This window comes from Panicum virgatum, chromosome 1N (assembly GCF_016808335.1).
Source record: "Panicum virgatum strain AP13 chromosome 1N, P.virgatum_v5, whole genome shotgun sequence".
NCBI lineage: Eukaryota > Viridiplantae > Streptophyta > Magnoliopsida > Poales > Poaceae > Panicum > Panicum virgatum.
Genome location: NC_053145.1, coordinates 5387362 through 5448386, shown reverse-complemented (window position 1 = coordinate 5448386; position 61025 = coordinate 5387362). Strand labels below are relative to the sequence as shown.

At 45.3% G+C, this 61025-nt stretch overlaps 6 protein-coding genes and 1 pseudogene across 15 annotated transcripts; 2 read left to right on the top strand and 5 right to left on the bottom strand.

Moving 5' to 3' along the window:
• Positions 1-4733: 4733 nt before the first annotated feature.
• LOC120654789 (ALA-interacting subunit 3-like) lies at positions 4734-7621 on the top strand. Its single transcript, XM_039932444.1, has 8 exons — positions 4734-5199; positions 5639-5697; positions 5787-5861; positions 5941-6054; positions 6236-6306; positions 6418-6715; positions 6931-7220; positions 7299-7621. The coding sequence occupies exons 1-8, from the start codon at positions 5115-5117 to the stop codon at positions 7351-7353; spliced, it is 1047 nt and encodes a 348-aa protein (XP_039788378.1). The 5' UTR covers positions 4734-5114; the 3' UTR covers positions 7354-7621.
• LOC120654788 (ribosomal RNA large subunit methyltransferase I) lies at positions 7402-11282 on the bottom strand. 5 transcript variants are annotated; one of them, XM_039932440.1, is made up of 9 exons: positions 11078-11201; positions 10847-10969; positions 10026-10251; positions 9803-9937; positions 9278-9494; positions 8971-9157; positions 8585-8769; positions 8256-8393; positions 7722-8012 (listed from the first exon to the last, which is right to left on the bottom strand). In XM_039932440.1, exons 2-9 carry the CDS (start codon positions 10866-10868, stop codon positions 7884-7886), a joined length of 1239 nt encoding a protein of 412 aa, XP_039788374.1. In that variant the 5' UTR covers positions 10869-10969; positions 11078-11201; the 3' UTR covers positions 7722-7883. The 5 variants fall into 5 exon arrangements, with proteins under 5 accessions (XP_039788373.1, XP_039788374.1, XP_039788376.1 ...); XM_039932442.1 differs by having other exon boundaries at positions 10850-10969; XM_039932439.1 differs by lacking the exon at positions 10847-10969 and having other exon boundaries at positions 7402-8012; positions 11078-11282.
• Positions 11283-17232: 5950 nt separating this feature from the next.
• LOC120654787 (haloacid dehalogenase-like hydrolase domain-containing protein 3) lies at positions 17233-19477 on the bottom strand. 4 transcript variants are annotated; one of them, XM_039932435.1, is made up of 4 exons: positions 18682-19477; positions 18234-18592; positions 17935-18141; positions 17233-17845 (listed from the first exon to the last, which is right to left on the bottom strand). In XM_039932435.1, the coding sequence occupies exons 2-4, from the start codon at positions 18531-18533 to the stop codon at positions 17525-17527; spliced, it is 828 nt and encodes a 275-aa protein (XP_039788369.1). In that variant the 5' UTR covers positions 18534-18592; positions 18682-19477; the 3' UTR covers positions 17233-17524. The 4 variants fall into 4 exon arrangements, with proteins under 4 accessions (XP_039788369.1, XP_039788370.1, XP_039788371.1 ...); XM_039932436.1 differs by having other exon boundaries at positions 18806-19477; XM_039932437.1 differs by having other exon boundaries at positions 18924-19477.
• Positions 19478-19631: 154 nt separating this feature from the next.
• On the bottom strand, positions 19632-23199 carry LOC120654786 (choline-phosphate cytidylyltransferase 2-like). The gene is made up of 8 exons (XM_039932434.1): positions 22855-23199; positions 21315-21428; positions 21141-21236; positions 20911-20953; positions 20635-20790; positions 20434-20514; positions 20135-20233; positions 19632-20055 (listed from the first exon to the last, which is right to left on the bottom strand). Exons 1-8 carry the CDS (start codon positions 23187-23189, stop codon positions 19921-19923), a joined length of 1059 nt encoding a protein of 352 aa, XP_039788368.1. The 5' UTR covers positions 23190-23199; the 3' UTR covers positions 19632-19920.
• An 11728-nt stretch (positions 23200-34927) lies between these two features.
• LOC120654785 (VQ motif-containing protein 22-like) lies at positions 34928-36292 on the bottom strand. Its single transcript, XM_039932433.1, has one exon. The coding sequence runs from the start codon at positions 36197-36199 to the stop codon at positions 35510-35512; it is 690 nt and encodes a 229-aa protein (XP_039788367.1). The 5' UTR covers positions 36200-36292; the 3' UTR covers positions 34928-35509.
• A 7078-nt stretch (positions 36293-43370) lies between these two features.
• LOC120654784 (cytochrome P450 97B2, chloroplastic-like) lies at positions 43371-50022 on the bottom strand. 3 transcript variants are annotated; one of them, XM_039932431.1, is made up of 14 exons: positions 49711-50022; positions 49286-49484; positions 49009-49116; positions 48681-48765; positions 48010-48233; positions 45963-46136; positions 45825-45872; positions 45657-45716; positions 45471-45557; positions 45301-45389; positions 45065-45156; positions 44203-44264; positions 43888-44037; positions 43371-43787 (listed from the first exon to the last, which is right to left on the bottom strand). In XM_039932431.1, the coding sequence occupies exons 1-14, from the start codon at positions 49830-49832 to the stop codon at positions 43572-43574; spliced, it is 1716 nt and encodes a 571-aa protein (XP_039788365.1). In that variant the 5' UTR covers positions 49833-50022; the 3' UTR covers positions 43371-43571. The 3 variants fall into 3 exon arrangements, with proteins under 3 accessions (XP_039788365.1, XP_039788364.1, XP_039788366.1); XM_039932430.1 differs by having other exon boundaries at positions 49642-49913; XM_039932432.1 differs by having other exon boundaries at positions 43638-43787; positions 43859-44037; positions 49642-49918.
• Positions 50023-50625: 603 nt separating this feature from the next.
• LOC120654783 lies at positions 50626-53722 on the top strand (annotated as a pseudogene).
• The last annotated feature ends 7303 nt before the right edge of the window (positions 53723-61025 follow it).

Here is a 61025-nt window from a genome sequence, read left to right as displayed (position 1 = left end):
GCGGGGATAGCCCAGACGTCACGTCACTTGGGCCGGGCCGGACTGGACAATAATTCAGGGGAGAGGGGAGGGGAACGGGATTCAGGCTCAGTATAGTTTTGGGCCCCGTGGAAAAGGAAAGAAATCAGACCGAAGGTAGTTGGGCTAGATTTGTAATGTGGGTCGGCGATGTCGAGTGGCCCATGGAATTGGTAGCCGGTTGGGCTGGCAAAATTGCCGATTATTTTCCCATTCGTTTTGTTATTATTACTCCTTTGCTACCCCTATAAAAAATATTACTCCTTGCTGCTTTTTTTTAACATCTGCTGCTTTCCCGTATGCAAATCCCATATATTTCTCGAGGAAAAAATATGCACTCTGATTTCTTCCTAAAAAGAGTTGCTTCTTGAAACTCAATCTATATTTTTCATGTTCCAGATTAATTATACTGTAAAGCGTGTATGACTTTTATATTCTTCCACATGTCAATAAAATCTATCAAGTGCATTTATCTCCAACATAAGTTTCCAAATCAACCTCTAAGATATATAATCTTCAGAGAAAAGTCGATGTAAGATAACTGTGCTATAACATGATGGGGCGTGGGCGCGCTTGGGAATAATATTGGCGAATAACCTTCACGGGCACGTGCAAATTATGAAAATATAATAGTACATCTGTGATAAACAAAGGCATATGCAAATTATGAAAGCCGCATGATTTTCAATAAGACAACACGATTTGCATGCAAGAATAATCTAAGACCTTGATACAGGAATGTAAATGCATTCTAGAAGAGAAAAAGGAGCCTCATTAAGATTGCAATGATCTGCTGAAAAATGTACTACCGCAGCATCTGAAAAAGTCTGCCTGACTATTCACAATTTCAGATGGTCCCATTAAACTCTCGCCTCTCATTCCAACTATTTTCTTGCCTTGATGTTAACCTTTTTTTTTAACCAGAACAATTCCTGCTTATTAAGAAAGCATATAAGTTCGTACAGTCTCGATAACTTGCTGGGGATACCAGCTTAACTAGAAAGCACAGGAGCTAGAGAAGGTCTTTTGGAACAATCCACAACCGTGGTAGCTAAAACAAAAGACGCTAAAAAGGAACGACGGTCGTTGCTGTAACTTGCTCTCCAGTCTTGATAAACTCCTTCCTCCACAGCTCCAGAACGTCGCACGCCTTGTCAAAACATTTCTTGTCCTCCTGCAGCAACACCCCCCCCCCCCCCCCCATTTCGCAGTTTGAGAATAATAGAGTACAAGACATCCACTGGTTGCTTCGGAAATTTCTTTTTCTAATCTCATTTTGTTACGAGAGAGCCATAAGGACCACCATATGATGGCAGAAGAAAACAGTTTGGTATCATAATCAGTACACCCCATTGGGATCCAATTTGAGAAGACCTCCCCTAAACTAATCGGCGCCCTGTCCCACCCAAGGGCTTCTTTAAAGCACGCCCAAACAAAAGAAGCAATCACACACTGGAAAAAAAATGTGGTCTACTGTTTCAGGTTTGTTGCACAAAGGGCATTTGTCATCCCCTTTCCATTTCATCTTTTTTAGAACCACCCCGGTTTGAAGTCTGTTGTGTAAACCTTGCCATACAAAAACTCTCAATTTCAAAGGCATCCTGTTTTTCCAAATTTTCCGAAATCGTCTATCAATCACACCCCTAAACGTTATGAATCTATACATAGACTTAGTTGTGTAATGGCCCTTCTTCTCTAGTTTCCAGATCACACGATCAGGGTTATTCGTTGGTTGGATCCCCTCTAATTCTTGGAGGAGGTCGTTCCATTCCTGGGTTTCAGCCAACCCAAAAGGTACGCCTGAAGGACACAACCCATTCACCCTGTTTCCAACAGTCACTAACCAAGCTCTCTTTAGACCGGCAGCAATCAAAAAGTTTTGAAAATTTTACTTTGAGAGGGACTTCACCGAGCCATGTATCAATCCAGAATCTGGTATTCTCCCCATTGCCAACAGAGAAAGACGCTCCCATATAGAAACGGTCTTTAACCTTTTGGATGCCTCTCCAGAATTGTGATCCTCCTGTCCTACTACATTTTGCTAAGGGACGAGTTCTCAAGTATTTCTCCCTTAGAAGATTACAGCATAAATCCTTCTCATCAGCATTATAAATTCGCCAAATCCATTTCAGTAGGAGTGATTCATTCAGAATTTTTGAATTTAGAATACCCAAACCCCCATAATCCTTGGGCAAGCAGACATTATCCCACCTCATCATATGATACTTGAACCTCTCAATGTCACCTCTCCAAAAGAACTTAGATCTTAGCGTGTCCATTTTGTGGTGAACTTCACCAGGAAGCAGAAACATTCCCATCATATATATGGGAATGCTACTAAGTGAGGAATTAGTTAGAATTAGTCTTCCACCCGAGGACAGATTTCTTCCTTTCCAGGGTTGCAGTTTGTTCCTCATTTTATTCATCATACCCTCAAAGTTAGCAGCCCCAACCGCTCTACTGCTAATGGGCAATCCTAAGTAATCCATGGGCAACTTTCCAACCTTACAATTGAGCATATTAGCCATCCTAATATGTTCTCCATCTTGAGCAACAAAAACAATCACCTCACTCTTGTGATAGTTAATTTTAAGCCCCGACATTCACTCAAAGCAGTAAAGAAGGAATTTATAATTTCTGATTGTGTTATCATCTAGCCCCATCAAAATAATAGTATTGTCTGCATATTGAATGTGAGTCAAGCCACCCTCCACTAAATGTGGCACCACCCCTTGAATGTGACCTTTTTCTTTGGCTTTCCCAAGAATATGATCAAGGGCATCAGCAGCCAGATTGAAGAGGATAGGAGATAAAGGGTCGCCTTGCCTTAGGCCTCGATGAGTCTTGAAGTATGGTCCATTTTCTCCATTTAAATTAATACAAACTTTTCCCCCTCTTTCTAGTACATGTTCTACAAACTCCCAGTTGATACTATCATATGCCTTCTCAAAGTCAATTTTGAAAATTACCCCCTTCAATTTCTTGCTTTGCATCTCATGCATCACTTCATGAAAGGTTACTGCACTGTCCAGAATATATCTCCCCTTGATGAAAGCAGACTAATTCTTACTAATAATCTTATCAGCCAATAGGGTTAATCTGTTCAGCAACAGCTTGGTAAAAATCTTGAAGCTGACATTTAGCAAGCAGATTGGTCTAAATTGTTTCACATTGTTTGCTTCTTTGATCTTGGGAATAAGTGTAATCACACCATAATTGAGCCTAGCAATGTCTAGTTTCCCCAGATAAAAGTCATTAACCATGGATAACAGCTCATCTTTGATAGTCTCCCAAAATTCTTTATAGAATAAAACCCCAAAGCCATCTGGTCCAGGTGCTGAGTCTTCCTTCATCTCAAATACTGCTTGTTTGACTTCAGCCTCTGTGAAGGGTTTACAAAGTTCCACTCTGTCACTGTCAGACAATCCCCCATTATTCATCCAGACATTGGAGTCAAGCTTCACATTAGATTTCTCTCTATATCCAAAGAGTTGCTTATAGTAATCATAGATCATTTTCTGAATTTGAAGTGGATCTGTTACCTCAACACCTCCATCTTCCAGCATTAGGACAGATTTTTTCCTTCTCCTTCCATTGGCTGATAGGTGGAAAAACTTGGTATTAGCATCCCCTTGTAGTATCGTCTTCACCCCAGATCTTTGTTTCCAATAGAGCTCTTCCTTTTCCATTAGAGACTCCAACTCAACCTCAATCTGTATTCTATGAGTCCATTTCTCTTTGCTTAGTATTCCTTGTTGTTCGGAGCTATCAATATCTGAAATCTGTTTAAGTAGGGCCTCTTTTTTCCTCCTATAGTCACCCTTGATGTTAACCTTCATACAAGCCTTCCACATTGTACCATCTTTGGGAGATTTACACATTGGTGCAGCCCTATTCTTCCATCATTTCTATGAATATCCTCCTCTCACTCTTGCACACAATACTTGCACTTGTCGTCACCAGATTAAGCCCCTATTCTATATTTGGATGGGCATGGGATACGAATATGCGAAACATATTATTAAAATCTAGATATAAGTTATAGATTATAAAAAAATATGGATTATAGATACAAATAGATGGGTATTTGGATCCTTGAATAAGTAGTTAGAGGGAAATCATATAGGATTATAGAATCGGGTAGCTGTTTGGATTAAATACACATTCATTTTTTTTAGTAAAGAGAGATTTTATTGATTACTCACTACAAAAATAAAGCAATCAACTGCTCGACGCAAACTGGAATGCGGCCCCACCACACGGCGCGTATAGTTGGATATACATTCATAACTGGCTTTTGTAATCCCTAACCAATTCAAACACCTTGAAGCTATTTTCACCGCTCTAGAAAAAAATTGTGTTTGCTCCAGAAGTTGAGCATGGTAAACTTGATGCAACAACAATTATCACATTGCCACTCATTCCAAACTAGTCGGCGTTTTCTACTCCCTCTCGTGAACAATATCTATGCCACTTATGGCATCACAAATCCATCACATCATCTCTGAGTGGACAATTACGAAAATTATAGGATTGAACATAGAAATATTGTACCACCTCACCGGCCGCTAGTATACACGGTTGCAGCGTAGACCAAAACTGAGAGGACAGCTAATCAGCCAATCCGGGAAAAAAAAAACTGCCAACCCAACCGTTCCAATACCAGCTTCTATTCTTTCTTCTAGATGCTGTTTTTTTTCCTTAAAAAATGTACTGGGAAAAAAAGCATTGGGACTAGGCAACTTCCTTGACTGATTCGACTCTTCCCCTGGTCATCTCCGCCGGCGCATCTCAACGCGGGGGGCACGACCACGACCACCACCTCCCTCCCTCCCCCACCCTCCTCTTCTCGAAGTCAAACCGCTCCTCCCCACTTCCTTGTAACCTTCGCAAGGCGACCAGCAGGCCCCCAGCTTTTCCGTCTTCTACTTCTTTCCCCGCTATCGCCTTCCACGCGCCAACAAATCTTGAGGCAGGGGAGCTGGGGGCGGCGTTCGTTTCGTCGTGCTTGCTTGGGTTCTCGGTGCGGGCGGGCGGCGATTTTGGCGAGGTTCGTTTTGGGCGGCAGGTAGAGGCGTTTCTTGGCGGTTGGTGAGATGGACACCCACGCCGCCGGGTCGAGCTCCGGCGGATCCGGGGACGGCGGCGCGGCGCCCAGGAGGAACTCCAGGAAGCCCAAGTGTGAGATCTCCTTCCACAATACGATCTTGCTGATATATATTATCTCTAGTTTTAGGATTCAAACAAGGATGGATATCATCTCTGTTTTCCTTTTCATTTTGATTGGGGTTTAGAACCTTTTCTTTTGAGTATTTTCGGGCTGGTTATCATGTATAAGTTGGTGGTGATTAAGATTAACTTTGTGAGGTTTAATTTCTCTCGAATACTGAAATCTGATGTTCAGTTCATACTGTATTTTCTCTCTTTGAGATGATATAGTCGAAGAACTTAGTCCATGCTTTTGACTAGTTATTAATACTACCGGTAGAGATCAGAACTGGGGTTCCGAGTCATCGACAAAATTCTGAATCTTTTTAAATGGCGTGCCTGCTTTTCATATATTCATATTAAGCTTGGCTAGTATTAAGGAGTTCTCATACTAGTCCTTCCGTGCATACAGACTCCAAGTTTACGCAGCAGGAGCTCCCAGCTTGCAAGCCAATTCTTACTCCAAAATGGGTAGGTTTAATAGTACAAATTTCCCTTGACGTCAGCTTTCCTGCATCATATCTCACAAATGGTTGTGCTTAATTTCTTACGTTGTACAGGTTATTTCAGTATTCGTTCTTGTTGGTGTGATTTTTGTACCAATTGGTGTTGCTTCGCTGCGAGCTTCAAGACAAGTATGCCTCATATCCTATCTGCTTGGTTTGATAATGAGTTAGGTCATTTTGTTTATGTTGGTTGTTTTCTTTGCTGCAGGTTGTTGAGATTGTTGATCGGTATGATGATGCATGTGTTCCCACTAATGTGACTGACAAGCTTGCTTACATCCGGGACAAAACTATACCAAAAGCCTGCACAAGGAACCTGACGGTAATTGGATTATCTGCATGTATTCTTCTATAACCTGAAATTTTGAGAATATTCTTCAAGACAAGTATGCCTCATATCCTATCTGCATAGTGTGTGACATGTTAGTTACTTTAAAAATATGCATCTTGGCTTAAAAACCAAATGAATCCTTGGCTGAAATATTTGAATACATGGTCTTCAGATTACAAAGGAGATGAAGCAGCCGATATTTGTTTATTACCAGCTGGATAACTTCTACCAGAATCATAGGAGGTATGCAATCTTCTCTCTCTCTCTCTCTCTCTCTCTCTCTCTCTCTCTCTCTCTCTCTCTCTCTCTCTCTCTGTTTTTACCCTGCTTAACTGTCGCATTCATCACATTAAGGTATGTCAAGAGTCGCAATGATGAACAGCTAAGAGATAAAGGTAAGGCAACCAAGACTGACAATTGCGATCCTGAGGCCACAATAGATGGAAAGCCAATCGTGCCTTGTGGTCTTATTGCATGGAGCCTGTTCAATGATACATATGACCTTGCCCGCAACAATGAAAACTTGCCTGTGGACAAGAAAGACATATCTTGGAAAAGTGACAGAGAACACAAATTTGGGAGTGATGTCTTCCCAACAAACTTCCAGAAAGGACCTCTTCAAGGTGGAAAAATACTTAATTCAACTATGCCGGTATGTATGTGGTCCTTGCTTTGATATATCATCAAATAACTGCATATTTGGTGGGCACCTCAGAGGAAAATTGCGCTTGTAGTATACGTAGTTATCGAATTTAAGATAAAATGACCCCCAATGAATTTTGTCTTAGATTGATTAAGATAAGTTCGTTTGATAGTTCAGGATAAATTTTGCCACTGAATTCACTGACCTGCTTTTCTACTGAGCAGTTGAGTGAGCAAGAGGACCTTATCGTTTGGATGCGAACTGCAGCACTTCCTACATTCAGAAAGCTGTATGGTAGGATATATGTTGATCTCAAGGTAAACGACACCATTACAGTCCATTTGGAGAACAATTACAACACCTATAGCTTTGGTGGCAAGAAGAAGTTGGTGCTTTCTACCACAACCTGGCTTGGTGGAAAGAACGATTTTCTTGGCCTTGCATATCTGACTGTTGGTGGACTCTGCTTCTTCTTGGCATTTGCATTCACCTTGCTCTACTTAATAAAACCAAGGTTAGTGACTTTTTAGTTCTCACGGATTGCAATTATATCAAGTATATGCAAATCTGATTTTCTTCTGGTTACCTGCAGGAAATTGGGAGATAACAATTACTTGTCATGGAACAGGCCCCCTGTAGGCCGCTGATATACTTTGAAAGTTAAATGTTACACAGGCAGCGAGAAACAATTCAGCTTATGGTTCAAATGTATCATGTACTACATAGAAATATTATTTGTGAGAGTTGGTGTAGAATATACACAAGGTAGGCCATGTACGAGTGATAGCTGATCAAATCGTGCACAGATTGTACATTACATTGAAACAAAATACCTTTCTGTTCTCCAAATTGTATACTCGGAATCAGAAGTGAGTGTCAGTTTTGATTTTCGAAACTGCTACGAAATTCCATCTATATGGTTTGCATCTTCCATTCTCGTCACCACTTGTGGATCTTGATAAAAATACCCATCATGCAAGCACAGTGTTCCTAAGGTCTAAGGATATTATGTAAATCAAACAAAATGGATGCATTTTTCTTCATAAATAAAGGACTACATCTAATCTGCATGACTAAACTAGATTAACTTAAGCTCTTCAGAAATCAGAAGTGATCAGTATAAGGCTTGTCAGGCTGCTACAACTATAAACTTCCGCTGCTTTTATATCTGTTTTTTTCATGCCACTCGTAGCAAGTAATTGCTGAGATACTGGCCCTCAGGGTATGCAGGGTCAATGGGATGATCACAAGCTGCCCCAGCTTGGCGTAAGATTGTCACCTTTTTGCCGGCCATTGATGCAGCACCCTAATATAAAAGAACATTAGAAGAGGAAGTTTCTAAACAGTTATCTATGTGGGCAAATTAACACAAGATTATCAATGGGACCACCTACTTTTTTTTAATCATCTCACAACTAATCAAATGTTGGGAGAACTATGGCATAAATAAGAGAACATTTTTCTATCATGTTAAATAATTGTACGCTCTAGGGGACAGGATGTGTGTTGAGTAGTTGTTCCAGATGGGTAAGGACGTAAGGTCAAATACCTGAATGGTTTTAAGGAACATGCCACTTTGAGTCATAGCTCCAGAACAAGAGCAGGTCATGAGTAATCCCCCTGGCTTCACTACTTGCATTGCAAGAGCATTCAAGCTTCTATACATACCGGATGCACTTTGTAGCACCTATACAAGAGATGGTCATCAACAAGTCAATGAAGGGGCCTTAGGGGGGCATGCTAAGAGCCAAAAAATTCACGAACAGTTACACATATAGCATGCTTCAGTGTTTGAATTAGATGAAAAATATATACAATTCAAGTCAAACTAGATATTACAAGTAGACCCTCTAGGTCCAGTGGTGCGTTTATGCATACCTTCTTTCGAGGTGCCAGCTTTGGAGGGTCAAGGATTACCAAATCCCACAATTCATTTTTCGAGATAGCTCCTTTCATGAATGCAGTTGCATCTCCTTTTACAAATGAGATCCTTCCAGGATTTAACTCATTGAGAATGATATTCTCATTGGCAAGGTCTAGTGCTGATCCTGATGAATCAATGCCTGAAAATGGTTACGGTGGTTGAATATTTTGCACTGTAAAACCAGAATAAATTATAAACATATAATAAAGATTAGATCTTAGTGTGAAATTTCCAAATTAATGATGTCAGTATTCCATCAAAATCCAATTGTACATAACTTGAAAACCACATAAACAGATGACTAAAAATATAAAAGGCTCATTAGATTACAGTATTTTACCAATGACATTATCAGCACCACCCTTGGCTGCATGTAGAGCAAAACCACCACTGTAGCAGCAAATGTCAAGGACCCTTTGATCCTTTGAGAGCAATGATATAAAATGGCGGTTCTCCCGTTGATCTGCATAAAATCCTGTCTTCTGACCCTCTAATGAGACTAAGTATACAATGCCATTCTCCATGACCTGTAAAAATAACAATGGGATAGTGTTAGAACCATTGATGATAAATCACATGTTAGATGACACAAACTATCAAAACCAATGGATACCGAACCATAAACTTGTCTGAGTCAACAGGTCCACCTTCACAGTTGAGCATGAAGAAGCATGCTCCATTTGTTCTGATATATCCAATCCTTCCTCTTTCAAAATATCTGCTGATGGCCTCCACCTTATATGGTTGATGCCATTAACTTTGCTAACAAGAATCTGGATTTCTTCCCTATATTTCTCAACCCAAGCAGCAGATGAAGCAATCACGGCAACGTCAGCAAAGATATCCACTATTAGACCAGATAATCTGCAGTTCAAAAATAGCGAGTAAAAATTTTAGATGAATTTCCAAGAAAACTGCATGCCAAGAACTAGATAAAGCACGAAAATATAGTAAAAGTAACTCTTTTTTTTGTGCTGATCAGCATTCAGTGCTCTATGGAGAGCATTCAAGGCACACCAAAAACAATCTATTCTTCATCTAAGGATTTTTATCTTAGGATATTTATTGCACAAGGTTACCCTACAACATAAAAAAAGCCGTGTTGAACAAATAGTATTTCTATTGATGATTCAAACATGGTCCCAACTTCCATTGGTAAATTTGGCATATACCTGTCCCCTTCACTGTTGATAAGGCGATAAGCATTTGTGTTAGCTGAAGGGAGACCCAAACTTCGCCGTAAATCCACAGCAGATGAAATCCTTGCTTCGAGCAGTCTTTCCATATTAAGTGCACAAGTGGGATCTCTGAAAGGAACAAAGGTAAGTAATACATCCGCTTGAGGTGTTAAAATGTCAGCGGTTTAAAAAAAAAGCTGGTACCACTGACTGTCACCTTCTTGCCTCTTCTTCCAGCTGCATCAGCCTGACGCAAAACACGGACACCGAGTTATAGAGACCCCATCCAATAGATTTCTCTGTCCCATCAGCTACCAGAACAACATCACCAGATTTCGGAGGAGGTCGACCGATTATTCTATCAACGGCACCACTATACACCATTGGGCTCCCATCACGGAATATTTGGGTCTTGCCCTTCTTTAATACTACTTTTGCCAAACCTATAAAACATGTTTAAAAGTCAGTATTTACTTGAATTTAACCGATAAATGCTTCAGTCTACTATCCATAACTTAATTGAAAAGTGAGAGTTGATTACCAATCAAACAAAATCAGATATGCCAGATTTCACAGTACACTAATTCCTAGATGAGCACTGACTCCTTATCTTCGCAAAATACAATTCCACTTTATGGTGAATCATCGCTCAAAGGATTTAAAAGAAATTATTGTCAACATTTAGGTGGCTGTCGATGTCATCATCTCACAATGTTGTCACTAACAAGAAAATGCTTAGCAGTGCATATGAAGCTGTCGGAGCAATAAAGTGTAGCGCTAAATGTTTAGAGAAAGGGATGGATTTCAAGAATTGATTGTTCTGATTTGATGGGAAGCAGCAGCACCAATGGCAGTTCTCACAGATGAAAACTTTTTTATCAGCATAAACCTCACTATAAATAAACCTAGCACTATTCTGAAGCTACAATCAAACACCTTGCTACACATAAACCTAGCACTATCCTAAAGCTTTAATCAGGCACCTCGCTACACATAAACTAGCACTATTTTGAAGCTACATTAAGGTAGCTCACACACAACTTGGCTGGCATGTTAACATGGCAAGCCATGCACGTTTAGGCTGGGCATTTCAGCAAACAGGAAGCCATCGCCATGGCTACTGCGCTCGACGGCCCACCTTGCCATCTTCGTCTTGCCATGCTGTGCCACAGAATGAGACAGAGGGAGCAAATCAGCGGCGCAGAGCGACTAACGGCTCAGGGGGACCGCAACCGTTCGACAGAATGCCACAGAATAAGGGGAGGAGACCTTTGCGCTCTGCGGCGAGCTCTTCCAGGCCGAACGAAGCGGAGGAAGCAGCGGCGACGGTGGCGGCCCCGTAGGCTGTGGAGGAGGCGCGCCGCGCCAGGCGCGCCCAGACGACCGCGGGCACCGACGCCGGCACCGTGCCGCCGCAAGCGCGAAGGCGCAGCATGGCCTTCAGCTTTGAGTTTCCGCTGCCCGGTGCCCAGATACTTGCGGATGGATATCTTCCTCGCTGTTACTGCTACGTGGGCCCTTTTGTGGCCCCACCCATGACATGTCGTGTTAGGCAGCGTTTAGGTTCCAATTTTTTTTTACACAATACCCGTCCAATCGAATTTTCGAACACATGCACGAAGTATTAAATATAGTTGAAAAAAATAACTAAGTACGCAGTCTAACTGATTCATACGAGATTAATCTAATGACGTTAATTAATCTATGATTAAACATTAATTGTCAATTAACAACAAAACGTGCTAAAGTACCCAAACCCAAACTTTTTCATTAACTAAACACCCCCTTACCGAGATTTTGGATGGTTTCCTACTGCTTCATTTTAATCCTCTTTTTTCAATTATAACGATCTAAATTTGTCTTGATCTAACAAAAATCCAGAAGGATTCACGATTCAGGCTTGATGCAAAAGTCTCTCCTCATCATTTCCTAAGAGCATCTCCAAGAGTACCCAAAAAATACAGTGGTAAAAAAGTGGTTTTAGGATCCTGCCAAAAATTATTGGGAGGCGAAAATGACCCCTCCACCAACAGTTCCAAAAATCAGTGAGATCGCTGGGGTAAATCGCAGCCATGTCATATATTCTTGGGCCGAGAACTTAATCTCCTTCCGCATCCGCTTCGACCTCTGAGCACTGTCTCCTCACCTTTGTTGATCGACGCCTTGGCCTCCAGTAAAAAATAAGAGAGGGTTTTTAGTACGCGTGTGTAGGATGAAATTTATGAATGGAAATCATATTTGTGCGCCCAGAATTTATAACCTGGCAGCCCAATTTATAGTCCAGCAGCTACAGGATAATGGCAAGTTTTTTTTTAGTAAGCCGTACCTGTATTACTGGATAAGGAAAACGTACAAATACGCATACAAGTACGGATACGTAGAAGGAGGATACATGGACAGCTGTCCCAACCATCTAACACAGAAGCCCGTGACAAAAACAGAAATTACACTGAGGTCTCTGGACTCCGTGCTTCCCCCAGACGCCATGGGTCTCCATCGACCACCGCCGTCGTTGATTCGTCGCCGGCCGCCGTCGTCGAAGAAGGCACCATGGCCATCCCAGATTTGGAGGAGTCCCATCGCATAGAAGCTTTGAATCAAGCCGCAACAGCAACCCGACACTAAGGCCGGGAAGAAATCGTCGATGAAGGAGCATCGGCCGGGGACACGCCCCGAGTTCCTCCGACCATGGATCGAATCTCGCCGACGACACGCGCCGCGGGAAAGTCAAGATCGATCCACTCTCCAGCCAGCTGCATCGCCTGCAGCTGTCGATGTACCCTCGACGAAGCAGCACGCCGACCCCGCCACCATGTCGAGACGACGGGACGGCCGACCGCGTGGACTCCTGTACAGGATCCGGCGAAGCCGGACTCCACCTCCATGCGCTCGTCGGCAGCACCGGAGTATAGCGCCGCCGAGACGGGAAAAGCACGAGAGGACCTTATTCCTTGATGACGGCGCCGCCGCCGCCGCCTCGACACCACCGCCGGACACCTAAACCTAGATATACTAGGATCTACACCTCTAACCGAGAGAAGCCCAGCAGTCTTCACCATCTCGCAAAAGCCCGCAGGCCATCGGAGACGAGGAAGACCACCGGCCCTCCCGGCGGAGATCGGAGCGCTCGCGGTCTCCTCTCTCAACTGTAGCTGGACTGGAGAGTTCGAGAGAACGCTCGTACAGACGTTGAAGCACGATCAGAGGTACATCTAGTCCTGGGAATGGATTGGACTAAATCCAAATCCAATTAGACTCTGGCACTTGGATTCTATTAGATTTGGATCCAATTGAATATGGACATCCAGTTGCTTTAGACTCAATAGGATTGGATTGTGTTGGATAAAAAATATAGGATAATCCAAACCTTATTGGATTGCGCCATTGCGGACCGACAAGTTGCTAAAGCTTCGCACGCACGCTTGCCTTCCGGCCGCCGGCCGGCAGCCGCTAAGGCTCAAGCTGCTCGGCAACCTCCTCCACATGCGTACGACAGCTCTCATCTAGCTCCCAGGGATAATCCAAACATTGTTGGACCGGAGGAAGGGAGCGCTGGACAGGAAGCCAGCCGCACGCACGTCTTCTCCCTCCACCGTCTTCTCCCTGGGCCACTGCGCTGTGATGGAACCGTCAAATTAAAACTCCAAATTAAACGTAATGGCCGTCATTTGAACACATCGGGCACATTAGCTTAATGGTTTAATTTGGCGATCTTTTCTCAACCCACGGCCCGATCGAAACAACACCGGTAGTCCCACGCGAAGGTGGCGCAAATGGTACAAACACGACAAATACTTGAAATTATACGGCAAGACGGAAAAAGGATAAACCACAATCTTTACAACACGAGTTTAAATACAATAATTTTACAAAACTGGTTCAAATACATACATAATTTACATATTTTACAACTCCAGAGATACGAGTTCGAATAACAATAGAAAGGTCTACATTCCCTTACTTCTACACTTCTGCCTATGCACAACCGGTTCAGACAACCGGTCAGACCGGCTGCAAGAAAACCCTGCGAATACCGGTCAGACCGGTCCACTAACCGGTCAGACCGGTCCAACAAAATCTGAGGGGCTGCAACTCTGCCCTTAAGTGTGCAACCCGACAACTCTCTAACCTAGGGGTCTCGATCCACGACTTCTCACCCCTCTGCATCCCGGCGGATAAATTTGACGCAGCAGGGGCAAAAATCCACGTCTGGGTGCCCTGAAATAAAAGTATGGTGGCAACAAACCCTGAGCAACTAATACTCAGCAAGACTTACCCGATCAGTGGGTATAACTTAGCCCACATATCTAGACATACAAGACTTTTAGCTGGTGGTTATTTTGCAGAAAAGCACTATAAGTGAGTCCTTATTTCCCAAGTTTTAGCTCCCATTTCTATCAATAGAATTACTAATCATCTATGATTGGCAAAACTACAACAATCAAGGTGATCAAATCATTAATTAGATATCATCAGCCCACATTTCATCTCTTCTCATTCTACTCATTTTCCTTTCTACGATATGACAAAGAGATCAAGGCTCTCATAACCGCGAGACACAGCGAATCGATTCGATTTAACCTTGCAAGGTGGACCTAACCAACACGACACGCAAAAGCCCCGTCGGACCCCACGCACCAACCTTTCCCCTCCCCGCCTCGAACTACAGGAACCAGCCCAACGACATATGGTCAGCCGAGCTCAACGTGAGACCACCAAAAGTAAACATATGCATCCCCAATTCTCCGCGACTACTCGACTCGCCCCAGGAGTTGGGTGCGGGTTCCTGTACTTTCGAAGCAAAGCAGTACTCGGCTTACCGATTTCGACTACCTCCTATTCCCGGCATGCGGCTAGTACAATTCAATCCCCGATCAGCACAGCCGACAACGGAACGGTCCTTAATCGACACAGATGGGGCTACACATTTCCCCATCCGGTCTTCCATCCTATATTTTCCATCTTGAACATAATAACTCATATAAAATAACATAAGGACATCCTATATCTCGCGAGTGACCGAATTATCACTCGGCTTCTATCGAGCCCTATTAAGCATAGCAGTGCTAACGACCTATTCATACTAGTATAAGGCCAGGGAAACCTAGGGTTCATGCAACTAGGGTTTCAAATAATTCCTAAACCTAATGCACAAGTAATAAAGACATATATATGTGTCATAATTTAAAATAATAGGACATGCACCGGGGCTTGTCTTGAGTCTGCTGCTCAGCGCTAGGGTGAGATGGGCCTTGGGCCGACTCCCCACGGACCTCCTGCTGCGGGGCTTGCCCCCATGGCTCCTATGGCTCCGCAACCACCTCGTATACCACCTCCTCCGCCACGGCTGCTACACGTGTGCATATGTATATGATATGAGAGAATGCATGCATGATTTGCAAAAATTACAAGTACACAATAACCAAACCAATTTCAAACTAATTGCACTAAATATTCCATACGAAACCCTCTCAGCCACTACCACACCAGTCAGACCGGTCCACCAGACCGGTCACCCTTAACCCAGTCACACCACCGGTCAGACCGGTCCCTCCGACGGGTCAGACCGGTCCCAACCAGAGCAAAAACTAGACCCCAAGTCGCGGCTAAGGTAGCCCACCAAAACTCAATCCCTTCCAGGCACTAGTTCAGAGGTGCATATAAATGATCTTGACCCAAGGGATTCGACTAAAACCTCCTAGAAAGATGGATTCACCCAACCCTAGATGAAATACCTTGGATGAGTTAAACTAGCCCTCAACTTCTAAATCCTTTCTAGCCCTTAGTTCATGGATCCACTTGGATATTTTTGACCAGAGAGAATCACTTAAGATCATCTAGAAAAGGAGATCGAACCAATCCTAGTTGCTTACCTTGAATGGGCTCCTCCCCCACAAAGAACTTGGAATCCACAGCACCCAGGAAGGAGCACGTGGAGGAGATGATCACCTACGCCAATACGAAGCTCCCATGGCCTTGAAACCAAATGAAGAGGGAGGATTGAAGAGCTTAGGGCTTGGGAAGGAAATGAGAGGGAGAGAGCTCGGGCAGGAGCTGAGCTGGGCGAGGCAAGGATGAGGAAGTGGTTGGGTGAGAAAGAGAGCAGTTTAAATGATGTGGGCCCAAGAAAACGGTTGACCCAGCTTCAACCGGTCAGACCCGTTGTCCCGACCGGTCTAACCGGTCGGGACAACGGGTCTGGCCCAGACTGACAGAACAACTTGATTTGGTGAATTGTCGCGGAAGTTAGAGCTAATGGCCGAAATTATTTCTTAATTATAGGTGATTAATACCTGAAGTGTTACACGCGCGTCTTCTTCTCCAGCTGCCGCGCCTCTTCTCTCCTGCCTTCATCACGCGGATCGGAGAATCTGGAGTCTCGGAAACCTTGCCGATGCGCGCTGGACAGGAGCGGTGGCGGCGCGCACGATGGCTGCTGCAGGCGGAGGAGGCGCTCCGCTGTGGTTGCTGTGGCAGGCGAAGGAGGCATATGGCTGCAGATGACAGCATGGCCAACGAGCGGCAGTTGGCGCAGGCGTAGAGGCGGCCAAGCCGGCGAGGCATGGCGGAGGCCGTGCAACGGCGAACGGAGGCGAGGCAGCACGACCGGCGAGCAGCAGTTGACACGGGCACGGAGGTGGGGAAGCCGGCGAGCCGCACACGGAGGCTGGCGAGTGGCAGCAAGCGCTACGGCGAGCCGGACCAATGCAGGCTGGCGTGCCGCTGGTGGAGGCGGCGCGGTCGAACAGCGGCGGCCGGTGTGGGCAGCGCGGGCCATCAAGCTGCGGGTAGGCAAGCCGACGAGAAGGCTGTGCAGCTTGCTTGCCGGTGAGTTTGTCGCGGCCAAGGAGGGCGTCCAACATGGCTGATTGTTTATGGCTCCACTACATACTTGAATTTTGGATTATATTGGATGGATTTGAATTAAGGGGAGTTGGATTGGACTGAATTGGATGTTGGAGACTAATTGTTTGTGTTGGACTGAATGGATGCTCGATTTTAGTTGGACTTCAATTGGATTCCTCCGATTGGATTTTGGATGTCAATCCAATCCCAGGTGTAGGCACATCCTGTTTGCACAGCACAGCACACCATCGTACGTGACAATGATGACGCGGGTGCAGCGGATTGGGAGCACTTTGGGCCAGCGGAAATTTGGCTCGCAATACCGCCTGGATTGGGCGCGCGGAAAGATTGGGCACACTTTTGGCCCACTGTTGAAATAGTTTTTTCCTGATTTATTTCCAAAAGCGATTTTTAGCAACATGTTTTGGGCACTCTTGGATGCTCTAAAGGCCCTGTTGGAACTGAAAATGTTGGTAGTGTTTGTGTTTTTCGTGAAGCCAACTGCTTCCAGCGAAATTCTTTATTTGTCCCATTTGGAGTATGTGAATTCTGCAAAATGGCTTGAAAAATGGTGCAGCTTCTACGTGAATCCCTGTGTCAAAATTGTGTAGGGTCACATTGCAGTTGTAGATCACTCTGAAATCTGAACGAACTGCTCATCTTGATAACACGACGATGCTGGTCATTGGCCATTGGCCTCCGGATTGAAGCTAATTACATCAGCGATGAGCACTCGCTCATTCAGCCAGCCATTTTCTCTGGGGCTCGCTGCATCTTCCACACCGTCGTAGCAGCAGGAATTGCAATAATTGTCAGGCGAGAGCATTTCAATTTCCAAAATGCTCTCCTTTCCTTCCGGGCATTTCATTTTCACCTGGCCGTTGCAGGCTCCGCTTCCTCCCTGATGACATCCCCGGCGAGCCACTCCCGCGCGGCGGCGAGGTCCGGGAGCACCGGCGCGCCGGACCGCCGCCAGCTCTCCGCCTCGGCGGTCCTGAACCGGTCCAGCAGCAGCGCGTGCATCCCGAGGCTCCGCGCGGGGGCGTAGTCCTTGCGCAGGCTGTCGCCGATGTGCAGCGCCTCCCCCGGCGCCACGCCCCCGGCCGCCTCCAGCGCCGCCTCGTAGATCCTCGGGTCGGGCTTCTCGAAGCCGACGATGCCCGAGAACACCCCGAAGTCCCACTCCGAGCCCTTCGGCCGCGCAGAGCAAACGGGTGTCAGAGCTCCAGAACACGGCGAGAAGGCAGAGGTGAGCATGGGGCATGGCATGGCCGGCAGACCTGGTTCAGCCCCAGCGCCGGCAGGACGACGTCCCTGTACCGGCACTCGGCGTTGCTGACGACGCCGACGACGAGCCCCCTGCCCCGCAGCCACCTCAGGAAGCGCCGCGCGTCCGGGAACACCGTGTAGGGCGCCGAGGAGCCGAACGTGGCGTAGATGCGCCGGAATATCCGCTCGAACGTGTCGTCGTCGTAGTCGTAGCCGGCCTGCGTCGAGCACACACCGTGCCGTCCACAGGATCAGCGATCCTGCTCGAAGAAACTCCATGGCCTTCGCTTCGCAGATCGGGTGGCCTTACCATGGCGAAGGAGTCCCTGACGCACATCTTCCACCACTCGGCGTTGGGCATGGCGGCGGCGTGGCCGAAGCACGGGTGCCGCCGGCTCATCTCGGCGTAGGCGAGCTTGAAGCCCTGGTGCACGCGCGTGTAGTCCGGGCACGGCATCCCGGCGGACTTGGCCGCCATGCAGTAGTAGTCGCCGAGCTGGCCCCTGTAGGCGATCAGGGTGCCCGTCACGTCGACGGTGACCAACCGCAGCTTCGACAGCAGCGACGGCGACATGCTTGGTGGACTGTGAAGATGATGGCCGGAATGCATGTATTTCTTCAGCCAAGTTGTATCTGATTGTTCATCAACAAGTTAATGAGCTCTGTCACCTGATTACACCAGGAGAAGAAACGAAGAACATGACCTGATCATAGGCTGTCAAATTAATTATTTCCAAAAAGTTAAGGTAACAGATTACAGAGGAGGGGGAACAAAAAAAATCGAAGATCGGCGCCGTATTCTACAAGTGCCAAGAATCCTGAATCCAAGAACCAATCAGCCAAATTTGAGTGCCAAACCAAATTGTATTGAGAATGGAATACCAGGAGCGACATTTGGCAGGGAAAGCATGATGAAATCGTAGAACTCTTAGCTGAAGTTATAGAAGCAGGTGCCTTAAGCTGCAGGACAAAATGGGGGCAAGAAAGAAGCTACTACTACCTCCACGAAAGCAACCCCGAAATACCCGACATCGAATTCGAGCATCTGGGTAAGGAAGAGGAAACTTCTCTTGAAGCAATCCAAGCAAGGATGACCAAAACCACGCTACTTCTAACCTCTTTTGCCACAGTGCTGGTGTTTCTCAAGGAAAGGGAAGCGAAGGAAAGAAGTCAAGTCTATGCATACTATGCCCCCATCTCCTTGCTCAACAAGAAAAGAGGAGTATGCCATTAGGCAACCTCCTGCATTGAAGAGCCTAATCACATTGTAAAAAACCGTTTCAAAAAAAAAACACACCTAAGGGACTAGGGAGAAACTTGTGTAGGCTCCAAGGTGGTTCCGGCAGCCTGCTGCATAAAGAACACAAGCAAAGAGCACAGAGAGGGAAGACCAAGGCACCATAGAGAGAAGATACCGGCCCCTAGCACGAGGCCTTGGAACGGGGAAGAAACAAGCCAATCACCTGAATTCCAGCAGTCCAGCACACAGAAAAATGTACCTGTGGTTTGGTTCCAGGCTGAGAGTTCAAGGCATCCAAGTCCCAACTATAGAAAGGTGCCAAGGAATCCAAGACACATTTGTCTATTAAAACAATACAAGGAATCCGTAGGAAACCTAATTATGAATTGTTTCTCTCTATCTAAATTCCAGGTATTGTATTCCTCATGGAGTTGTATAAGGCAAAACAGTGAGGACAATAGACAAAAATTTACCAATTTATAACCGGCTTGACTTGAAATTTATAGTCTTATGTTCTGGATGAATGTAAAATGTGACATGTATCCTCCATACAAGTATGGGCGGAGTTCTACAACCTTTACAACCGGACATTGCCTGAACAAACATCAAGAGCACCTACAAGCACGGCAAGCTGACCTGACCTACCTTTGACTGTTATAAGGATCCCGAACCAAGAGGGGCATATGAACCGGTGTAGGACCAACAGACGATTTGCATCGGATAAACTAACACAACCTTGCGTATATTTATAGGGGCGCTATTCATGGACATCTTCGAAGTGTTCATCCTCATCTTCTTCCTCATAATCGTCGCTGTCGTACTGTAAAAGGCTACCGAAGTCCCTGGATTGTGCCTTGAGCCTCTCCTGGATCCTCTCCTTGATGGCGGTTCCCTGAGGGAAGTTTCAGAAACAAGTGTGAGCACTGGATTCTTATCAATAGCAGACTAGTAAGGGTCTAAGGGTAACTGACCATTGAGTGGCAACCTTCCTCAAACTTCTCTAGGAAGCCAGCAACCCAGCGGTCTGCATTTTCCACCCACTCTTCCTGGAGTTTTGCAACTGTGCTCCACTGCAAATGAACAGTTGAATTCAGAGAGCTAATGGTGTTGGCAAAGTAATAATCAACTAAATAGCAGCTTCACGTATAAGATGGAAGCGTATGCACCAAGTTCACAAAGGGTGAGAGATTTAACAAAACTATGAGACTCAATATGTTGAACATTGGAATCCACTAATTGCATAAATAATTATGATGGTGAATACAAGTACCTTCTCTCCCACTTTTTCTTGGTGTTGCTTTACTTTGTCACGCAGGTTTTTCAATCCCATGTTAACTCGCAGACGTTTTTCCTGGTAAGACATAAGAGTCAGATGGCCAAGCCCATAAAACAATACTACAACATTAATAGAAACAGTTAAATTTACTGTAAGTTGGATATTGAGATAAGGCGTGGGGTTTGTATCACATGCCTTCACATAGCTGACACCAAGATCCTTTCTAGTGTAGCCCCTGGCCAGATTCCGCATAACATACTCATTATAATCTTTAACAATCCGCATTATAATATCCGATGTTGATATTCCATCAGTGCGCTGGGTCTCCTTAAACTTACCAAGTTTTTTTACCTGATAAAACACACTGATATTAGTTACACCAAAACACAGACCAAAAATATGAACTAATACGGTTAAGAAAATTCTAATTGATATAATACATGAACTGCTCAATTTGGAACTTAGACTCACATGTTCATAAACATCTTTACCAGATCCACTAGCATCAGCATACCTGTGTAGGTTCAAATAGGAAAAATAGAGTACAGGTTAACTAAATAGACTGACATTTCAGACCCAGCATTGAGTAAAACCAAAGGCTTTGAATGTAAAGATAACCAATTGTATCACCACAAGCATTTCCTTGGAAAAATTTACTGCATTACGGAAACATCAAAGTCATTTTTCAGAACGATGCTTACGGCAGAGAATCATGAGCAACAAAATCAATGTTATGCTTATCCAAGAATTCTTCTGACACCACCCATGGAGCATCAGGAATGACTTCGTCAACCCACCTGGATATGATGAAAAATATATGAGATACAGTATTGCATTTATTAATTATGATAGTACAGCATGAGAAAGATGAATACTTGCAATGACGAAGTGACTCATATCGCTCATCCTCAGTCATTACAGTTCTTCCTTTGTATTTGTGCGTCAACTCATCATTGCAGCATCCGACAAGAAGATATGTGTTTGGAAACCTGCAGATTTGAAAGCAGTCACTCAGTCTCCTTGTATTACAATAGTTTTAGACTTTTTGCAAGGCAATTTTAATAGTGCTTAAGCACAGATGTTAGCAAGCTTAATAGCAGATGCACTTGATTTACTGAATACACAGAAAAAAGGCTATACGTGCATCATTAGATACACGGAATAGTGTCATTATGGAGTACTCTAGCCTTTAAAGATCTAAACAAAGCTTCGTACTTAAGAAATCAACAATGGCTACAGGGTTCCTTATGAAAGATATCACAGAAAAGTCAGATTCTTCAACTATACAGTAAGCCAAATGGACTTTTTCTTTGTCTCCCTGCATGCCAGAAGTACCTAAAGTTGTGTTATGTGGATAAATTTGAGAAAAACATTGAATATCCCTAAAAGCTAACATAAATGTGACAGCAATTTTTCCTGATAGGTGTCTTCTAGCGGAGGAGCTACTTATAGATACAAATTCTTAAGGAATCCATATAGCTATATAGGTATAGCTATATAGGGAATCCATATTCATCAGAAATCACAGATTGATTTAGACAGACAGGCTAGTTTCCGTAGAAAAGACTCGTTTCACTACAGCATGCATGTGTACAACTGATATCTAAAGAATAAAAACCTGGTACCAACTTCCATCCCGTTGCCTATGTCAACAATTTAGAAGATTCTCAGCAGTTGGCACTACACAACAACGCATGGTGATTCGTATCCACGACCGAGAGAATCATAGCCCCAAGCGTCTAACGAAAAGAGTTCAACTACAAGCAGTGTGTGGCAACATAACGGTGCAAAGCTGCTGTCCAGGCTAAAAGGAAATGCAGAATGAATCCGAACCCGAGTGCACTTTTAAGGAGGACACCTGACATAGGCACTTTAAACACTAAATGATCCGTTAATGGTAACATGGAGAAGAGCCATACAGAGAAATCTCACATCCATAAAACTATAACATACCAACAAAGTAGCTGAAATTTTCACTAAACGACCAATCCAATTGCCAAAAAAGGACATCTACTGCAATATCGCACATCAAGCAACCCACTAATCCACACTAACACTAACGCACTTTATAATCTATTCACAGCAATACTTTTATAAAATGGTAACCACGCGTGATAATATAACCAAGAGAGCCCTTTCAGTCTATTAAAAAAATGCTAATCGCGTGAGACGATTTCAAAAACTCCCACAGAGAAGGGGGGAAAGCTTCTCTCAGCTAATCTTACACGGAACCACCTAATCAAGCGCTATCCGCACCTCACAGCAAGTGCCGCTACAGCAGAAACAATTGCACGACACGCACGCGACGGCGCCTGACCGCAATACACCAGCGCGAGGCGCAGATCGAAGCAGTTTGATTCAGTCGGAGGCAGACCCAAGCGGAGAGGAGGCAAGAGGGAGGGGTGGTGTTCTCACAGCTTCTTGGCCTGCTCGAGCGACCGGGCGTGGCCGAAGTGGAAGAGGTCGTAGATGCCGTCGGCGTAGACCCGGATCGGGCGGTCCGTGGGCACCTGCCCCTCGCCGGCGCCATTGGGGGCGGCGCGGTCGACCTCGGCGACGTCCCCCTCGGCCTCCTTCCAGTCCTCCTCCTCCTCCTGCGAGGACTCCGGCCTCGCCCGCGCCGCCTCGGCCTTCGCGTCGCCGGCCATGTGAGGAGGAGGTGGAGGTGGAGGCGGTCGAGAAGCTTCGGCCTTCGGGAAGGGAAAGGGGGCCCGAGCGCGTCGAAGAGGGAGACCGGTAGACGTGTACATGTAGGTTTCGGGATCGGCTGCGTCACTGTCTGGTGGGCCTCGACGTGACGTTGTGGACCTAGATGTGAACCTGTGGGCCCAGGTAATGCCCGTGTCGTTTGCAAAGGTGCTGAAACGCCGTTCGTGCCTTGCGAGATGAGATCAGGGTGAGGACATCATACAACACAACCAACATTTTGTTATAAAATCCCCCCAAAAAACATTTTGTTATAAAAACCAACAAACATTTCTAGAAAATACCTTTTTTTAAAAAGGACTTCTGAAAAGTAATGGAATCGGGGCGGGTTGCTTTTTCTATCGAGCCTTGTGAATAATTTTATCAAGCTCGTATCAAATGCGGCCAGTGGATCATAGATCATTCAAGAACGAATTGATCATCAATCTTAAAATTAAGGTCTTGTTTGGATGCAAAAGCTTTACATTCCAAAACTTTACATTCCAAATGGCTGTAAACTTTACATTCCAAATAGTTGTAAACTTTATATCAAATGTTTGGACATATGTAAACATTTGTTAATGATGGATTAATTAGGCTTAATAAATTCATCTCGCAGTTGACATCCGGAATCTGTAATTTGTTTTGTTATTAGTCTACGTTTAATACTTCAAATGTGTGTCTGTATACTTCAAAAACTTTGCACCCATGGTACCAAATCATTACATCCAAAACTTTACAAAGGCCTATTTAGTTCCAAATTTTCAAAAAGTGATCCAATTTCAAAAGGTTTTGGAATTTTGGGTGCATCTAAACAAGGGCTAAGTCTGTATGATAAGTGAAAGCGCATATGATGTTCGTATTCTTTTGGAAAAAGTTCAGATTACTCCTTTTAAGTATCGTCAAAATCTGGATAATCCCCAAACTATTTCTTAGTTCAATTTTCCTCTTAAACTATGTCACTTGATCCAACTTACCTCTTAATAAAATTTATCTTTGTTATTTATCCATGCTCAAGCAAAGTCTTGTGTTACAATTTTGCAAGGTAATAACGGAAATCATAACACATTTTAGAAAATATGTTAATAATTTTTCATCATTATTTAAATAAGGTGTGATATTTCATAATATTTAACTCTTATGACACAAAATTATAAGAAAATAATGATGAAAATTTATAATATACTTTTTTGACATACATTGTGATGCCTACTATAATTCTGCAAATCTTAAATTAAGATTCTACTTATATGTGGAGAAATAAAAAGATAAATTGTATTGGGAGGTAAATTGAACTAAATGACATAGTTTATGGGCCAACTTGAACCAAGAGATAATTAAGGGAGTTATCCAGACTTTAGTCTTACTTGAGGGGGGTAATTATGAGAGGAGTATTTTGGATTTCTCCTTCTTGAAATTAAAATAACGAATGGTTAGTATTTCTTCTTTTGAAGCGTAAAATTGGCAACAGATTTGCCAGATTAATATATAAGAAGCAAACGGTTAGTGATTATATTCAAGAGATGACTTTCTTGAGATGGAAAACTTATGTAGTGTATAAATATAAACTGTACATAAAGAGTACAAATAGGTATTTTTTAGAAAACTCATTATACATGCAAGGTCCACTATAGCCTGATAGCCTCCGTGGTCCAAATGCATCATGCAAAGCAAAGAAAGACCCCGGGTGCGCCACTTCTCCACGAGCCAGATGGTCCCCGACGTTTTGTTGTCACTCTGTTAAGCAAAATTGTTTTTCTCAATTTTTAAAAGTTCGTTCTGCTATTTTTAGAAAAAAAATCGTTCCTGTAGAACTAGGAGGATTGCGACATGATCTGGTGATTATATCTGAATTAAGGCATTAAACCCATTTACTATGACATGAAATTCTGTTTTTAGTTTTTTTTTACAGAGGGCAAAGTAGAGAGCTCCTTTTTTTCTAAATGAAAAGAAAAGGAATTCTGGCTCCAGTTTTACTGATTGTAAGGCCCATGTGTGAAGTGGTCTTAGCTAATCGGGCAAAGTAGGATGGAAATGGGCCAGATATCCATTCAATGGGCCTTCTTCCAGATCTTCTTAGACCAAAAAGCTAAACGCTGCAGAAAAACGGCCTGTTCACCAATTTCACCAGAAAATCGAGACGAACACGGACCAGTTCACATGAAAAAATGCTGTTAAAAGAAGCTCACATGAAAAATCAACAAACTTTCCTTGCCACACACTCCACCACCAAAGAAAAAACCGAAACGCATTTACAAAAGCCAGGAGGTGAATCACTGATGAAGAAACAACGTACTTCCTGTAACCCCCCTCAATTAGGAGTGTTAAACAAAATTTGAAAATTCAAATTTGGTAAAAAAAATTTATCAAGCCCCGTGTAGCTCTCTCCTCCCCGTGCGTGGTCACCGTGGCCAAGCGCCGCTCGCGCCGAGCGTCTTCGTTCATCTCCTGCTGCCGCCTCGTCCGTTCCCGAACCCTCTCGAGCTCGCCTGCTCGTCCGCTACGCGCATGCGTTCGCCCTCCGCTCGCTGTCGCCGCGCGCCGCCACCGGAACGCCGCCTCGCCACCGTGGTCAGCTCACAGCTGCAGCGCACACGCCGCGCCCCGCCCGTGCCACGCGGGTCGCGCGCCCCAGCTCCGCCTGGCCCTACTAGCTGTTGCATCGGCTCGCCCACCGTAGTCTGGCCACGCCGCCACGGCCGCCGCCCGCACTTCCACGCCGAGCCGTCGACCGAGCTCGCTCCGCCCTCCACCAACCCCCGAATCCGCTTGCTCTCGTCCCAACGAAGCTCCCGGGCCCGGCCATCAGCTCCACGCCTCGCCGGAACGCCGCCGCAGCGGCACAGCACCGCCGCCGCCCGCCGCCTACCATGGAGCCGCCGCCACAGACCACCTCCTCGCGCTCCAAGGCCACCTACAGGTCCGCGCCGATCTCCTCTCTTTCCTCCTCCCCGGGCCCTCGCCGCCGGCGAGCCCCCTCGCCGGGAAACGGCGGCGCCACCGCTCCTCTGTTTTGGCCGGCCAGGGACCCAATTGCAAGAGTCAAAATGTTCCAGGGGCCTATCTGCGAAAGCTCTTTTCCTTCTTAGTTTCAAAAGTAGTAAATTTGTAAAATCAATAGAAAATCATAGAAAAATCAGAAAAATATAAACTAAAATTTGTTGGATTCCTTGTTCTAAGATCTACAACTTTCCTTACAGGTTGATCTTTAGTTTCTAAATAGTTTTTGCTCTAGTTTAAATATTATTTTAAGTGGCTGTAAACTTTGAAAATTCATAGTAAATCATGGAAAAATCATAAAATAAAAAATAAAGATGTTTTGGAATCTTTGTGATTAGATCTATGCAGTGAACCTATAATATGACATGTGTTGGTAGAAAAATATTGTCCTAGAATTTTATCCATGCTTGTTAGGGATAAAATCATATATATAGTTATGTTGCTCCTTTTTGCTGTGAAATTTTTATGGTAGATTAGTCATGTGTTGAATGTGATGTCGTAAAAGTTTCAGATTTATTAGTGGACGTGTGCATGATTTATTGATTTAACTTGGTTAGTGTTTAATAATTAGTTTATGAGTAATAGGAATATGCATAAATAATTATGCTTGCTGATAAATCATGAAAATTTCATGCTAGGGTTGTTTTCTATTGTTTTATCACTAGTAAATATTTTATGTTCGGAACATATAGGTTGCTAATCAAAAATAATTTTTATTAGTAGTTAGGCATGTTCTATTAGAAATAATAGTTTCTTTACATATAAGATCATGATAAATTTATGTAAAATACTTTGTTAAGTATAATTACAGGATATAATCAATAAGAATTAGTTTGTGCTATTAAATTGTACTCATGCAACTTATTTCGTTCCTAGCATGTGTAATTTATCTTGTTTTGTGCCATGTAAATATAACATTAGGTGTCACACTTAAATACACACCACCTTGGTTCTTTAGGTAGTTACTAATGTTGGTTCTTTGTAAACGAGTGTCCAATGAGATAAGTTCAGAAGAGAGTAATTATCATGTTAAGTATCACTTTTACCACCTAATAAATTTCACCTATGTTACTGTAGTTTGAGTCTTGCATGTTTGTAACTAAAGGTACTTAATGTATATAGATGATGCAATTAACATGTGGTAGACTTCTTATTCTTGTGACGATATCCATGATGCCTTGTTAGCTTTAATCACTAGGGCAAGTAACTTCATAAGACGAATCTCAAGGATGAACTAGTCCTTCGGGTGAGGATGAGTGATCAACCTTAGTACGATTTGTACATTACTTCTTTACGACAACATACCACGCATTACTTTCTGGTCGTCCTTAGAATATGTGCTTATGCCTCTTTTGTGCATGCATGTACATCTATGCATATCAAAAGATGGTGTGTTAGTTTCTATCCAGAAGGTGGTGGATTATCTATCATGAAGCTCCAACCTACTAACTTATAGTGATACTTTACTCCCAGGCAAGCCCTGGTGCATAACCCACTATTTTAAATTATGAATTATTATATGTGTATTACTTGTGCATTATGTTGTTAGGAGTTGCCTGGAACCTTAATTGCATGATCCCTAGGTTCCCTTGGTCTTATACTAGTATGGATAGGTCGATAGCACTGCTATGCTTAAATAAGTCTCGGTAGAAGTCGAGTGATTTCCTGTCACTCGCGAGCTATAGGGCAAAAGTCGAGTAATTTCCAGTTACTCGCGAGATTTATAGTTATCTTTATATTCCAGTATATGAGATATGGAATGCAATATGGAATGAATGGAAATTTGAGACTGGACGGGGGAATGATGATGAGATATAGGTATGGCAACAGGACAGGGTTCCTGGTGTCTTAGCCTCGTCTGTGTCGATTGAGGACCGTACCGTTGTTGGCCCTGCTGATCATGTTTGAATTGTACTAACTGCATGCCGGGAGTAGGAGGTAGTCGAAACCGGTAAGCCTAGTACTGCCTTGCTTCGAAAGTACAGGAACCCGCACCCAACTCCTGGGGTAGTTGAGTAGTCGCGGAGAAATGGGGATGCCTATGTTTACTTTTGGTGGTCTCACGTTGAGCTCGGCTGACCATATATCGTTGGGCTGGTTCCTGTAGTTCGAGGCGGGGAGGGGAATGATTGGTCCGTATGGTCCGACGGGGCTAATACGTGCCGTGTTGGTTAGATCCACCTTGCAAGGTTAAATCGGATCGATTCGCCGTCAGTCGCTCTCGGACATGAGCACCTTGATCTTCGAGTCACATCGTAGTAAGGAAATGAAACAAAACGAGTTGATAAATGCTGATGTTATCTAATTAATTATGTTTCCACCTTGGTTGCTATAGATATGCAAATCATAGATGTTTAGCCAATTTATTGTTATAATTTGGTGCTAAAATTTTGAAGTTAAGGATCTATTTTAGATGTTTTTTGGCAAAACAAACCCACCAGCCAAAAGCCTTATATGTCTAGATAATGAGCTAAGTATACTCTTAGTCGGGTAAGTCTTGCTGAGTATTAGTATACTCAGGGTTTGTTGTTTATCCAGTTTCAGGTATAAAAGCTAACCAGGATTAACATCGGTGGGCTCGATGTGACGTCCTCACGTCTCCGTAGTTATCGTTTTATTTCATTTTTTAGTTGGTTTCTAATGAAAATCTTCATCATGTTAGACTCTCTCTACCGCTGCTATCATCTATTATGTGAACTTTAATTTGTAAAAGTTATTTTGTAAATATCTTAATATTTTATTATTATTTTGTAAAATTTTATCATGCTGGTACCGTCTGCGCTCGCCGTCGTGCGAGACTACTGGTGTGTTTCGATCGGGCCGTGGGTTGAAAACAGGCTGTCAAGTTACACTTAATTAAGCTAATACGCCTGATGTGTTGAAATGATGGCCATTACGCTTAATTAAGTCTTTTAACTTGGCGGTTCTGTCACACTTCCATGGCGAGACAAGATAAAAATCAAATAAAAAATCTGGCACATCCAGCGATGGGCTCGGCCAGTGATGGAGCTCGCTACACACTAGCTGTATCCTCAAGTATCATTGAGTAAATAGTCATATTAACGCCACACAAAGAACGTTAATCTTATAGTTCAATCTTTTGATATGTGGGGATGGAACCACTTTCTTCACTAACCATCTTAAGCTACATACACTTGTTCTCAACATGATCTTACATTTGCACATGGCGTGAGATGCTGATGTGCCCATGAGAATGTAAACCATGCATGAGAAAAATAACTCAAAATCAGTTACATCATGGTTTACTCCAGTCCAAATATCATGAAGAAATATCTCTATGCTATATGAATTTTTGGTAAATGCTCGTGGTTTTCAACATTCATATGATGCGCTATTGGAAGAGGCTTTGAGTTAAGTTTCCAACACAATAAATGGAGCATCTTTTGAACTTCCGAGCTAAAAATTATGGTCATTTAACTGGAAGGTGTGCAGGCTGCCAGGAAGCTGGGCGAGTGTCTAAGGGCATGTACAACCCAGAGACAGGTGATCGTCTCTAAGAGACTGAAATTTAAAATACAGACAGTTAAAAAGATCGGTCGTACAACACATAGACAAGAGACTGTCTCTAATCAATTTAATGAGTCAAGATCAGTTTAGTGCTTTGCATGAAGTAAAAATTAATTTAATACTGTCGATTCTTGGTACAACGCTGTTGGAGCCGGCGACTCAGCCTCGGGCCACGGGCCTGTCCCGTCGCCTCATGAGACGACGAGAGCTCCGTCTCCAAGGATCGGCTGGGTTTTTTTACAAAAAATCTATCACGGAGACGAGCTAAAAAGACCCGTTGTATGTGCCCTAAGGGCAGCTCTAGTGTAGTAGTCGAACCATGTCAGACACAAAAGTCGAACACTAGCAGCGTTCGATTCCTCTAGTGTGGACATCGTTGGTAGGACCCATGTATAGAGCACCGTGCCTCCGTTTCTCTCTCGCATGTATGGACGGGTATACAGAGCAAACAACCATTTGCCAGCGATAGTGTTATTTAATTCCTCTTGGTTCGACGCTTCCCCAAGATGTGCTTTCTCTTTTGACAATCATGGTTCGATATCTCTAGTGTTTATGGTGCGGTTCACACTCCTACGGTTGCTTTCCCGGCAACACTGGAGGTACTCTAAGAGCAAAGATAATAGAGTCGCTTGCCACCCGGCGACTGGCACTCCACCTCATGTGGATGCCCAGCGGTAGTGGAGGGCCCCCACATTCCTTTAAATGCTCTGCTCTGATTTATGCTGGGATGGCAACCAATAGAAGTACGAGACATGCACTGGCACGCTCTAAAATAATGCATACGCCGGCTTGAGCGAGCGACTCACAAGTCACAAGACGCCGATCTCTTTTTCTCTCTCTATTTCCCTCTCCTCCACATCAGATTTGGCTGACGTGGTGCTCCATTTTGCCAGCTGTATCCCATTATACCTGCTCTAAGCCTCTTTAGCTTCTTCATTATCTCTTTGTTTTCCAAAGTCATTTCCTAAGTGTCCTTTCAGTTTTCCAAAGAGTTCAAGTATTAAGTTTGTCTCTACCCATCTATATAAAGGGATGATATGTGTAATCTGAAAAAGACTCGATGAATTGATATGATATGAGAATTGAGCGTGACTCTTCTTTGAGAAACCCGTAGAGTAATCTTCGGTGCTAATTAATTCTTGTCGAGTAATCTCCGAGCTATCCTAGTTGAGAAATCCGTCGAGTAATCTCCTGTACTAGTTGATCTTGTTGAGTGATCTTTGAGTGATTCTAGTTTTATCTACCAATCCACCATACTACGCTTCCGCAAGCTCAATCAGTCAACCATACTACCCGTGAGTACCCTTTTGTAACATATGCTTTAAAGATCGGATGGTGCATATGCTGTATTGTACTGTATATATCTAAATGTGCTTTTCTTGAAACACCGTACAAATATGGTGCTCAAATACACACTCAGCTCTATAAATATACGCACGCACACTTCATTTCTATGCGCTCTGAGAGACTTGGCTAGTAGATCATCTTGAGATTCACGAAAGCACCACCATGTATCTCGTTGTTAAAGAGCATGTTGCCTGCCACTAAAGAATAAAGCTGTTAAATGCTATTGTAAATCCCAAAAAAATAGAAGCACACTCGTGTGACGCATTGGACTACACTATGCAAAGATGAGTTTTATTTGCATTGAGAATAGCGCAAATTCATTGAAGTTCTTAGTAGAAACTTTAGGGATTTAAAATGAAAAATGATCTTTTAATAATTGGTGAGATTACGTCAGCCTTGCCACTCTTGGACCTTCTTCTAGCTAGTTCCCAGTCTAAAAAAACTCAACCAGAGGATATGACGGTCCCACCATTTTTCGTTAAGAGGAAGCGACCTCAGCTTCCCGATCAAGAAAACCTCCAAACCCTAGCTTCTGTAACTAGCAAGGGAGATTTTTTTTAACTCAGCCTGAAATTCGCTTTTATCAGGAGTCAAACTCAAGAACTAAAGAGTACTACTGAAATCATCTAACCAAATCAGCTAGAGATCCTTCCGCAGCTAGTTCCCAGTCTAGTCAGCACTCAGCAGTCCTTTAGTGATTCCTCCCTCAAAGAAAAAAAAAGTTAAAGCCATTTCTGGTTTGCGATTTGTTGTATATATAGTTTGTGCTGACCGTCACGTCATTTTGACCCCCTTTTTCTAGTTCACTGTCAAATTGACAAGAGCTTGTGCTGGGCCATTCAATGGGGTGAACTTTAGTTTGAACCTGAAGCTGCCATTTTGACCAGTTTAACTGCGTCGAAAGAGTCCAAGAAAGAGATGGGTTATCGTGTTTCCTCGGACAGGAAACGTAGGTCTATTTAGCTTTGTTTAAAGCTAAATCTTTTTTATCGATTTAAAGCTAAATCTTACTAACTTGACTATCGATATGTAAAATTATATATAAATTTGTAACATAATTTATCATAAAGTTAAACTTTGATCAATCAATATCTTAAAGTTTTACATAGATTGACTGCTCCAGATGAAAATACTACAAAAGTAATTTTCATACTAAGTCTGGTCCATGAGAGGGTGGCCCGGGTATGCCATGGCATACCCTAAACCGGCCCACCTCGGCTCACCCAGAGTCGGTCTACGTGGCGTGGCTGCCCCTCTCGGCCCCGGCCTACCCACACACGTAGGGGCAGTGCACGGACTGTGTCGTCTCCGCCTGACCATCCCCAACTCCCTCTCCTCAGCTCTGCCCCCGCCCCCGACTCACTCTGCTCACATGGACGCTATCTCCATCCCCAACTCCCTCTCCTTCCAGTGGCGCCGTCCTCCATATCCAGCGGTCCGATCGCAGCCCGCTCGACACGCGTTCGTGCCGGTCCCCTAGTCCGCCTACTAATTGCCGTAGCCGGCAATAACACCAGGGCCGGCCCACCCCCAGATGGCCAGAGCCCAGTGGCAGGGAGGTTTCGCCGGTTCGCCTGCCGCCAGCCCGCCCCAACCCCCTAACTGACCAAATCAAAGGTAAATCCCCATTCCCTCCTTAACCCTAACCTAGCCAGTAGATCAGTAGATTAGTAGATCAATAAATGATAATTGACATCACATGTAGATTAATAGATGCAAGAATTGAGGAATGAGACTACATCATACATGAGTTGATTAATGATTAATTCTTTCATGAACTTTAGGAAGCGTAGACCTGATAAGAATAAATAAGATAATTTTTTTGAACTATTGTAGGTGTGTAAACTTATTCTATGCATTTCTTAGATTTAATGTGATTCTACTATTTATATTGTAATCTATACAAGTATTGAACCTAATTTCTTACAGACCGAATTGCTCGTAGAATTTTTATTATTGTGTACTTAATTTTTTTAGATTGTACCAATACCGAATTGTACCTATGTTGAAATTTTAATATGCTATACTCTAAGTTTCAATTCTAAATCCGCCACTATCTATACATATTGACAACACACAATATCTCGAACCCAACGAACATAACGTTCGAAATCGCATTTCTAGCCTACTCCACGTTTCAACAAGAAGGGTTCAAGGAACTACTAATCACTACACGCCGGCTGACGGGCCAAACTACACCCTTCTCTCTCATGTCCCCGTGTTCCCGTGGCTCGCTTTCGTTTCAGCAGTTAACACGCCAGACTCCTACGTCCACAAGCAAGCCGCGAGGCCGCGACGACTGATGGCAACAACCCCGGCGATCAGGCCGGCCGGCCGGGGAGTGGCAGGTACGATGAACCCTAATCTAATCGCGCATGTCACCGACGATCTTTGCTGCTAGCATAATCGTGTCCCCGTGTGAACGCTTTGACTTCGCACCGTGATCAGCTGCATGACAATGACGCACTAGAAAATTGTTATAAGAAAGGGGTATGCACCCATTTTCTTAATGAACAAAGAAAAAGAAAGAAAAAAAAGTGCAGCATGCACTGGCCTCCGATCCCTAATTCTTTCTTCTCTTTATTAGATAGAGTACTAGGTATTTATACCGTGCGTTGCTACGGACCAATTTGATATAAATATCGGATATGTTTAGTTATTTGTTCATTAATTTGTAGGGTTCTACGTGATCAAATCATGCACGAAGCGCTGGTCCGATTTGCATATGGGATATGCTAAGATCCACATGTTAATTACATCACACGGACAAAATAAAAAACTTACAAAATTTGTTAGAACGCACGCGTGTTGGCCTCCGATCCGAAACCCTGCGCACTGCGCAATCCACGATTCAGAGTCGTAGAACGTAGTTTAATCCCGGCTACGGCGCTGGGTGTTGGACTGTTCATTGATCCAGCACGGCCGTTGTTGACTTTTGGCGTCGACCGCAGGATATGGATGGTCAGTCGCCGACGTGCGTGGGTCCCACGCGTCAGCCAGCCCGTCAAATCAATCAGATTGCGCATGTCGTGCTGCTAGCGTAAATTTAGCCGTATAGCAGCACGCGCAGACCACAGCGAACGACAATTATTTTACTCGTAGACGCTTAGGCGGATTAATCGTACCATTAGACCAGTCTCAGACTCTCAGTAGGAAATACCATCGTACAATTATCAAGAGTGCCACGTCAGTTTGACAATAGAATGACATAAACACTCTCAGTGTACAATGTCATGACTCAGTTTTATAAGCAACTTACAGCATTAAGTAGTGCAATAGTTGTGTGATCAAATTATATATGTCACGACTCAACGAAGCCCGACCTCAGTGCGAAGTGCCATCCCCGTGTTATGACTTGGCAACCGTGCTATGAGAGGGTCATGTTAATAATCCGGATCATCTCTCCCTCCTTTTAACTCTATTGCTAAATCAGTAGTTATGCTGATATGTCAGTCTTTATCTATGACACTCTTATGACACTAGCACTGATACTGGCCCTAGTTAGCCAGCTTGTTTGTGAATTATGATATCACAGTGTCAAAGAGCTAGATAGTGTGCGTACCTTGATCATGTAAGGGTAGTAATCGAGAAGAATTTTGTGTTTCGATAAAAAAATGGAGAAGAAGCCTGCACTAGTTAATCATGGGCTCATGGGAAGTACTCCCTCCCTCCATTCCAAGATGGAGTATACTCATTTTAGGGGCGGGTAGGGGATGGCCTATCCCTAAATATGGATTTCCAGAGGCGGATATGTTACCAAAAAAATATATTTTTTAGCTGCGAAAATTAGTAACGGATGCACAATCTACCTTTAAAAATAGATTTTTACCTGCCCCTACAAGCTCTGTTCGTAGTAGTGTCATACATGCAACCATTGGAGGTCTCGACAAGATATACAAACGATGACTTAAGAGTCCGTAGCAAAGAATGAAAAATAAAGCATATACGGAGTATATGCCACACTTGATCAAGGTGCAATCAGTTAGCGGCGGGGCTTCATAATTGATCAGCAGTACAAGCATGTAGTAGCCCTCTCGGACTTTGCTTCCGAGCCAAGGCAATCTCTCTCTCTAGAAAGATTCCTCACTATCAGCTGCTCTACTACACACCGAAAGCGCACGCGCGCCCAACTTTTTACTACCAACTATATTTACATGCCTCTTTTCTCCGCACTTCGTTTCACATCTAGCACCTAGCTTAACTCCTTCTAAAGCAGCAAAGCTACTACTAGTAGTGCTAATTACTGTGTGCTAAACTGCTAATTGCGCAAACCTTAATTGGCCTTTGATCACACAGCAAGGCCAACAAAAATAAAACGAAATAATGCTTGAGCATCAGCGACAAGCAAGAACACATCATCATCAGCTCGTGATCTACGGCGACCGTGCACCATGATCACAAATCAAACTAATGGCTTCTTGATCTCCCCTGGATCCGATCAAGTGACCTTGGCTCTATTATTGTTGTTGTTACCTTGGTTGAGCTGGTAGGTGGCAGATCGATGGAGCGATCAGCCGAAGTTGTAGCCATGGCTGTTGCTAGTCGTCGAGGACGGGCGGGTGGGCATCATCTGCGCCGCCTGGATACTCTGCAGCAGCAGCCGGTCCTCCGCCGACGACTCGAACCCGTGCAGGAACGGCGGCGGCATGTCCCCGCCGCCGCCGTGCATGCCGTAGCCGACGTCGGCGTACTGCTGCTGCGGCCTGAAGAGCTGGCCTTGCAGCGACGCGGGCCGGTGGTGCGGCTGCTGCTGCTGCGACGCCGCCGCCAGGTGGTCGAACGACATGACGGCCGACGTCGGCGACGGGCGCACCAGCGCGGCGCCGCCGCCGTAGTCCCCGCCGGAGCCGAAGCTGATCACGGGCCCGCCGGCCGCGCCGCCGGCAGGGCCGTAGGGGCCGGGCGGGATGCCGGTGAACTGCTGCACCATGGCGCGGAAGTTGGAGGTGTCCGTGTTGAGCAGCGTGACGGGCGCGCGGCGGGACGCGCGGGACCGCCGCCGCGCGGGCTTCGCGACCCGCCCGCCCTCCACCCCCGGCTGCGCGCGGGTCGGGCTGCCAATCGACCCGCCGGACGTCGGGCTCGACACCGTCCCCGCCGCCGCGGCCGTCACCACGGTCGCCTCCGTCGCCGCCGGCGTGCCGTTCCCGCCGCAGTAGAGCCCGGCCCAGTGGGCCATGTTCGCGCCCGTGTCACCCATGGCGGCGCGCTTGCTAGCTACTACAGTAGCTATTGCTTGCTGCCCGTCGTCGGCGGCGGCGTGGTAGCAGTAGAGTATTAGATAGAGTTCCTGGCCCGGACGGGGAGGGCGGCTACTTATAGCTGCCCCGGCGACGAGTCAAACGGAGCGATCAGGAAGGTCACCGCCCGTCGGATGCGCGACGGACGGCAGGGATGCGTGCAAGGTCGCCTTCTGGTCTTCCGGAAGGTGGGCCGCGCGCAGAGGGCTCCTTCCTGGAAGCGTCCGGTCGCGGTGTGCGGGCGAGGTAGCCGTGGGGCCCGCCGCGGACCGGTCGCTGGAGTGGGCCAGCCGCCACGCCGGTGAGCTGCGGCGAAGGACTTGGTTAGGGCATCTTTAGTAGCAATAGTATCTAAATCACACCTTTAAATGTTAAATAGGGACTGCCTCTATTTTTAGGAGTTTTTAAATTTGTTTCAACTTCAGTAATAGCCCTCAATTCCAATATATAGAGGGCTCCCTAGAAATCCCATAGGAATGGAGGGTGGGGGAGGGTTTTTGGAGGCCTCCCAAAATAGAGGGTGAAGTATTAGGTCTGCTGGAGTGCATTTTTTTTAGCTTAGCCCTCTAAATTTTGAATAGAGGGTTGTTTAGAGAGACTGCTGAAGTTGCTCGGCAGAGGCGACATGCGGGCTGGGCGCGCCGCCGCATCTCTACGTGCTATGCCGGTTTCCAGAGGCCACGGCCGGCCGACGGCGGCGAGGCTCCGACCTGCCGGGCTCGTTGCGGCGGACGACGACGCCGTCGCGCCCCGGCTCGTTGTCCACCGTGCGACCATTCTTTATACTCACAAACTTACTCGATCGGCTGCACGAACATGATGATCCGGCCGGCCGCACGAACACGCAGCAACTTGGGGAGGGGTCGTAGCTCGGTTGGCTTAAGTGCCAAACTCCAGACCATGGGGTGCTGAGTTCGAGCCCCGGGTGAAACGGCTCGCTAGAAGTGAGCACGCCACTGCCCAGGCGTATCGCTGAGAGAACCTGACCCCCTACTTAGGGTTCCTATGAACCTGGAGGATAATCCAGCCTCTGTCCTAAAAAAATACACGCAGCAACTTGTAAGGATGAAAACGGACGGAAAAAATCTCGTCCCGCCCCGTCCGTATTTCTATATTTATTCCGCCTGTTTCCGTATTTACGGAAAAATACGAAAATGGGACGGGAAGCGGGAGAAGGTGTATCCCGCCCGTATTTGCGGGATCCCGTTTTTAGCCGGGATAATCCCGTATTTTTTCCGTATTTATAAAATCTGGGAAAAAAATAAATAGGCACACCATATATCCTCTCATATTTCTCAACATCAATACATGTTTCTCGACATCAATACATATATTTCACGCTTTAATCATAAGAAACAAGAAATATTGATCATATTTTTGAAAAATAGCTTGTGTAAAGGAGTGTCTTGTTTTATATTCATGCAAAATGAGTGGTGGTTAAATCATAATATATTCTGTTAGATTTTTCGGTTCCCGCTCGTTTCCGTAACCGTTATATTCCGTTTCCGCTCCCGTACCCGGCTATTCCGCTTCTGCTCCCGTTTTCCGTAATAAAAAATAGAAACAGAGAGATGGTTGAGGGATTTTCCCGTCGTTCCCGTCCGTTCTCATCGCTAGCAACTTGGCGTCGCGCGTTCCCTCGCTGCCGGCGCTTTAGACGACACTGCAACTTGGGCCACCTTGACACGTGTGAACGGGCCGAGCAGAGCGCAACGACGGCGAAGTTTCGGCAGAGGGCCGGGGTATCGGAGTGAATCCACATCGAACTTCGACATCCTCATCTCCTCCGGGAACGCACCAGTGGTCTCGTCTTCTTCAGTTCCCGCCAAAACAGAGACAAAGGGCGACGGCGACGTGCATGGCGCATGCTGATTGCTGACTGGGCCGAGCAACGCGCGCCTTTTCGTTCCTTGCTAGTTAATCAGCAGCACGTGCCCGTTTGAAACCCGCTGTTTGACACTACCCGTTTACACCATATCTGTCTTAGCTTATATATATATATATATATATACTCTACCTCTGTCTCATCTCAGAATACAGCTATTTTTAGATTCTCTTCAAGTCAAATCTTTTAAATTTTGATCGTAGATGGTAAAAAATACAATAAAGATTAACAATGTAAAAGTGATACCAATTTATTTGTAATGAAACCAACTATCACTATATGTAACATTCTCTATTTAAAAGTAACTATTTTCAAGATATTATTAGTCAGAGATAAAAATGTTTGACTGTGACCATGTCAAAAAGTTGTTATATTTTGGGATGGATGTAGTATTTTCTAGATGAAAAAAAGTCTATTTTGATCGAGATGAGATATTGCAGATGAAACATGGCCACCAAATATTTTTCTTCTCTAATACTCAGTAGAGCTGCCCGTATACGATGATATGATACTACTTTCCAAAAGAAACATGCTGCTTGACCTGCATGATGATGAAGATTTGGTTTCTCTATATCAGGCCAAGCATATAACAGCAGTGGAATCTGCTGCCATGCTACTACTTTTCAAAGGAACATATATACTAGGCCATCAGAGAAACACGCAGTGCTATAACAACAACACATCAAAAACAAATGATCCAGTTACGACACACACAGAGCACAAAACAAAATGTGGCTGTGTGAGAAACGGACACGGATGAAGGTGGCCACCACCACCGGTTGAACTTTGTTGGTTTGTTTCGGTCAAAGGATCATTGTTTGGTCCATCCGGAACGACATGACAGCCTCTAAATTAAGCGATGGTCGCCGTCCGGCAGCCAAGCTTTTTTTCGCCTTGTTGCTCGGGTTCGCACGGCTCTCTCCGATGACTAGCGCTGGAGGGTCAAACGGGGCTGGACTGCGTATCTGGTTGGTGGCTAGCTTCAACGTGGTCGATCGTGACCACACCTAGTAGCTAGGAGACCTTTCAGATGATCAACTCCTGTATCTAGACCTGCTATTATATTCTTGACCAGCTGCCAACACAAAGCATCTCTCTCTTATTAGCTAGCTGTGTGCATGTGTGGCCATGCATTATTCTCTTCAATTTTTTTATCTGATTATTTGTCATCATCACAAAGTATAAAATTCAGGCAGACTAGCAGCTAGCAAGCCTAGCTCTAGGGTTTCAAGATATATAGACACAACACAACTCCACAACGTGGCATGAAGGTTAAATGCATGGAATGCAATTTTACACTCTTTCATATTTTTTTAAGCAGAGTTTAACTTCAAATTTGCAATCTATAAGGCCATCAGGGGAAGCTTAGTAACCGAACGACCAGCGTTTCCATGGCTCTGGACTGCGTATCTGGTTGTGTAGCCTCCTCAAGCAGGGCTGATGAGCGACCCACCGAGCCGCCAGCGTATACGTACGTGCGCGGTGCGGCTCGAGCTGAGGCGACGAGCGAGCGGCTCGATCAGCCGGCCGCTGCGGTGGGGCCCAGCAGCAAATGCGGACGAAACTGTGACGTGTGAGCTGACGCCATGACACGAGTCAATGGGTTGACTGGATATTCTTCTCCTCCACTTCACCCTCACATGCTCCCCGATAATCAACATCTAGCTAGCTCATCAATCAGTGGCCTTTTCACTACTAGAAAAAGAGTCATTCGTGCACCTCCATTTAGTACCGGTTTCTTTAAATCCGGTACTAATATCAATTTAGTACCGGTTCTACAGCACAGTGCCCCCTCGGAGCCATTTAGTACCGGTTTTTAACACCACCCGGTACTAAATGTCATCATTTAGTACCGGTTGGTGTTATGACCCGGTACTAAATAGCTCCTGGACCCCCCAACTATTTAGTACCGGGCCATAACACCACCCGGTACTAAATGGTCCATCCTGGTTAATTCAAAAGGATAACATCTTCAATGCACTCACATATGCTGTGTGGGTGAGATGGTAGATGATACTACAAGCGAGACCACAAGTCATGAGTTTGAACCCCGGCACACGTGCATTTATTTTTTCAAAGAGACCAGCTATTTAGTACCGGCTACCGGACACTGCGACCGGTACTAAATGGACCGTCCATTTAGTACCGGCTAGCCGGTAACGGTCGGGGCAACCGGTACTAAGGGCTGCATGTGCCCGGTACTAATGTAGCTATTTCTAATTCAACAACCAAATACGGAATATTATTCTTGCTAAATGCCTATATATTTTATTTGATAAAAATTCTTGTACTTAAACTACAGGTAAATAAAAGAGTTAACTTTTACGTTTGGAACTGCAACACAATTAAATAGTGCATAATTGCAGGATTTGGTGACTAAGTTTTTGCCCTGAAAAGCACTGGGCTTGACATGTGGTGCGTAAAAACAGCGGGTGGTGGTGCATGCATAAAGAAGAAACAGGTTCCATCTACCGTCACTCAGGCCAAGAAAACGACCTGCAAGTCTTCGGCAATAGATCAGTACTACCTGTCATGGTCGCTATTTTACCACATGTGAGAGTTCATAGGATAATGCAAAAGAAACCAAGGATGAAGAAAGGCTGGGTTTGGTTAGGATTTGGTGTGGACCGGGTCCCACCAGCAGGACGTTGACCTTTGAACGGTTGATTGGTGTGGAGGGAAGGGAGCAGGGAGTTGGCCCCCTATGGACTCTATCTAGAGCCCTAGTTGATTGATGTAACCTTGTAGCTTTAACAGGATCCAAGGTACAAGCACAACGAGGAAACAAGGTGGTTGCCAAGGTTACATGAGCATCTGATTCCGTACAGTCCCAACTGGTGAGGATTTTATTTTGCATGAATTTTTTTTCCTCGCAGGGGAGAAGAAATAACCGGTATATGATGTGTGTGTGCACCCTACCATGCATCGTCTCGCAGCTCCAATACTTTATCTTCAAACTTCAATTTGGGTGCCAATTGTTACAAAGAGACCTAGTTTCTTGATGATGTTCCATCATGGGGGTTTTCCCCCTACAAGATAGCTGCCACCACTTCGCCTCGTGCGCTCATGTCTGGTGGAACGATTGCTTCAAGCACAAGTCACAAGTAGTTGAACACTTCAACTCTGTAGATTAGGCAGCTGGAAGAGACACTTCACTTATATTTGCCCTAGAAACCGATATATTTATGATTTGAACGAGAACATTTATCATGCTGGTACCAGAAGGGAAGCTAGAGCAAAGGATACCTCGGTTCGCCTATGAGCATCTTGTCTTGTATACGGTTATATACAAATTTTATAGTTCTCCACTAAGTCAGCCTGAGAGGATTTTATTTCAGAAAGATGGGTTCACAATAACTCTGAAGAAATCAGAATATTCTATTTCACAATCATTTATAATTCCATTCTAAGAAATAAAACAAAAAACTATATCATGATATGGGGTAGTATGTTTTCATCATCAACTTCGTCACACAGCTACATTAAGCTAGCTTAAGAATTTTACTTTTGTTCGTGTCGCCTGCTTCGCAAAGTCAATTCGTTTGCCTGCCTTTTTTTCTTCCTGTTAATGGAAGTCAATCTATCGGTTCAGTAGGAATTTTCCCAGTGTTTTCGCCTTTCCTGATCATGCTAACAGTTTTGATCTCTGTGTCTGATATTCGCCGTTCCTTTGTCAGCTCGATCTGTAGGTCTAGACCACTTCCATCAACCATTCAGTCTGCTCAAACGTAACTGATATTCGAGAATCATGAATCCTTCGACCATAGAAAACGATGCAAATCAATGTTAAAAAAAAACGATGCAAATCGAACAGGTCCTGCATTCTCTGAAGGGTCCCATACGGGCATACGGCCATACCCCACGAGATCAATAGGGTACAAGGAGGGAAAATTCAAAGGAGCATAGGCCGTTGAAAGTTCAAGTCGTTCTAGGGCGGCAGCACTCACTTCAACGATTCCATCATGCTTCATCTGATCTGATCCTCGTTCTAGAAGTTTCTCTCGAGAGCTTATTAGCAGAACCTTTCGCTCCCTTTCACAACGGTCCAAGCTTCCCTTGATTAGGCCGTCGACTAGAAAACACCATGCATAGACAGCCATGGTCAAATAGCCAAGGGCAGAGTCACGAAACCTACCTTTTTTTTCCTTTCTTTTTTCACCTTCAAGGATTACCCCCGCCGATGAAAATTACACAGCTTATTTCCTTTCGTTATTAGAACATCCATTTGTCCAACAGTTACTCTATTAATCTACATTTTTTACAAAGTCAATGCCATTTAGATTCGTATTAAAAATACTTCCTCATTAGTATACTTTTGCATCACATAAGTAACATACTATAATAGACTAATTGCTGGTGGTCTTACCCTAACGAAACAAAATACGCCATATAGTTTCGAATCAAGAGGACCGGGCAGTCGCTCGATCTGCCGTTCAATTCAGCGGGAACGAAAGCGAGTTTTCCAAAAGTGAACTCAAGATGTACTTGAGATTTAAGCATAGTAAATACCGAAAAAGACTGGCTTCACTTTTCTTACCCGAGTCAGTAGACACGCCAAGGCTTTCAGTGTCAGGCTGTCAGCCCAGATCTCGTGTAACCGGACACGATCGTCCTACCCATATGCGTAAGGTACAGCTCGTGCGGCAGCGAGTTTGCTGACCGCTAAAGGTCGCAGAAACGTGCGGCTTCGGCTTGAAACCAGCCACTAATTCCAGTTCAACCCCAGCGAATTTTCGCCGTCAAAGAAGAGCTCGTCCGAGTATACGACGCCCGTCGGAGACGAAGAGGAAGAAATTCATGGTGAGTAGCCTGCTTACCCGTCGCTGTCTGCGCTGTCAGGTCCGTCCATCCACCTGGTTGTTTGTTCCTGTGGGCTTCTTGTTGTTCCCTGCGCCCCATGCATCCCGCGGCGGCACGGCACGGCGACGCACCGGCCGCCGAGAGCCCCCCAGCTTTGGTGCACATGGATGATGGTGATGCTACCTGCCAATAACATTGCCAAGCAAACACATCACTGAAACCTAACTTGCTTCAGAGAGGACGAGATGAGGTTACCTGAGTTCAGACGGAACGGGACACCTCAGCCCAGACAGACAGCGGCTCACGCTACCTTGGTTTGGTTGTCTCATCAGTTTGGTCGGCATGGAGTGTGTGCGTGTGTGTGTGTGTACAGGTGTGTTTAGGTGCATGGATGCAACTATGCAAGCAGTGCTTGCACCAGAATGTCAAGCTCAAGCAGATAGGTATGCACAGAAATGGTCAAAATGGTTGTGTGATTGTCACTATTGCGCTACAAGAGATGTCTCCATGTACATGATTCTCATTCTCATTCGCTGTTCATGAGGCTGTTTTTTTTTAATAAGGATTCATGAGGCTGTGTAGCTTGGCTAAAGCATATCAAAGAAGTCAAGAAGAGAGCTACTTCTCGGTGTAAAAGCTATGTTTGATCAGGTCCTACGCCTCAGTCTGCACCACAGCCCGTTCTTTGTGTGGATGGTGGCGCCCGTCACCATTTCCACTTCATCGGGTGACCCCCTCAGCTCCACATCAAACTTCTGCAGCAGCAGGGACAGTGCCACCGTCGACTCCAGGAGCGCGAATTGGTCTCCCACGCACTTGCGGGGTCCTCCGCCAAAGGGAAGGAAAGCAAAGTCCGCTATGATCTGGTAAAAGGGAAAACTTGATATGTTCTCAATTTCCTATTGGACATAAAAGCATACTGCAGTGGACGTACAGGGTGAAGCGAATATTGTTGAACCAGACCTCATTGGGGTACATTGCGCCGGGACTCCTGCCAGGATCAAAACCAGACCAGCCTTCTATGCTCTCTTCCTTCTTTGGAACTGAAAATCTCTCAGGTTCAAATTCATTTGGCCGGTCCCAAAAGTATGGGGACCGGTGGAGGTTGTATGCCTGCAGGGCCAGAATTTACATAAGCAAGCAATGGCATGGATCAAACCATTTATAATGCAGCCAAGTTTAGAGCCATTTGTGCTGTGCAAGTCTTAACAAAAGATCCTCGCAAAAACAACTATGTTATTATACAAATCATTTCAAAACTGCAATTGCCTAACTCACCGAAACAAATATATCAGTTCCGGTTGGTATTTCATATCCCTCTTTTGCTCCATTGTACCCACCTGCATAAATAGACACAAGATAATCAGCGGGGAATTGCAAGGGCATGTATCAACAAAGGCAACATACCCTGCTTGCCGAGTTGACATTAAATTAATTCACTGATAATTAAAAGAAATTTCAAAAAGCATCATAGTAATATGATGCACCTAGTGAAATCAAATGGGAGACATAAAAGAAATGAACTACTCCCTCCGTTCTTAAATATATGACACCATTGACTTTTTTTCTTCGTTTGACTATTCGTCTTTTCTACAAATATTTATGCAAATAGCCAAATCTTCAAGTTAGATTCAAGAGACTCTTGATAATAGACGTAAAGGTACTCATTTCACTTCATTTAACTAACTGATTAATTAAATAATGTTGATCAAAGTTGAAAAAAAAAGTCAACGGTGTCATATAAAAAAGAACGGAGGGAGTACAAAGAATGCTATACATACGAGAAGTGTACAGTAAAAAGAATGTGATCACTTCACTGGCTGCTGTTTGGCCTATCTAGGTGCAATCCAAGTGTGCAATGAAACTAAAATTACTCCCACATACTGAAATTTAAACTAAAACCTGAAGCCACAAAGTCATGTGCTTACATTAGTAGAAAGTTTAAGGTCAACACTTACAAAGTCAGACTTAATGGAAGCTTACTTTATTAAAGGAGAATATAAATATCATTTAATCTGATTTCTGTGCTGAGGACATCCCCTTCCAACGTCTGACATGAACCTGCCTATCACTCACCAACCACTAAACATCCTTTGGATTGTATGGGGAAGAACTTAGGATGTTAGAGAGCGAATGGTACCTGGCAACTTGTCTGGCTGGAGAGAACGCCTGATTAACAATGGTGGCTGAGGATACAAGCGAAGAGCCTCAAGAATGATCAATTTTATGTACCTAGAGGACAATGTAAACGTTTCATGCGAGGAAGGGAAAAAATATATAATTAGTATAATATAGCTAGTAATTCCAGAGACAGAAATGGCACATAGAAGAACCAAAGCTAGTTGAATTCAAAATAATGGTAACATAGTGACATACTCTAATTTCTTGAGGGATTCCACAGTAATTGCCCCATTGCTGAGAACAGAATCAACCTCTGCCTGTGCTTTTCTCATCTTGGTAGGGCTCTGCATCACAATACAGTATAACTATATGATATTCAAACCAAATTTAATTACTTGACACATTCTGTGATAACATTAGTATACCTGGGCTAGCAGAAAAACAGACCATGTCAGAACAGCAGCAGTTGTTTCATGTCCAGCAATAAGCATCGTCATAAGATCATCCCGAAGCTGTCACAAGCCATGGAATTTATAAACTTAGTTTGCTGCATATAGGAAGAGAGGCAGCATAACATAAAACTCAAAAAATGCCCTGTTCTCACAATTTACCTGGCGATCATCAACATCAGCTCCCCGCATGTCAACAAGGAACCTCAGCAAGCTGACATCCTACAAGCTTGATGGAAAAAATGTGAGCCACTATTCACAAAACCCCCCTAGAAGGTGAGAGTTCTGACACTGAAAGGAGCCAAAAAGGAAGGAGGAATAGCAGCCAACCTTCAGAGATGTGTAGTCCCTTTGCTGGAGCTTTTCCACATCAGCTTCCTATATAGCAAGTTTACAACAGCATTAGAAGAACTACAACTAGCTCCTTAAAATGCCACCATGTGAGAATTGCGTTGCAGTTGCACAAACCTGCCTCGTCTCCTTTGCATTTTTTATAAGATAATCAAGGCAATCGTTGATGACCTTGAGGTCACTATGGAACTTGCGCTGCCTTGGAACTATCCATTTTGTAAAAGGAAGATTCCAATAGGGAATGTAAAATGTGGATCGGTGCTCCGCTTCGAAAAGTGTCCCATACACTGCCTGCATAATGGAAACAGAAGCTCTTAAAGCAGACAACATAAAAGCATTATCCATATATCTCAAGATAGTCATGCATTATGAATCTTCTTCTGTATTTTTACTCAATTTCTCTATCCTAGCATCTGCATCACATTTTATGTGTTAGGAAAGTGAAGAGGGGAAGGAGAGAGCGAACTGTCGGTATGTATTGAGTTAGGCCCTTTGGGCATATATAGAGTACAAGAGGAGACCCCAAACCCTAGACTAAAGTACAATGACTCTAGTACCCTTAACACCCCCTCTCAAATGCAACGTGAATGCAATGACGTTGCATTTGGAGAGTGAACTAAGCACTAGACTAAAAAGAAACAAGAAAAAGATACATCCAAAGTCCAAAATCAAAGATGTCGTCGAAGCGTGCAACTCTTGAACATGTCGATGTAGATGATCTCCTCCACAAGAGGGTATTGCCTTCACAAACCAGTACTTGAGCAAATACCTCGAGTCTTCACAAATCAGTACGTCGACTCCTCAAACACGAGCCTTGCTTTGGAGACTTGAACTCGACAAGAATAGTGAGATGTGTCAAACCAGCCAAAGATAGAAAGCACCACTGCAAGACGGCAAGTGGCGAGACAGGAAGGTGATGACGACAAATAGATGGCCATTGATCATGACATGGAGCAAGACGGCTCCGAAAGGGACCAAGAGGGCATTGTCGCACCACAATGATGATCATGATGAGATTAGCTAAATCGACGGGACTCAGCTAACCATAAAACAAAGAAGAAATTGGCTGATCTGACAATGAATTTTGTGGACACGCACGGCATTGACGAACTGGAGAAATATATGTGGACTTGGATTGATACTGCTAGAAGATGAAACAAACGAAAATGACTTGATATAGTAGACACTAGCAGCAGCAGGCAGATAGCAGCAGCACGCACAAGCAAAAGATGAGCAGGGCAGCACAGCCGCGCACACACCCCCTGTCCGCACTACTGCGCGAGGACGAGCAACGGGCGGTGCAGTGCAGAAATCCTCGGGCGGGCAGCAGATGGACGACAGCCCCAGCAGGCGAGGGAGCAGCCACGACGGGGCGGACGACTGCGACGGGCGAGCGGCCTGGACGGGCAGCAAGCCGCGTGGACGGACGCGCGGGCGACGGCGTGACGCGCGGATGGGGGCGCGACGACGCGGACGAGGCGCGCGGAGGACGAGCCGGCGGGGACGGGCGGTGAAAAGGAGGGCGGGCCGGCGCAAGAACGGCCGCGACTAGCTGATCCACGACGGGCGGACGGCCGGCGCCAGGAGGAGCCGCGACGGGCGGGCGGGCGGGCATCCACGACTGGCGGAGCGGCGACGGATCTCCCCGCTCCCCACGCCCGACGATGAGCGGGCGCAGCGGTAGATCCGCGCCGGGCGGATCTGCACCGCAGCGGTGGAGGGGCCGCGACGGCAGCGCAGGAGGGAAGGTGACGACAGATCCGCGACGGGCGGAGGCCGGATGAAAATGGCGGCCACCTCCAGCTACCGGATCCACGACGGGTAAGTGCTGCTGCTGCTGCGACTCAATACCGAAGAAAAACTGGGTTTGGGGCTGGAGGATGCCGCCCCCGGGAGGGAAGAATCGATCCTCCCGGGGACGGCACAGCGGGGACGAGGGTGGCGGACCCGATCTAGACCTGGAGCTCTGTTACCATGTTAGGAAAACGAAGAGGGGAAGGAGAGAGTGAACTGTCGGTATGTATTGAGTTTGACCCTTTGGGCATATATAGAGTACAAGAGGAGACCCCAAACCCTAGACTAAAGTACAATGACTCTAATACCCTTAACATTATGCACAAATAAACATCAGGTATTAGGACTACAGATATAATTCTATACCAACCTTGATTACAGGGGATTCCTTAGTAACTGAGTCAAAATCAAAATTGAACACACCCAAGCCAATTATATCGAGTGCCAAATTGGAGAACTCAGCTTCAAGGTCCATTACGACTTGGCCTTCACTTGCAGTAAGCTGTTCAAGCTTGGATATTGTTCTTTCTGAACATTTAGTAAATATTCTCACCATAGCTTCAATGAATAAGGCATGGAACCCAGGTGTTATAACTGCAGAACACAAGGAATGGATAAGTTGTGCCACCAGTAAAATATTATTTGAAATGCATACATGGAGTTCAAATAATCTTTAAATCAATTTGATTACGATCAATAACCTCGTCAAAAAAGTAACAGCTAAAGATCACATTGATAGTTTATTTTTTGGCCCTCAAGGCAAAATGCAAGCTAATTAATTCATAATTAAAAGAAGTCCTAGGATATTTTTGCTTGCCTGGAGGTCTCGTCTTAAGCAGCAGTTAAGCTAGAAAAACTTTTAGGGTTGGAAAACAGAACTAGCAAGGACTGAATTTTGTAGCACACTGGCTAACCTGCTACTTCTGACTAACAACATGGGCTATGGCATAGATTAATGCAGAAAACCATACAGTGTTGTACACTCGTACTCAGTGCAAACTTGAAAGCAGGAAATATGATTCAATATCCAACCTTTCTAACCTTTTCTCCTCTGCTTCCAGGTATCAAGGTCGGCAGGTATAAGACCCTTCCCCATTATTGGTTTTAAAATTTCAGCGAGAACTCCCTGATTTCAAGTGCAGAAATACTATGTAAGAGGGGAACCCGACAGACTAAACTAGTTCTTATTCAGAACCAAAGTCAGGTTACCCACGGAATATAAATTTATATATGCAAGTTGCAGGGAGGCAACTGGTGCTATAAATAAGCAGGCAGCCATCATGGACGTCAGGAAATTATGGTTGAAAGCCATCAAGAATTTCCAAATTATAATAATTATGGAGCCAATAGTATATTTTAAACATCATACCTTATCGTAACAGAAAGCATTCTCCCGGAGGATGTGTCTAGCGACGATAGGGTCAGAGACAACTACGAATGATTTGGGTCCAAAAGCAAGCTTGTAGACAGAGCCATGCTGCGAATTCAAAGATCATAACTGGCCAGTGTTGCACGAGTTGTTGCCCTCAGTTTCCATTCGATTTTTCCAATATGGTCAAGGACAACTAAATGGAGAACAGAGTATACTAAAAAAAATGAGACGATCATAATGCAGAGGGGAACGACAGGACGTGGGGCGCATTCACCTCGAGGAACCAATAGTACAGCGAGAAGAAGAGGGGCTTGCCGAAGAGGTCGGTGACGGCTCCCTCGGCGACAGGCATGGTCCCGACGCTGTCCCCGCTGAGGAAGTTGGTTAGCAGGTTACTGGCGTTGTCGAGCAGGTTCCGCTGCTTCGGCTTGGGCGGCTGCTGCTGCTCCTTGTCGACGCTGGTGGACTGGCACCTGCGTCGACGCCCAAGAGGCACCAATCGGTCGATCGATCAGTCTACTAGCAAACACAAATTCGTGAGAATTCGGCTGCTTATCACGCCCAACTGCACGAAGGGTGGCACTGCGATACGTTCACACGGTGGCATGGCGCAGGCAACAGGTCGAACACCTGGTGGACGGCCGCCGGCGCCGGTAGCGAGCGAGGCGAGGCGAGGGTGCGGGGTCCGTGCGCGCGGACCTGAGCGCGAGGAGACGCCTCCTGCGAGGCGTGGTTGGGGCCGACGCCGCGGAGCCGGGGCGCGGCGAGCCGGCAACGGGCCGCGGCAGCAGCGTGGCCGCGGTGGACGCGGTCGCGGCCATGGCGCGGGCGGACGGGAGGGCGCGGCGCGCGAGCGGTGGCAAGCAGCGGAGCCTGGTGACTGGACACGCGCAGGCACAGATAAGGTGGCTTCGCGCTGAATTGAATTGGAATCGCGATGGGATCGGAATAGGGGTCGTCGTCGGGAAAGCCGGTGGTGCGGTGGGCGCCGCCCACGGAACGTGGCGTGCGTGCCCGGGCCGGCGAGGTGGCCCGGCCACCCGAACGTGTCGCGCACAGGGCGGACCGGTGCTCCAGTGCCCACTCCACTAGCCACTATTGTTTTCTGCACGCTGCGTCGGGATTCAAATCGCCGATCTTGTTCGTGGGCAGACGCCAAATCCAAGGTGAAAGGGGGGAGAAAAATATGCAAGCTTGTTCGTGGGCGAGCAATTTGTCAATTTTTTACGAGAAAGTTTATATTATGTCCCTCAACTATTGTGCTAGATAGTTTTTTTCCTCAAAAAAGTAACACCATCTATGGAACCACTATATATTATCTTCCTCAACTTGTGAGGTTTTAAAATCCGAATGGTAAAAGCTGGACTGTTTGGATCGGTAGAAAATTTCAAAACTCATGAGAGTAGACACAAATTTGTAAAATGAAATCCGGACTAAAAGCTTAGCGCATTTAGATTTTTTTTTTGAGGAAGTAGCCCATTAGATGAAAATGGCCAAACGCATACGCAGATAGCCGAGCCCATTAGGCCCTCGGGCGGCCTGGCCCGGTGCTGCCATGACGAACGAGAAAACCAATGCCTGGGCTGGGCTGGGCTTGCTTCATTTCGCCCATCAGAGCGATCTGTTTCGTGTTGACCTCACCCCGACCCCCATCAGTCCATCACCTCGGACGCAGGCGGTCAGCCGGCGATGGCGGAGGCGGCGACGGGGGCGGTGCGGGTGGAGAAGGTGCGGGGGAGGTCGGCGCTGACCCGCTGCTTCGCCAGGTACCCGCTCAAGCTCATCGCCCCCTCCAAGGTGGGCCCCGCCTCCTGCGACGCCGTCTGGCTCTACGCCCTCACCTACGGCGGCGGCATCGTCTCCGTGAGCCCGAGACCTTCCCCCCTTTCGATTCTCTCTACACTTCCCGCTGCGCCATCGCGGGCACTTGCGGTTCGGAACTTCGGATGTGGTTGCTGCATAGTCTGAAGATCCCTCGTTGCCGCACTTGCTTGCAGGGGGACACCATTTCGTGCACGGTCATCGTCGGCGACGGCTGCACGGCGGCGATCACCACGCAGGCCTCCACCAAGGTATGCCTGCTGTTGCTACTTCTCCGTCTCATTCCTTTCTATTGTCTAGGTACATCTGGTTCTAGACACGTTAATCGCTCAGCTAGTGGTTGCTATGCCTGTAGCCTGCTTTGCTGTAGTTTCAGACCCCGATTGCTAAATGAAGCTGGACTCTAGGCTTCGTACATAGGCCTTGACTGTTTTGTTTGGTCCTGTCACCTGTGATGCATATCAGTTTATGAGGTAATCAGCAAATTGGTGGCCAGTGGCCTCTAACCCTGCCGCTGGACTCTGAAGGAAGGTATAACAAACAGTAGCCTATGAAGCCGTCCAGGACTCCAGGTGCAGTCTGTAACCTGCATTTGGACCTTCAGGCATGCCCTTCTTGGGTAATATATTCCTCTGCTGTTGGTAGAAACTAGTAATTGTTCATTGCAACGATGAACACAAGAACTAGCGAACAGCCAAACATACTCTCCAAATTTGGGAGCTCTTCCAGAGGCTCGACAAAATTTAAATCGAGATCTTTCTACCGTGGACTTTTCTTTTTAACTTGAACAAAGAAATTAGCTAGCTGACGACGTTCTCTTGCCACGGTTGTTTTAACTTGGGATCCTTCTCCAGCATTTCCCGGTTACGAAATCCTGTAGCCAATTATCACCATGCTTCAGTAGTCATGCATTGAAAAGTTCTATCATCAAAATGTCAACTAAAAGCCTTGTCTATTTCCTGATCGACAAGTACTAGTCTAACTAGTTCATCGCTGAAAATATGTACTGAAAAACTACTTTCCCTTAAATCTGTTGTGTATTTCCTGATCAGCCAGTACTTGTGTAACAAGTACATAAAAAAATGTCAATCGACAAGCTCATTTCCTTAAAAAAATCATTGTATGTTTCTGATTGTGAAGTTCATATGTAGGTGTACAAGGCTATGGGTTCAAGATGTTCCGAGCAGTTGCTAGAGGTAATGCTTCTCCAAATGAAACTGATGTAGTAATGGCTGAACACGACCTAATCTTAATTGCATGCTTAATCTGAAAGCAGGAAAAATCCATGATTGAATATTTGTTACATGCAGTAGGCCCACGTTGGAGAAGATGCCTTTCTTGCTCTTATTCCTGACCCTGTAACCTGCTTCTCAACCGCTCGATACCACCAAAAGCAAGTTTTTCAAGTCTCTGCCAATTCAAACTTGGTAATTGTAGATTGGTTTACAAGTGGTCGTTATGAGTGTGGAGAAAAAATGGGATTTTAGCTTCTACAAAAGTGTCAACCATATTTTCCTCGGAGATCATCCTCTCTTTATTGACTCGGTAAAAACTCTTGACCTTGCCCTTCTAGACGTGCTTTTTTAGTTCTACCCATCTCTGTTTCAGATTTTTAATAATTATCATCATATTCCATCTGAAAGCTATTTTTATGCATGAGCAGGTTCTATTGGAACAATGCTCAAATTGGAGCCTTGCTGAGCAGATGCAGGAATACAATGTGATCGCAATGGTTGTATTACTGGGCTAAGGTCAATAATCAATAGTTCATCGTCTCATGCACATTTTGCCTTGGGCTGTGTTTAACTCAGAAAACTAAAATGTTATGACATGAATAGGTTTCAGACAGAACTCACAGGCCTAGTGTGCACATATATATCTATTCAGATTACAACCTGTTATTTGTTTTTTTTTTCTGAGGACGTGCCTTAGCATTTGTTCTGTTATTTGTTTTCCGATTGTAGTTTGTCTGACAGTATCCTATGATATAGTTTCTTAATTCAGTACAAACCTGTTGCATTGTTATTGTATAGTATATCAACCAATGATTCACTGTTGCATCCTGGAGGTGTGTGTTTGTATTTAGTATATTCGTGGGTGGCTAGGATTTTTAAGGAACAAATGAAATTGTTAGAAATGAGGATGTTCATTCGCCTGACTGCCAGCTTGTGAACTATTTGACTATTTGTACTGACCATGATTCATGGTATGCTTTCCTTTCTGAAGGCCAAAGCTGAAGAGCATGCAAGAACAGATGCAAGCCGAAGTTCGAAAGCTGATGTCTGGGCAACTGCGCCCGCCCACATCCTGTGGTAGCCTCTACGCGATGAGATCACAACCAGCACCGCAGCGTCCCCAAAGGCCCCCCACTCATCGCCTCCTGCAGCTCATTTGGTCGCACAGTTTGCTGCTGCTCCAACTTACCGTTGTCCTACAATCGTAGCTAATCTGTGTGTTTCAGCTTACGAACACCGACATCTTTCAAAGTTTCTCTCCGCAGGGAACAGGCATGGTTGCCCGGGTAGCCGCGGTGAGCACAGAGCTCGTGTACAGCTTCCTGAGACACCATCTGGCTGCTCTGGAGCCGTTCCTTGGTGCTTGCCCTTATGCTGCATCATGAAGTTTACGCAGCCAATTGGTCAGTCATAATTGTAGAGTCCATTCACCGATGTAAGTGTCTGATCGTTGCTGATTAGTTAGTTTGAAATGAAAAGGTTGGAATTCGTTGGGGGTACAAAACGTGGTATCTGGTCCTGACGCTGTAGAGTACAGCAGAACAGAACCTTGTGGCGCCAATGCGTCTGTGGTGAGGTCTGTGATCGTTTCATCTTCCATAATCTGGAAAGCAGTTTGGAAAACGTAGAAATTTCAGCAGTAATCTTACAGAAGAGATACGGCTGACCGTTTGAATTCTGAGCTTCCAAACCAAACCGAGCCTCACCGTGACGGTACCGACACAGCAGGACTAGCAGTACACGTGTACGAAGGGATGGACGCCACGCGCGTCTACGATGGCGAGGGGAGCTGGACGGCGGAGACCAATGGTCAGAAGCGTCGTACAATAATGGAGGGGCGTGGGGGATGGCGAGAGCGCAGGTGAGATGGGGGCGGCCGCTGCCTCCCTTTCTCCTGCAGCTTCAAGAGCCGCAGCAGCGCGGCCAAAGGCCCAGCACCATTGGACCACCCCGCCTTCTGCTCCCCAGCGTCCTCGCTCTCTACTACCTCTTGAAGCCATTGGGCTTCACCTTCCATCACGAAATCAACACATAAATCCGAGAAATTTGCTCACATTTCTCTCTCTAAATTAAATCAAGTGTGCGAATTACGATGATTTTGAACATTTTTACTGCGTATTAAGGATATAAGTTTGCGAGGGTACTTTTTTTTGTGTGCAGCATAGCACATAGGTGGTTAGATCATTGGATGACTACTGAATGTGGCCAAGCAGGCGCCTGGATCGGGAGCAGAGGGGAGAGGGCAGGCAACGGGCTGCGTGTGCTCGCGCACTGTTGCGAGACGAACCGGCGTCAGCTCGGGACGATGGTCCACCACCCGTTCCACTCCATCCATCCGCCCCGGCCGGGGCCTCCGCCTCCTCACCACCTGTGCGGCCCGTCCTCCTCCTGAGTCCTGTGTCACTCTTGTTAGCAGCGACGCGCACGGGAAAGCCTGCTCGTTTCGGCCCCGGCTCACTTCAATGCTACCACGGGATCGCGGCTCGGATCACGCTGCTGACTACCGAGTGCCGACCAGGGTTAAATTTTTCGGTCGAATTTCGCCGAAATTCGGTGTTTTTTTTCGTTTTCGCTAGTTACCGGGAAGAGAAATTTCGGTATTTTTCGCTATTTTTCGTTTTCAAATTTAAAAATTCAAAAATATTTATAAAAAATTCGAAAAAAATATGATAAAAAACTAGGTGTTCTTCTGAGCAAATAGGACTAGAACACACTCAAATCTAAAATCATTTGCTAGGCTAAAATTACATTTTAGTTGAAAAACAAGATTATTTGTAGTCTAATGAGGTAGAATTTATAGTTTTTTAGTATCCGACGCAGCTTGGCATTTCTCCAGACCCCTCCTCGCTCTATACAAATTACATTTTAGGAATTCTCTATACAAATTGAATAAAAAAAAATTCAAACACTGTCACATGAATTGATAACCAATTCAAATCATGTTTGTCGTGGATTTAAAACAACTTTCAATTGGATCAACTAATGTCCCTGAAATTTAATAGGCATATCCGCAATAACAAGAATAATAAAAGTCTAGTTGAGACCTAAGAGAGAAAATGGAAGTTGTCACATGAAATGACAAGACTTTTAATTGGTAGTTTTTGAAATAATTAAATAACTTTCAAACCATTGCTCAAATGAAAAAGTTTCTGAAACAAAAGTTGTAGATCTCGAAAAACTGAACAAAGTTGGTATTCAAAAGTTTTTCATTTGACCTCCGAAACAGTACGAAAATCACAACGGACATCATTTTCCGGTCGAAATCACCGAAATTTCGGTCGAAATCACCGAAATTTCGGTCGGAATTCACCGAAATTTCGTTTTTTGAATTTGAATTCTCTTTCCGTTCGGAATTAGCGAAATTCGGCGAAATTTCGGCCGAAATTTCGTTTTCGGGAGTTGGCGGGATTCGGTAGAAAAACGAAAAGGTAAACCCTGGTGCCGACTGACCCCAACTGGAACTTCACCGGATCGTGCGCCGGTCCCCTTCAGACAACGGGATGCACATACCTGTCCTCCGATTCATAATGCAAGGATTTTACACGAATTTTGAAAGAAGTTTATGAGAGAGAGAGAGAGAATTTTGAAAGAAGAGAGAGAAAAAGGGCACAGTGAAATGCTGCCCGGGTTGGTTGGTTATGTTGCATGTGGCAAAGCTGACAAGGGGGTGTAGCAAAAAGATGGGGGGAGGAGAGACGGATGAGGCCATCAGCAGCAACGGACAGGAGGAGGAGGGTGTGCATGGTGTGAGGGCCAGCCAGGAGGACTAGGTGTGGGAGCTGTAGCCACACGGCAATCATTGGAGGAACCGAGCATTTTTTTTTGAGGAAAGAACCGAGCATGTTTTGATATTGCAGGGGTTTTGGCTATTGCTGCTCCTCCAGTATTGGCAAAATGAGAACAACACGTCACACAATTTCCTCTACTCACGGTGCAAAGAAAAACTTTTGTGGTTAACATTGTTGGATTTCAACCTCACGATCTTTTGCACAACACATAGGGATGCAAACTGGATGAAAAATAGAAAGATGGATTATCCAAAATATCTGAATTTGTTTCCATACGAATCAAATTCGCTTCCGTCTTAATGATAGAAACTGAAAGATGGACATCCAAAATATCCGAATCTGTTTCCATACAAAACCGATCCGCTTCCGTTATGTCCATGCTTCGACCTGTCACGCGACAGCGGGAGCCCCTATGTCCCCCGATCGACGGGGCACGGTGGCCCGTGTCCGGATCTAGCTAGATTGCCATCACGCTGGCAAGACACGTGTGATGGTAATCTTTCAAAAAAAAAAGACACGTGTGATGGTGAATACAGAAGACCGATCTAACGGTTACCGTACAATTTCTCTTCAAAAAAAAAACGGTTACCGTACAACAGTACTCAATCCATCGTTCGCCAAATACATGCCTCGGAATTAGAAGGTGATAGAAAGCAAAGCCCTATGGAGGGCCGCATCTCAAAGGCGCCAACAGGGCGCCATGTTTGAGCACGGGTGAGGTGTGGTCACGTTGCATGGAGTGACTTGACCATGCATTGCACAGGCCACACCATGGTCCAATTGCTTGTGTACAGTGGCGGCCAATGTAGAGTGACGAGACGCAACATAGGAGACCAGCTCTAATGTACTCTACTACACTACACACTACAGTGTTGTATTTAACAATTAACATGCTGGCGTTTTCACAATAGTTCACTCTGTGCGGCAGCTCCACCAGCCTCCAACCCAATAGTATTTTCCTCTCACACCACTCCAACACTAATTTTCAACCACCAGCCAGCCAATATGCTGTGCCTGCGCATGCTTGTTGTACGAAGACTTTAACTCGCGGCGAATCAGAGCTCAGAGGTGCTTGTGAGTTGTGACCAGCGTGCAATGGTGTTGCTCGGTTGCTCCTCTGCACAAGCCCTGCGCCCCTACCTGCTGGCAGCAGCAGCAGCAGGAGGAGGCGATTACTTCGGTGCTGAGAAGACGAACGGCTAGATAGCCCCCTCGAAACGACCCGTCAACGGGGTCCAATGCAACACAGGGCATGTAGCCAACCCCATCCGTCCCGTGAAAAGTAACCCTGCATTTGGAAAAAAAATGGTACAAAAAAATTCTGAAAATTAGATTCTAACAACATATTTAACTAAGTGATCAGATTTGATTTGTATGCTAAAATTAACTGCATGTGGTCAACAGATGAGAGTACAAGAGTCTATTCACGCTATTACTAGTCTATATTTAAAAAAAATAGAATTGTGCTCTTCATGAGACAGGGAGTACTCCAAAAATTGAACCACGGTGTCATCAAAATATTGGATGAGGAAGAGTGCTTTTGGAAGCCATGATTTTCTCTCTGAAACTCATAGTAGGCTTTATCGTTCTTCGGATATGCTTCCTCCACTGCAAATTACTCCTATGTGTTTTATACATAATTTTTAACATATTTAGATATAATGAATATCTAAATATACAGCAAAATCTAGATACTTTGAAAGTTAAAATAATCAATATAATTTAGAACGGGTGGAGTAAGTGAGACTGGGATATGGATTTACTGTATCCTCAAGATGATGTGCATTTCTTCATAACTACTACATCAAATTTGAAAAAAGAAGAAATATATCACAATGTTTAGTTTTTTTCCTCGAAAGCGCAGGAAAACTGCGCATCATTATGTTTAAGAAGAAAGGAGGTACTTCCAAGGGCCTACACATATAAAGGGACTGTAACACTCCCTATATAACTTTGAAAACTTAAACCTAGCCACGGAGCGTGCACCACAAACTGTGGCGAGCAAAAGCTCCGCCACACTCACCACGGAAAAGTGCATGCAAAAAAAGGCTGAACCAAATAGCCCCTTAAACTACCGCTCAGTCAACAAATTTACCCATAACAATTCCCTTTTGGTTCGATAATGCTAGAGATCAGGTGTCCGATCCATCGGACGTCCTTCCCACTGCTCCATTCCCCCTAAGTCCATTCTCTTCTAATCCCACTCCGCATCGGGATCTAGTCCGCACCGGGAGCTCACCGCCGGCCCACTCTGTGCCGCTCCTCCCCGTCGGCTTGGCTGCAGCCTTCTCCTCCCTGCGGCCATCAGCTCCCCAGCCTGGCTGTAGCCGCGGACCGCGGCCATGTCAGCGCTCCACTCCACGCCAACAGCGAGTTCCCAGGTGGCGGTAGAGCAGCTCGTGGTCCTGGCGGTGGTGGGGGCGGGAGCTCGACGTCGTCCCGCTCCTCCCCGTCGACCTGGTTGCAGCCTTCTCCTCCCCAGCAGAGAGGGCGAGACAGTGATTGAACGAGGATGAAGAAAGCAAAGAAGGGGAAAGATGGCGGGGGCAGCGTCATGTGGCGGCGGGGTGGGTCGTGTGGCGGCGGGGTGGATGGCTCCGCTGGGGAACGTGCGAGGTCGATGGCGGCGAGCTCCATGTGGTCGCAGGGGCGTGGCCATGGGAGGAGTGCAGAGATAGAAGATGAGGTGGAGCTTGAACAACGTCCATGTTGCTAGCATATATTTGAAGTGTTTCAGATATTTCAGATGAATATTGCAAGTGTTTCACGTGGATGTTGCAAAAGTAGATCGATCTAGATATTGCGATGTTGCATATGCTTTCCATGTGTTGCAAGTGTTTATCTGGTTGTTGCATCTTTAACGAGAGATTTGAATGGTCCATGCAAAATAGAATGAATGTTGCGGTGGGTTTTTCTCCTCATCAACGGATGGTTAATAACTTTTTGTTCAATATTTTTTTGGATGTTACAAACAGTGGTTATTCATGTTGCAGAAGTATTTTTTTTCTATGTTACCAATGTTATTGTTTGATGTTGCACGGACCAACGTCGCGTCTGATAGAAAAATTTCTCATCGGATATTCGGACGCTAGCAACACTATTTTTTATTTGATTAGGGGAGGGGGAGAAAGAGAACTCGAGCCCTGATTGGCGGGACTCTGATACTCGTTGGTGACAACACGGTTGCCTAGCCATTTTCTGTTGCACCGAGCAAGCTCTCCCATCTGCAGGCGCAGGACATCGAGGCGGCCCCGAAGGGATACGCTATCTTTGCCATTGCTGAGAACAACGACAGCTCGAGCGCCGTCTTCGAGAGCGAGCGTACGGCGCGGTCTAGACCAGACCGTACGGACGCAACGCAGGTGGCGTGGGGGAGATTGGATGGCCGTCCTGTCGCGCCTACACGTACCCGATTCGATCGGATTTGCGCTGCTGGATGTGCAGATGAAAACTGAATTTTTGCGAGGCTGCTGCTCCGGAAGAGGTGATCTGACGCAGCTGCATCAGCGTGCTAGGCTGGAGTCAAGCTCGATCCTGCCTCATCATCCGCCGGTCTAGACTGCAACCACGGAACGAAACATAGGCAATAGAGATTCAGGGAGGAGCTAAACACACCTCCAAACTTTCTTTGCTTCTACATCGTCATCAGTGATGCACATGCACTGCAGCACGTACGGCAAGAGTTTTGCAGACGATTAAGTTAATTAGTAGTGGTTAAGATTTGTAGGCGATTAAGTTAGTGGCTATGTGTCCCTACCGTGCGGAACCAGAGGGATTTGCTGGCGATTGATGTCGCTTGATGGCCTCTGATGCTGCTTTTGGCTTTTTCTCTGAAGATGGGCTCGCTCGCAAGTCGCACCCGACAGAGCCCGCAGTTCAAGTGATTGCCCGGACGGATCGCTCCCCTCGGAATTCCCAGCCAGTTAAGCAAAGGACGGCCGGGTTCGTCTTCGTGCGCGCGTGCATGAATACAGAGCGGAAGTGCATCACGCGGCTGCAACTTGCCTACTGCGACGCGCGCGCCTTCTTGGGCCGCGCGAAGAGAACGAACGCAGGCAGCAGGCAGCAGCTGATCCTGATATTGTCTTGCCTATTAAGGTCTTGTTTAGATGCGAAAAATTTTTAGGTGTAAAATATTATAGCATTTTCGTTTATATTTGGTAATTATTGTCCCGTCATGGATTAGCTAGGCTCAAAAGATTCGTCTCGCAAATTATAGTCAAACTATATAATTAGTTATTTTATTTAGCTACATTTAATACTTCGTGCATGCGTTCAAAAATTCGATGTGATGGAAAATCTTGTAAAATTTTAGAATTTTGAGTGCATGTAAATAAGGGCTAAAATGACCGGGCTTCATAGAAGCAAGCCAGATTGGCAACGTCTACCACGCGCCAGGCTAGCTGAAGTAGGTCATCGATCTAGATCATCATCCGCCGCCTTCTGCTCCTCCTGCTTCTTGGTTTTTACAGGTTTTTCAAGTGGCGCAAGGGATTTTATTTGTTCTCAGGAAAGTAAGGGATTTATTTAGTCAACCTACCTAAATTTGAGCACAGTCGATCAATATTTTTCCTACGCCAAAAATGTAATTCTATATGTATTATTAGTCAAAGGTAAGAGAAAGTACGTATAGTAGCTATGCCAATCTCCATATAGTACGATTTATGCACTGAAAGATGATTAGGGAGAGTGGCCATATCATGGCCTTTTTCTGACTGTCGGGTCAGCCGAACGGACGGATCAGATCGTGTAAGTACCGTTCATTTAAAAAAAAAAGTCCTCAAACTTTAGATAGATCAAACCGCGGCTTACTCTCTCATGCTTTTTTTTGCAAAAAAAAGGCCTTCTCCCTTTAGCGAAATCAACTAACAGTCCAATCTCCTCTCTCAGATAATTTTACGAGCAAGCTCTTAACTCTTCTTTAAACCAATCCTCAGTCCAACATTCCAAGTTTAGGGAATTTTGCAACAAAAAAAAAGAAATTTTAAATCTTCGTTGAATCAACCAGCCACCCTAATCCTCTATTAGCAATTTTTTAGAAAAAAACTCGCATTTCAATTAAATAAAATAACAACCCATTTCATTCGTTACTTCTACACGAGCAACACTATACATACAATTTGAACACTAAAACATATTGGAATCAAAAGTTGTTCAGTATAAAACTTTG

Coding starts and splice junctions, on each gene's coding strand:
- LOC120654789 (XM_039932444.1), top strand. CDS start 5,115: ATGGACACCCACGCCGCCGGGTCGAGCTCCGGCGGATCCGGGGACGGC. Junction 5,698..5,786: donor CAATTCTTACTCCAAAATGG/GTAGGTTTAATA, acceptor TACGTTGTACAG/GTTATTTCAGTATTCGTTCT. Junction 6,307..6,417: donor TTCTACCAGAATCATAGGAG/GTATGCAATCTT, acceptor CATCACATTAAG/GTATGTCAAGAGTCGCAATG.
- LOC120654788 (XM_039932439.1), bottom strand. CDS start 11,243: ATGCTGCGCCTTCGCGCTTGCGGCGGCACGGTGCCGGCGTCGGTGCCC. Junction 9,938..10,025: donor CTGGAAGAAGAGGCAAGAAG/GTGACAGTCAGT, acceptor TGTTCCTTTCAG/AGATCCCACTTGTGCACTTA. Junction 8,013..8,255: donor TGTTCCTTAAAACCATTCAG/GTATTTGACCTT, acceptor CTTTTATATTAG/GGTGCTGCATCAATGGCCGG.
- LOC120654787 (XM_039932435.1), bottom strand. CDS start 18,533: ATGCATTCCGGCCATCATCTTCACAGTCCACCAAGCATGTCGCCGTCG. Junction 18,142..18,233: donor TCAGGGACTCCTTCGCCATG/GTAAGGCCACCC, acceptor TGCTCGACGCAG/GCCGGCTACGACTACGACGA. Junction 17,846..17,934: donor CGGCGCTGGGGCTGAACCAG/GTCTGCCGGCCA, acceptor GCGCGGCCGAAG/GGCTCGGAGTGGGACTTCGG.
- LOC120654786 (XM_039932434.1), bottom strand. CDS start 23,189: ATGTACACGTCTACCGGTCTCCCTCTTCGACGCGCTCGGGCCCCCTTT. Junction 20,954..21,140: donor GTTGCTCATGATTCTCTGCC/GTAAGCATCGTT, acceptor GAACCTACACAG/GTATGCTGATGCTAGTGGAT. Junction 20,056..20,134: donor AGGAAGGTTGCCACTCAATG/GTCAGTTACCCT, acceptor AACTTCCCTCAG/GGAACCGCCATCAAGGAGAG.
- LOC120654785 (XM_039932433.1), bottom strand. CDS start 36,199: ATGGGTGACACGGGCGCGAACATGGCCCACTGGGCCGGGCTCTACTGC.
- LOC120654784 (XM_039932430.1), bottom strand. CDS start 49,832: ATGGCCGCGACCGCGTCCACCGCGGCCACGCTGCTGCCGCGGCCCGTT. Junction 49,117..49,285: donor TGTACTATTGGTTCCTCGAG/GTGAATGCGCCC, acceptor TTGAATTCGCAG/CATGGCTCTGTCTACAAGCT. Junction 44,265..45,064: donor CCAGCCAGACAAGTTGCCAG/GTACCATTCGCT, acceptor CTATTTATGCAG/GTGGGTACAATGGAGCAAAA.